This window comes from Perognathus longimembris, chromosome 17, assembly GCF_023159225.1.
Source record: "Perognathus longimembris pacificus isolate PPM17 chromosome 17, ASM2315922v1, whole genome shotgun sequence".
In the NCBI taxonomy this organism is placed as follows: domain Eukaryota; kingdom Metazoa; phylum Chordata; class Mammalia; order Rodentia; family Heteromyidae; genus Perognathus; species Perognathus longimembris.
Window position 1 is genome coordinate 9,721,101 of NC_063177.1, and position 71,018 is coordinate 9,792,118.

The window sequence follows — 71,018 nt, forward strand, 5'->3', positions numbered from 1 at the left end:
AGAGGTAGCCATTGGCCAGGTCATCCTACCACTGGTCCTGCTTCCTGTCCACCCTGAATCTAGCTACTATTGCTTGCGGTCCTAAATGCACCCTGCCAAATCCTTCTTCTACACATGGGCCATTTCTGTCACTTGGGAGTCTAGTACCATTAACCAATATCACCACCCCTCAGGGTGGCCTGCTCTGGGACAGCCACAGTGCACAGCTTAAACCCTCAGTCCAGGGTTGGGGTGGGTGTAGGGAGCAGTGAGATGGGTCGTGGGAAGGCAGCCATCAGTTTGACCTTAGCAGAGAGAAGAGGTCACCATTTCCCTAACTCTCTATGTCTTAGGACAAAGAGCTGGCTCTAATTCAGCACGGTCCTGAACTCACCTCAGAGGAGACAAGAAGGAAGGGACCCATGGTGGGGTGGGACTCAAGCCCAGGGTGGGCGTGCTGTGGGTCACCCGTCTTTCCCTACCAACTCTTCATGGAAAAGGTCCCAAATGGCTAGCAGATAGAGCAATGGATTTGGAGTTGGAAACGCTTTATTAAAACCACAGACTCTCGTTGGCTTGATGTGTGACTTCAGACTCCCCACTTGGCCACTCTGGCCCTTGTTTTGCCTCAAGGACAATGAAGAATACTATCAACTGCTTGTTTCAGAGTTGCTGCAGAGATGGAATAACCGGCCTATTCACAGGTGCAGGAAGCAGCTGAGGAGCTCACTCAGCTACCTCCCCCCATCTCTGAGCATACCACACGCATGTGCACACACACACTCACACACAGCAGAAAAGCAGAGACAGCTCAGCACAGTGGACCTTTCCACGGCAGACAAAACACTTCATGAGGGCAAAGCCTTGGTCATCTCTCTCAAAGAAACAGATACACAGTCTTCAGTGGCGTCCCACGCTGTCTCCTCATCTGTCTTGGTCTCTCCAGGGGTCCCGAGGATTCCCACAGACTTTCTGGAGACAGTGCCCAGGAAACTCACAGAAGGGCCTGTCAGCTGAGGGACCAAAAGCTCCACTCACTCTCAACCATGCTTTGTGGCCAACCGGCATGGCCACAAGAGACAGGGAGCCACCAATGCTCACACTTGGGAGTGTGATTCTAGTTGAGGGAAAGGCACAAAAAACATCTCCTAGAAGAGCCAAACTGACTTCCCTGAGAGGAAAGGGCCTCAGGCTGGGGGCTTGAACAGCAGTGGGCCCGGACAACAAAGGCACTTAGGAAGTGGAAGGCTCACTGGAGAGTTGGGAAAAGCGCATCCAAATTGTTAATGAGCATAGAACAAGGGAAGGCAGAGACAGGTCAGCTGAGGACGAGCTGCAGAGGGAAGCAGGGGGCGTCCTCAAGTTACTCGTCCTTTGCCATGCTGATGGTACTACACAAGTCTGCTGGAGGCGCTGAGAAGCTCCCACCACCACTCCAATCTGGGGAGCCTGCCCAAGACCAGACATTCTGGCTGGGTTGTCTCCTTCAGAGTGACAGAGGAAGTCTGAGACTTGTGGAGAAGGCCCAGGTGCTGGTAGGCTGTTTCTCAGGTGGCATCCCAGGGCTCTCATCTCTGTAGACAAGCCAGGACTAAGCAGATAAGAGCCAGGGTCCAGCATGGGCCTGCATCTTGGTTCTTCTACTACTTGCTCATCCCAGAGATGATAGCAGAGCCCAGAAAAGTTGGGCCCCAGGGTCTCTTGAGGGGGCTGCCTTTGCTTCCATACCTTCTCTCCAGTTGCCCATTGTCATCTCTTGAAACCAGGTCTGGAGGAAATGGCAGCCCAGATAGGCTGGATCATGGTGGGGTGTGGGTGTCGTTGGATCCTACCGGGGTGTGAGCCCCACGTTCTGTGCAAGCTGTGCTGAATGTTCATCATTTTCAGGAGAGTGGGAGCCATGCTTGGGACCTTGTAGCTCTTCCTAAGTGTTAGTGGATGTCAAATTAGCCCAGTCAGGAAATTTATTCAAGCCAAATATGGGCCGTCCCCAGGTGTTGACAGACAAAAGCACGCAAAAAATTCCAATTATATTCATAATGACTCCCGTTTTCATCTGGAAAATAAACACAGAGTCAGAGATGGCGATGGCAAGTTGGCTGTGTTACCATGACTAGGGCTTGGCACATGGGGGGATAGTCTTCTGGAGAGGGGGACAGAACACCTTGATAGCTCTGAGCTGGACTCCTGTTCCCAGAAAGTGATGGTGCTAAGGGTCACCAGTGTGCAAAGCACCCTGGGAAGAAGGCAGCCGAAACAGCTCTCTATGTCCATTCTAGCATTGGACAATGGCCTCAGGGAGGTGGTAGGAATCCATCAGTAGCCACTCAGAGATGGCTCAGCTGAGGTCTGATGGTCATCCCACTGACTCAGCCATCTCACCACGTGCCCACTTTCTTGTGACCTTCTTCTAGCATTTGTGTGTGTGTGTGTGTATACGCGCGCGTGTGTGCTGGTACTGAGGCTTGAACTCATGGTCTCATACTTTCATTAGGCTTCTTCTCTAGGCTGGTACTCTACCAAGGGAGCCACATCTGTACTTCTGGCATTTTGCTGAGTAACTGGAGCTACAAATCTCACAGAGTTTCCTACCTAGGCTGGCTTCAAACCTTTATCCTCAGCTCTTAGCCTACTGAGTAGTTAGGATTACAGGTGTGAGCCACCAGTGCCCAGCTTCTTTCTCTACATCTTTCTGTTGTCTGCTCTGCTTTCTTCCATAATGCTCAATAATCATTGCCCAAATCATCTGACTCAGGGTGGCAACAAATGGTTTCTGGGATATCCCTTCATTGTGAAAATGCCATGGAATCCCAGAGACCCCCAGCTGTGGCTCTGAGCTCACTGGCCCCTGGCTGGTTTCAGGTGGGGACCTTTGTTTCTGGGGTCTTGCTCATATGAATTGCCTTGTCTCTGACCCAGAGTAGTGGAGCCATCCTTCTCAACAAAACCAAACCCGACATAAAGCAAATTACAGTGAGTGCCCTTGCTTCTCATCTACTCCCAGACAGCCCCCCCATCCCTGGCACCTACTTCTTGTCTGTTTGTGCATGCACACATGCACATGCACATGCTGGTATGTGGGCTTGAACTCAGGACCTCACACTCTTGTTTAGCTTTCTCACTCCAGGCTGGTGCTCTACCACTTGAGCCACAGTTCTACTTCTGGATTTTTGGTGGTTAGTTGGAGATAAGAGTCTCATGAACCTTCTTGCCCAGGCTAGCTTTGGACTGTGATCCTCAGCTCTGTCTCTTAAGTAGCTGGGATTACAAGCATGAGCCACTAGGGCCTGGTTTACTGTGCTCACCTCTTCAACACCTCTGCAAGCCTCTCCTCCCTCACCCTAAATCATTCCCCCTCTTACCAGCCTCAGGGTGCAGGCTAGCTAGGGGAGTCCACCATAGCCATGTAAAGCCCCCACTCCCAACCCAAGTGCTCACCAGGGTTCTTCAGGCTCATTTCTGTGCCAGAACACCCTGTGAAGTTTGCATGTTACATGTAAGCAACAGCCAGGTGCCAGTGGCTCACTCCTGTGGTCCGAGTAATCTGGAGGCTGAGATCTGAGGATCATGGTTCAAAGGCAGGCAAATCAGAGATCTATCTCTAAGTAACCAGCAAAAAGCTGGAAGTGGAGGTATGGCTCAAGGGGCAGAGCACTAACATTTGAAGAAAAATCTAAGCAACAGTGCAAGGTCCTGAGTTCAAGCCCTAGTGTGCGTGTGCACACACACACACACACACACACACACAGGTATAAGCATAGGTCTGGATGCTCAGGACTCACACGCCATCCTCCTAAAAGCCATATCTCGTTCATACACAGGGCATCCCTTGGTTTGGGGGGCCGCACACTCTGGTAGATGTGAATGAGAGCATCAGCATTACCATGTCAGAAACCCGGATATGTCCGTAGGAAAACACAATGGCGTTGGGTGGGGTGGCCACAGGCAGCATGAAGGCGAAGGATGCACTCAGCGTGCAGGGGAGCATGACCAGCAGCGGGTTGATGCCAATGGTGCGAGCCTAGAGAAAAACACAGCACTGAGGCACACAGGACAGAGGCTCCCACGGCCACTCGAAGGGGCTTTCCTGAGGGCCCAGGCTGCATCCCAACCCCAGCCTTTGTTCTGCTAACTCCCCTGCCTTCTGCCATGTCTCTAGTGGCTAATTATGGCACACTACAGGCTGAGCTAAGAGGCTGCCTTCCCTGAGAGACTTTTCTGTTACCCTTAATTGATTTAACATATTATTTCATTTTTTGTTTCTTTTATGGTGCTGGTACTGGGGTTTCAACTCAGGGCCTGATTCTGTCGCTTAGCTTTATCACTCAAGGCTGGTACTCTATCACTTGAGCCCCAGATCTACTTCTGTCTTTTTGAAGATAAGAGTCTCATAGGCTTTTCTGTCTGGGCTGATTTCAAACCATAACTCTCATATCTTAGCCTCTTGAGTAGCTATGACTATAGGCATAAGCAACCAGCATCCAGCTTCAAAGTCTATGTTTTGGGTACCTGCTCAGTTGCACTGGGTCTTGCAATCTCTGACTTTCAGTCTATCTGTCCATCACAATCAGCAAGCCCATCTATGCATGCCTATATTATGGGTGCGTTTTTATTTACATTTGTGTTCATTTGCATCTAGAATTCGGTGTCCACCTTTTTTCCATCCTACATTTTAAAGTCTGGTGCCATTGATGAGCACAGAACAGGCACTCATTAGGTACTTGTTGAACAAATGAATGAATAATTTGTAATATAAGATGCTTCTTTTTCATGCATATTTCCTGGAAAAGAGGTCTAACACATAAGCAAATGTTCACTTAAAACAATGTAGCAGCAAAATACAGGAAATGGCCACCAAAAGCAGGTAAATAAAAGTAAGACTCTTCTAGCCAACGAACCACTAAAAAGCCATAAATTGAGCTGTGGTTCAAGTGGTAGAGCTCTAATAAGTGAAAGGACAGTACTCAGGCCTGCTGCCTCAGTTCTGGAATAAACACAAAGAAAGGGAATGTATGAACAATGGAATACTATGAAGCTATAAAGAATCTGGTAGCATGCACAGAATCATCCCTTTAACAAGGGAGTGTGAATGTGTGTGTACTAAATCCCAAAGAAATTAGTAACAGGTTCTCTCTGAAGAAAGGAGCCTGGAGGATTAGCATTTCTATTTCTTTGTGTCAACAGACTTGATTTTTTTCCCATTTATTTATTTATTTGTTTGTTTGTTTGTTTGTTTGTTTATTCGCCAGTCCTGGAGCTTGGACTCAGGGCCTGAGCACTGTCCTGGCTTGTTTTTTTTTTTTTGCGAAGGGCAAGCCCCTGCCACTTGAGCCACAGCACCGCTTCTGGTCGTTTTCTGTATATGTGGTGCTGGGGAATCGAACCCAGGGCTTCATATATAGGAGGCAAGCACTCTTGCCACTAGGCCATATCCCCAGCCCAACAGACTTGTTTTTAAGGCGTGTAATCTATTACCTTTTCAACTAGAAAGAATCACAGCACAAACCTGCTCTCATCTTACTGACACACTTCCAAGCTATGATTTTTAAACACCTTTACAACATCAAGCCTGATTTTCCTTGTTGTTTTTTTCTTCCCTTTTTTTCTTTGAGTCTTGTCATCTAGTCTCGGATTCTCTAGCTTCCTATCTCAAGCACCTTGAGGCTGTTTTGTTGAGAGGGGATGAGCATAGGTTGTCGATATTGGGCCTTAAACTCGGGGCCTGGACACAGTCCCTTAGCTTTAGCACTCAAGGCTGGCATTCTGCCACTTGAGCCACATCTTCACTTTTGGCTTTTTGCTGGTTAATTGAAGATAAAGAAGCTAATAGATTTTCCTGCCAGGGCTTGGCTTCAAACTGTGTTTCTCACATCTCAGCCTCCTGAGTTGTTAAGATTATGGATGTGTGTCACCAGAGCTGGCTCTAGGTTTGCTTTTTATGCATATGGCCACTCAGACAGCTAGATGGAAACTGACTGATTTCCGCCTCTGCTGTCTCTCCCCATCTGTCCCCTCTAGCAAAGCAACCAGGCAAGCAGGCCCTCTCCTGCAACCCTGCTGCAGCTATGGAAGCTTTCCACCACTTCCACAGAGTTGCCCCATTTTTCTAGAATGTTCTCTTCCTTTTCATCCAAAGTCCTACCTCCCCCTCCCCTTCTTGGGGTCCTAGTCTTGCATCCTCTAGTCTTCTACTTGAAGCAATATAGTGCTGGTATTATAGGCATGAACTGAGATGTTCGGAGAAAACCAAGACTCTCTGCTCTGTTAGTGTCACATATGAATAGAGGATTTATTTCACCAATCCATTATTCTTAGAGTATATTTTAAAATAAGTAACTCTGTGCTGTATATGTGTGTGGGTTTCTCTAGTTATTTTCCTAAGATACAGACCCAGACAGGAAATTGACAAGTGAAAGGGTACAACCCAGTCTAAGGTTGTGGCTCACAATGGGTGGGCAGCCCCCTGTACCCTTAGGGGCACGCTCAGCAGCAAGGATGCTAGCCCCGCCTCCTTTGCACAAGCCCTCCCAGCTTGGAACACAATCCGCTTGGATTTTACGTTAGCTTTGAGTACATGGTCCATGTTTAGTCTTGTGACAGTAGTGGGGCCACAAAGAGGAACTGGCTAAGAGCGAGGTTCCCAAGACCAGAGGTCTCCCAGCCCATCAGCCCTGGACTCCAACTCTACTGCCTCTCTAGGGGGCCCAGGACATGGCCCCTCCCCAGTCAGGGCCACTTACCATGGAGGCGAAGATGGGCAGGAACAGGGTGGTGGTGGCCACATTGCTTGTACATTCAGTACACAAGGCAACGAGTAGGGACAAGACCAAGGTGATGACAGTTGGAGACAATTTCCTCAAGGGCTCCATGCGCTGCCCCATCCACTCCGAGAGTCCTGAGGTCTGGACACACACAGGAGGGCTGTGGTTTCAGGGCCTGCTGGCTGACAGCTTCTCCCCTCCAAGGGGGGCAGGGGGTTGAGTAGAGGGAGGAGGAGGGAGAGGGGAAGAGGGAGGAAAAAGGAGGGAGGTCCAGCCTGTTCTCTGCCTCCAGTTCTCTCTCTTCCCCACAGTCCTCCTCTCCATCCTCACTCTGCTTTATATCTAGTCCAGCTGGAGCACAAGGACATCTGGATGCTGTCTGGGAACTGCTGTCGAGGTGTGCCATGAGCCCATTACATTCAACATGTCCCAATCCGAATGCCTTGTTAGTGCAGAACCTGCTTCTCCCTCTGAGCTCCCCAAGTCCTGATGAACAGACTCACCCTTCACTGGAGCCGTACTTGGGTGTGCCCACCCACTTCCACCAGTCCCTTCGTTCCTTCTACCCATCCAGTCCCCGAGTCACTCCCAGTACCCCTTGACACCCTCTCCTCTCATTCTCCTCTAGTTCCTGAAGCGCACAGGTATAATTTGGGCCCCAAATGGGAGATTCACATGTGAGATCTTTATGCTGAGAAGAGATTTTTCCCAGAAGAGAATAAAAGTTAAGCCGATAATTGATCACAGGAAGAGCCATGGAGAACCAGTGATGTTTAAAGGAGAGGAAAAGCTGGGTACTATTGCTCATGCTTGCAGTCCTAGCTACTCAGGAGGCTGAGATCTGAGGATCACAGTTTGAAGCCAGCCAGGCAGGAAAGTCTGTGAGACTCTTATCTCCAATTAACAAGCAAAAAGCCAGGAATGGAAAAGTGGCTCAAGTGACAGAATGCTAGCTTTGAGCAAAAAAAAAGTTCAGGGAAAGTTCCAGGCCCTGAGTTCAAGACCCAGTACTGGCACAAAATTTGTGGAAAAGTCAAGGTGAAGGTGGGGAGAGGGGTCACAGGAGTCACAGTGAAGATGGGAGAGGGTGCAGGGCTCAAAGTGAGGACAACCGTGGAATCCAACATTTCAAGATGGAGTGAGATGAAGATGACAAGCAGCATTCACTCTTCCTTCTCCCCTTCCCATCCCTGCCAGCCCCAGGCCTCTAATCCAGGCACTAGAGTGATTATTTTCAGGTGCATGTCTGACCTAGTCACTTCTGGGCCTCTGCCCTTTAATGACTCCCCATGGCTTCAGAGTCAGGTCCATATCTGCTCTCCAGAAACAAGGCCCTCAGAGAAATGTTTGTGGTAGTCTCCATAGCCTCACTGTGCCTCAGCTACATAACTTAAGACTTTTTCCCTTGCTCTGGTGTCACTTCTTCCTGGAAATTCCCTTCCAGATACATCTCCTTCCTAGGCCAATAAGTCCTCAAAAGCAGAGGCTAAGTCTCAATCTCTAAAATTTCTGTGCCTAGCCTAACACTAGGGACATAATAGAAACATTTGATGAATGAAAAAATATGATAGGAGAAATGAGTAAGTAGATGGATAAATGACTAACTAGATGGATCTGTTTGTCCAAAAACTGGGATTGAAGGGCAGACATCATGCAATGGAAAGGGGCTTGCTTAACGTGTGTGAGGCCTTGGGCTTGAAGCATAGCACCACAAAAGAAATTATGTAGACATCTGTGTACCAGGATCTGTCCTAGATTTGATGAAATAATAAACACAAGATAGACCAAAGCTAGCGAGAGTGAGGCCCTAAATTTAAACTTTTTTTTTTTTAAGCTGGAAACTTACTGGTGGCTAACACCCATAATTATAGTGTTACTTAGGAGGCTGAGATGTGAAGAATGCAGTAAAAGCCAGCCCAAGCAGGCATGTTTGTGAGACTTATTGCCAATTTGCCCTCAGAAAGCCAGATGTGGCTAAGCGTTGGTATCTCGCGCCTGTAATACTCAGGGCTGAGATCTGAGGATCATGGTTCAAAGCCAGCCTGGGAGGGAAAGTCTGTGAGACTCTTATCTCCAATTAACCACCAGAAAACAGAAAGTGGTGCTGTGGCTCAATAAATAGAATGCTAAGCTCAGAGACAGTGCCCTGGTCCTAAGTCCAAGCCATATGACTGACGGTGACGATGGTGGGGGAGTTGGAGGGAGGGAGCTAAAAGTAGAGCTGTGTACCAAGTGGTAGGCTTGAGTGTGAAAAGGTAAGAGACAGCACTAGGCCCTGAGTTCAGGCCCCAGTATCAGCACCAAAAAAAAAAAAAAAAGAAAAGAAGAAAGAGAGGAAAGAGAGAGAGAGAGAGAAGGAAGGAAGGAAAGGAAAGGAAGGAAGGAAGGAAGGAAGGAAGGAAGGAAGGAAGGAAGGAAGGAAGGAAGGAAGGAAGGAAGGAAGGAAGGAAGGGCTAGTGGAGAATAGGTGTGTAGATGGATAAAAGAAAGATGGATGGATGGATGGATGGATGGATCGGATGGTGAATGGATTAATAGATGGGTAGATGGATGCGTGGGTGGATGTACAGATGAAATGGTTAGATGAATAAATGAGTGATGAATGGATATATACATTGGATGGATGGGATGCATAAATGGGGTAGATAGATGAAGTGGATAGAGAGGTATGGATGGATGGATAGAAGGAAAGAAGGAATGAGTGGGTGAATGGAATGATGGATGGATAGGTGGATGAAATAAATGGATGGATGATGGATGGTTGGTTGATATCAGTACCAAGTAATCTCCTTTCTTCCTCATGAAGAAAGAAAGGAAATATAGGAAGGGATGAGTATTAGCCTCAAGGCTGTCTCCTCCAATGCTAAAGAAATATTCTGACAATCTGAAGTCATTAGAAGAACCGAAGAAAATGGTAGAAATCCTCATGAGGACTTGAAAGAGTTCCCTAGGACAGGTCAAAGCAGGGGTCATTATCACAGAAGGCAAAGGAGGCCTCACAGTTGCACGCACGCACGCCCCTCTCACCCCCCACCCCCCCCCCCCCCCCCCCCCCCCCCCGCCGCCTAGCCCTTCTCCACGCATTTCTCCAATCACTGGTGAGTGCTTTCTTCTGTCCAGGCACTGCTTGTGTTTCAGGGATCTTCAATTACAACACAGAGTTCTATCCTCAAAGAACCTGCCAGTGCCATGGGGATGGGCAGCCTGGGGGCAGGGGGTGGGGGAGGAGGGTATGGCAACTGTGGCCCTGTTGGTAATAGGAGAGGGTGCTGGCTGGGGAAGTTACCTCACATCCTTTTGCCAGAGCAAATCCACCCCCGAGCAGCAGCACAATGCCCCAGGGGATTTTCTGCTGTGCCCCTTTCCAATCCAGCAGAGCTGGGGGATAAAATGGAGTTTTCTTGTCTGAGAAGAAAAAGCACAACCACACAATTCAGAGCAGGATGAGAAAACAAAGGAGATATCACCAAGGGGGGACTAAAGCCAATAAAGTTAATGAAGTTCCAGCCCATACCTATACATTTGCTAAACTTTACAGGAATTATTGTACCCATTCCTGGCAAGGATTTGATATAAACTGTTCTATGATCTGCTGAGAGCGTTATAACTTGGAAAACCCATTTTGAAATTTGGGCACACATTTTTAAGCCTTGCTACTACTCAGGAGGCTGAGCTGGAGGATCATGGTTTGAGGCTAGCCCAGCTGAAGACATGGCTCAAGTGGTAAAGAACCATCCTCTACCAAGCAAGCCACACGAGAGTGCAAGGCACTGAGTTCACACTTTGGAACTGGAAAAAAAAAGGGGGGGGGGATTCAAACTGTTTTGGTTATAAATATATAATACATGTGCATAATAACAAAAATAGGAAAGGGAGAAAAATATTGATGCCATGATGGGAAATTTGAAACACTCTCTGTCCCTGCTATGCTACAGGTACCATCCCAAATGTCTACACAAAGGAAGAGATTTTGCTCTGAAAACATCACCACTGGGCTGAAAATACTCATCTCCTGGTGTTCTTCAGGATACCAGCCCTCTTGCCAAGGACTCATCCCAAGGGCGGCCAGGAGCCTCACCTGCTTCAGACTTGCTGAAGATGTTGAACTGAGGCATCTTTGAAGGCAAAACAAATAGCAAGACGGCCACAAAGAGAGCCACCGTGGCATCCGTGCAAAACCTAGGCGGGAAAGAGCACAGAGGAACTTAGAAAAGTCACTCAACACACCCAACCTAACTCTAGCACCTCTGTGTCTAAATACTACTGCACGAAGAAATACACATTGGAGCTGGTGGCTTGGGCCTGCAAGCCCAGCTACTCAGAAGGCTGAAGTCTGAGGACTGAGGCTTGAAGCCAGCCTAGGCAAGAAAGTCCATGAGATTTGTGTCTCCAATTAAGCAGCAAAAAACTGGAAGGGGAGGTACAACTCAAAAGCAGCCATACAAAAAGCCTCAGCTTTGAGCAAAAAAACAAGGGAGAGCATCCTTGCCCTAAGTTCAAGCCCTAGTACCAGCACACACACACACACACACACACACACACACACACACACACACACACGATAGGAAGATAACAGAGATTTTAGAAACCAGACATCTAGTAGACCTATTCTTAGCCTGTGATGCCTGCAAGAGGGCTCTGGCCACGCTGCTTGATGAGCCTTTTCTGCTCAGCTGTTTTGGAGAGAAGAGGGGACCACACACAACTCCATCTGCCCGCAGTCTCTTCATGAATATTGGTTATGGAAAAAAATTTTTTTAAAAAGGTAATGAAGGCTGGGTAGATAGCTCAGTGCTAGAGGACCTATTTAGCATGTTGCAAAGGCCCTGGGTTTGATCCTCAACCCTGAAAAGAGAAAGTCATAAAGCCAACAGGACATTCTCTAAAACCCAGCTCCAAAGAGTCCAACCTGGACCTTCCCATCTCAGGAAGCATACACATTTAGCCCAGTGCACTAAGCCTGGGACTTGGGCCACACAAATAACTCACTTCTTCTCCCCCTCTATCCAAGCAATGGCCAGCCAGCCAGGCATGTAGCCAGGGTCTCGGGTGAACCACAAGACGATGAGCAGGAGGAAGCACAGCATCACACTGATCTCGGGGAAGGACAAGGATCCCAGTTTACGGTACTCCTCCTCTAGCACAAGGTAGGCAGCTGTTTCGCCCTCTTTCTTCTTCTTCCTGCTTCCAGTAGCTTTTCTGAAACAATAGAGATGGTAAAGATGGGCTGACGGCAGCATGGATAGTGCCAAGAGTATGTCCCAGGGGGTACTGGCCAGAATGGAGAGTATTCCCAGAAGAGATCAGGCAGGTGTAAGGGACAGGAGGGAGGTAGGGGGAGGCTTGGTGGAAGGAGGAGAGACTGAGCCAAACAGGGAAATCGGCAGGAAGGTGTAGATAAAGAAACAAACAGAATCAAGGCATCATTGCTAGCGAAGAGGACCATCAGCCAACTGGTTGACTGGGAGACAGGCTGCTCCAGAATTGATGAGGGGAAAGCCATGAGAAGTCATAGAGACCACCATGTGAAATTTTAGCCCTTCTAGGGTAAAAGATAAAATGCACAGGAAGCCCAGGGCAAGTGGAATGGGGAAAAGAGACTGATTTCCAGAGCCATGTTCCATGTGAACCATCATTGACACACAGGAGAGGAGGGCATGATGGGTGGCCTGATGAGTGTGCTGAGCTCAGAAAATGAGGCTGCATGATAGAGCTGCACCCTGCTAGGTGTGGGCAAGGCCCTCCAGGTATAGGATATCAAGGTCCCCATTAACCTGGCAACCTGAGCCCAACACCTCTGCCTGCACAACCCCTAAAGTTTCTAAGATAGTCATGTGCTTGTGGCTCATGCCTGTAATCCTAGCTGCTCAGGAGGCTGAGATCCGAAGATCCTAGTTCAAAGCTAGCCCCAAGTCCCAGAGACTCTTAATATCCAATTAGACACACACACACACACACACACACACACACACACACACACACACATCATGCTTTAGCAAAAAGCTAAGGGGCAGCACCCAGGCCCTGAGTGCAAGCCCCAGTACAGGAACCAAACAATAAAGAAAAAAATCTCTTGGATGACTGGCAGCAGGGCAGTGCCTGCAATAGCACAGACTCTGGAGCCATCAGAGGCCGAGAGAGGCCCCTTCCTTGGTATTCCGTCTGCTCAGGGAGAGATAGGCAGTGTGATTTCCAGCTTGTCTGGTGCTGGCAATGCATCTTTGGTATGGCAGCAACAACACAGGCATGCCACCACATCTCCTCGCTCATGGTGCTGAGCAGTTTCACTCTCATTTCTGGTGACCACCATGTCATCTGGCAGCACACTGGCCAATGGATCCTGTCAGCCAGTGGGACCCCTGGAGTTCGGGTGGGGACCACAGTGTCTTACACCCCGATGGCTCACCAGAAGGCATCAGAGAACTGGCTCCGGACTTGCTGCAGAGTCAGGCAGAGCAGAAGGAACCCAGAAAGAACCCAGAGCAACCCCCCCCCCCCCCCACCACCACCACCAATGGCAGGAGCTGACAAGAGCTAGCAGGAAGAATACTTCATTCTGGGTGTGGTTGGTTGGGTTCTCTCATGCCATTCTTGGTCATCTGAAACAGGGATCTCTGGCCCCTTGGCCAAATGTAGTCTAAGGAAGCTATTTATAAACACAATTCTTCCAAACTGGGTTAGAAGCCAAGGCACAATTTTTCTGGATTGGGCCAGATGTCAAGGCCTTGACATGGGTCTCCATGCCATGATAAAGGATGGGAGAGCAACCAAGATGCAAGCAGTAGGTAGAGGTGCTCCCTTGCACATAAGACTTGTGCTCCTTAGACTCAGGTGCTGGGGCTCAGGAGGCACTGGGGTGGGAGCAGATCATCAGGTCTTTGTATATGGCAGGATATGGAATGGCCTTCATTTCACTGGAGTGTTAAACACCATCTCCTATCTTCCAGGTCTGGAACTGAAATGAGGCTATGTGTGAGCCATGCTCTGCTTCTGAGCTAGAATGGCATAGCCAGAAGATCTGGGCAGATGGCTGCCCTATTCCTCCATACCCAGTAGGCTCTCCAAGTTCCACGGAGGCATGACAGAGCTCTGGGCTCCCCGATGGTCCAGGAACACTGATGTGAGCTGTGCTGGGCATAGGAACCACAGCTGCAGGTTCTTGGCTGAGTTTCCAGGAGCTTGGTATCCATCTTGGCAGCATGATGGAAGAAGGACATCCTTTGGTCTTTTAGAGTGTGTGGGTGTGTGCATGTGTGTGTGTGCATGCACACGCATGTATGCACATGCATGCCAGCCAGTACTAGGGCTTCAACTCAAAGCCTAGGTGCTGTCCCTTAGCTAGGCTAGTGCTCTAGCACTTCAGCCACAGCTCTACTTGCCCTTGTGGTCTTCTAGCCCAGCCAGTGTGCTCTTCTTCCTTAGCCTTCAGACTTCTAGGAAACCCTGAAGCCACAACTAATGTGACTGACACCTGGTCAGTCTGACAGATAGCCATCCTTAGCCTCCCTAGGAGATAAGGGTGGGTTGAGGATTGGGGACACCTTGGCTCTGACCTCATGCCTACGACTTACATGCTGTTTAAGCCTGCATCAGCCACGGAACCTCTCCAGGCCTCAGTTACCTCATCTGTAAAGAATGAGAGCAAGGAGCTGGGAATATGACCTAATGGCAAGAGTGCTTGCCTCATATGCATGAAGCCCTGGGTTCGATTCCCCAGCACCACATATACAGAAAATACCCAGAAGTGGTGCTGTGGCTGAAGTGGCAGAGTGCTAGCCTCGAACAAAAAGAAGCCAGGGACTGTGCTCAGGCCCTGAGTCCAAGGCCCAGGACTGGCAAAAAAAAAAAAAAAAAAAAAAAAAAAAAAAGAATGAGAGCAAGAATAACAGCAGTAGTGCATGCATCACAGGCTGCTTTCAAGTTCCTAAGTGCAGGATGCTGGTGGCTCAGTCCTATAATCGTAGCTACTCAAGAGGCTGAGGATCTCCATGGTTCAAAACCAACCCAGGCAGGAAAGTCTGTGGGACTTTTATCTCCAGTTAACCTCCAAAGAGCCAGAAGTAGAGCTGTGGCTCAAGTGGCAGAGTTTCAGCCTGGAGTAAAAAAGCCAAGGGAGTTCAAGCCCCTGCCCTGGCACAAAAAAAAAAAGGTACATAAATAAATATCTTAGTGGAGAGTGCTTAAAACAGTGTCTAAAGCATAATAAGCTTAATAAATTGCCAATCATTGTTACTTATAAAGACACAGAGAGCCGTACACCAGTAACTCGCACCTGTAATCCTAGCTACTCAGGAGACTGAGATCTGAGAATCATGGTTCAAAGCCAGCCTGGGCAGGAAAGGCCATGAGACTCTTATCTCAAATTAACCACTAGAAAACCGGAAATGACTCTGTAGCTCAATGTGGTAGAATGGTAGCCTTGAGTGAGAAGCTTGGGGACAGCACCCAGGCCCTGAGTTCAAGCCCCACAACCAATTGCCAAAAAAAAAAAAGACCTAGAGGCCCACCTGCAGCTGGCTAAGGGCAGTGTCTCCATCCAGTCTGGAGTCTGAACCGAGGACAGCTTCATGCTTATCCAGCAGGTACTCTCACCACTGAGCCATGCCTCTAACTGCTTTTTAGATTTTGCTATATTTTTAGATAGGGTCTTGCTTTCTCCCCGTGCACATACCTGGACCCAAAAAGCTACTTATTAGATTCCCACCATAGCTAGGATAACAGGCACTTATCACCTTGTCATGCTCTCTGTTGAGAAAGGGCCAGGCCTCACACTGTACTCCTCCCAATCTCAGCCTCTCAAGCAGCTAGGACAGTATTAACCACCAGCACCCAGCTATATAATTGTTTTTTTAATGGCAGCTTTCAAACCCATTCCTCCTTCATAACAGAACTGATAACTTCATTTCCTATGAAATTGCAGGCGTTCACAGGTATTTCTGCCACTCCCCTGGCTTTTCTCCACTCAAGCTCCCTGGGAAATGAGGCATGATCACACACCCTTCGCTCCTGGCTGAATACTTTCCATCCTGGTGTAGCCCAATCACCTTTGTGACAGACAAATCTGTGTTTAAAAATATCACTTGTTTGTGTGTGTGTGCCAATACTGAGGCTTGAACTCAGGGCCCAGGCAGTGTCCTTTAGCTTTTTCACTCAAGGCTGGTAAGCTCTAACACTTGAGCCACATCTCCACTTCCAGCTTTTTAGTGGCTAATGGGAGATGGAAGTCTCACAAACTTTCCTACCTGGGCTGACTCTGAACTGCGCGATCTTCAGATCTTAGCCTCCCGAGTGGCTAGGATGACAGGTGTGAAGCACTGGTGCTTGGCTACAACTTTTTTTTTTTTTTTAAGGTATTTGTCTACACCATATCCAAAGTCTAACGGCTGTCAAGGGTGATTCTGGGTGACTTTGACAGTGCGCTGGGAACAGGAAGGAAGGCAAACACTTCAGGACGCACCCTGCTGGGAACCAGCAGGCCCTCAGCCATGGCTTGGCTTTGGGTTGAGTTGGACAACATCAGGGCTGCTGTGACCTGGCCTAATGAACTCGTGTGGCCAACAGGATATTTGTCCAGCATGGCTAACTTGCAACATTCCTCTTTAATTGCTTCAACCCACCTTAATGACACACTTGCTCTTTCTCTCTGGCCTAGGAGACTTGGCCTAGGGGCCAAGTCTGAGAGGTCTTAGAAGAGCTGGTCAAGGGAAAAGGTTTGCGTTGGACCACAGACAGGTGTCAAGGTATTGGGCTATGATAGGGCTGGGAACAGCTCTGAGGAAGATGTCATTCTTCTGAGATGGTACCAAGGGGTTAGGGATGAGATCATTTGGGAAGTAGTTCTTGACCTGGCCTTGAAGGATAAGAAGCTGTACAGGTCAGAAGGTAGGAAGTGGACTTGCAGGCAGAGGGAGCGAGATGGGGAGTGGGGAGGCAGGATAGCAGCTGGGGCTGGAGAAAGTCAGAAGTGGACAGGACAACTCTGCAGACTGGCCTAAGGCGGAAGGTCTCTGCAGGGTCAGGACAGCTCACACTTACCCAGTTCTCATGTAAAATATGTAGAGCCACAGCCAGCTCAACACCAGCATGAGGAGCATGTTGGGAAAGGCAAATGCAAACCAAGAGGCGAAGTTCAAGACATCTTTGCTTTGAGGAAACAATCTGAAAGAAGAGAGGTTGGCTCAACCTCCGCCCTGATGCTCACCACCCTGAGAGGCGGTGCTCATCAGAGCCAAGTACTCCCAACATCCAGCTACGACTCCGGAACATGGCTGCCCCCAGGAGAAGGCTAGGGAATGACCAAATGATCCTCTGTAGAATACAGATCTCATACAGAATTTCATGAAACACATGGCTCAATCTCTTAGGAAGGTGCCCTTCACACATGCACATACAATTTGGCTGACAGATTGCATGTGTGCACGCACATGTGGGTTTGTGCACATGTGCGTGCGCATGCACACATGTGTAGGGGGTGGGGATGAGGGGCATGGATGCTTCTGGAAATCCTTATCCTGAAAGCAAAGCTTAAAAATTCCCCAGGATGGGATTGTGAAATGATGCCCTGGGCCTTCCCTCAGGTGTCTGCTAGCCCCCAAGGCTGCCACTTTAGCTCAAGGCTGTCCGCGCTTTTCCACTTGCTTTTCCTGGGGCCAGTACTAGGGCTTGAACTCAGGACCTAGGGACTATCACTGTCCCTTAGCTTTTTAACTCAAGGGTGGCCCTCTACCGCTTTAGCCACAGCTCCATTTCTGGCTTTTTTGTGATTAGTAGGAGATAAGAGTCTCACTAACCTTCTATTCATGTTGTCTTAGAATCCAGATCCTCATATCTCAACCTCCTAAATAGCTAGGGTTACAAGCATGAGCTGCTGGTCCCAGTTACATGGGCTGCTTTAGTCTACAGAGGATTTAAGGGGAAGCCCCAAAGATATCATTACAGAAAAGACCAAAACACATTCTGGTTGTCAAACTTGGAGTTTCTGTTCTGCTGGGCAGTAGACCTCCACCCCCGGCTCCCATACCAGCCCTGGCCAGAGCCCTTGTCTGCACACGACAGGCACTACTTTATTTTTCTTCCTAACCACTGCAATTCAGACAGACCTCATTTAAACACATTTATTTACCAGATCTGTCTGGAACTCCCTGGCTCTGGCACTTTCAGAAGGCCAGAAGAACTTCAGGGTCTCTGCAATGGTCATAGTCTCAGCCCCATCCAGCACAAAACAGAGCCCAGGCATAGCTTCCTGTGGCCTGTGGCCCTTCATGGTCAAGGCTGAACAATTCCACATTGTCCTTCTGAACCCTCCGGGCCTCATGGGGATACATCACCTCTAGGGAAGGAGGGACAGAGTAACTCAACTTCCCTCTTTCATATCATAGGATCATATTTTGTGCTGGTATGGGGGGGGGGGAGGCTAAAACTCTTAGTCTAGGCCCTGTTCCATAGAGTTCCTGCTCAAGACTGGTGCTCTATCAATTGGGCCACAGCTCCACTTCTGGCCTTTTGATAGTTCATTTAAGATAAGAGTCTCAGGGACTTTCTTACCAGGGTTGGCTCTGAACTGTGATTCTCTGATTTCAGACTCCAGAGTAACTAAGATGATGGGTATAAGCCACCCACATCGGGCTCATAGGAAAATTGATGGCTATTAACAAGCAATGTTAATGAGCTTGAGTTGTGGCTCTTTAAAAAAATGTCTATTTTCTACAAACTTTTTTTGGGGGGAGGTGGGGAAGGGTGCTGTCCCTGAGCTCTTCAACTGAAGGCTAGCACTCTATGGCTTGAGCCACAGTGCCACTTCCAGTTTTCTGGTGGTTAATTGGAGATAAGAGTCTCACAGACTTTCCTGCCCAGTCTGGCTTTGAACCAAAATCCTCAGATCTCAGACTCCTGAGTAGCCAGGATTACAGGTGTGAGCCACCAGAGCCCACTACTAACTTTTTGTTGTTGTTGTTGCTGTTTTTCAGTCCTGGGGCTTGAACTCAGGGCCTAGGCACTGTCTCTGAGCTTCTTTTTGCTCAAGGCTAGCACTCTACCACTTGAGCCACAGCACCACTTTTGGCTTTTTCTGTTTATGTGGTTCTGAGGACTTGAACCCAGGGCTTCATGTATGCTAGGCAAGCATTCTAGCACTAAGCCACATTCCCAGACTTTTTTTTTTTTACAAACTTTGATCCAGGCATCAGTGACTACTCTGGTGTTTCTGTCGTCTCTGGCTTTAGGTCAGTGCTCTGTGTCTGGGCTGGAGTCCATGAGCCAAGGCAGAAGGCGGCCAGCGATGCCCATGAATGAACTCCTTGGCATTAGGTACCTGGTTCTCTCACAGTGCTTCTCAATGGTGCAAGAATGCCAGGACCCAGCTGCAAGGGGCACATCTTCATCATGTCCTGGCCAGGCTGCCAGCCTCCAGCCGGCCCCCTCCAGCCCCAGAGCCAACTTTGCTTCCCCCGTGAAGGTAGGACACAACTCACTCCTGCATCTGGCCCAGGAGCACCACGTTGGGTCCTGTCCCCGTCAGCGTGGCTGTTCCCCCAATGCTGGCTGCGTAGCACACAGAGAGGTTCATGGCCTTGTACATATTCTTTTTCTCCCTGGATGCTGCCTTCTCTGCGGAGTGGGTGTCTTTTCTCCCTGTGGCGGGTAGAGGATTATTAGTTGAGCCAGTCAGTGGGGGCTGCCTGCCAGCTCCAGATCCTGAAGACAAGATAATCCCCACCCCACCCCGCCTGCCCAGGCAGGGAGAGTGCCCCCTTCAGTCTTCAGCCTCAAGTGCAGAACAAACTCCATTAGTCTTTCCATAGTCCCTTCCCAAGAACTTCCCTGAGGGTTCCTCCAGGGTCCCCCCAAATCCAGCAATTTAAAACGCAAGCCTCTCTTCCTGGGACAGCTCTCTCCCTTTCTGAGCTGCCTTGTGGTACAGCTTATGACTTGCCAATGGCTTCCCCAGAATCAGACATTTGGTGTAAGAGCCTGTTCATGTGTGGGTCCCACTGCACTGGTTTCCATGACTCAGTGTTTGGAGTGAGGCTCCAGGGCTGTTAATCAGATTCGTGTGTGCGCGTGCATACATATGTGTGTGTGTGTGTGTGTTTCTGTGTCTTGGTACTAGGATTTTTTAACTTAGAGACAGGACATTCTTACTTAGCTTTCCCTCCCCACCCCTCAAAACTGGCCCTCCACTACTTTCAGCCTTTTGCTGATTAATTGGAGATATGAGTAGCTAGGATTACAAACGTAAGCCACTAGTGCTTAGGAACCATGGGCTCCCAGTTGTCCTGGGCAGGGTCCTAGAGCTGGAAACAGGAAAAGGAAATGCAGATGATGCTCTTGGCCCCTGATCTCTGTGCCCAGCAGGAAAATAGGCACAGGCCACTATGTCTGAGCTCTGGTGTGAGCAGAGGAGAGCTGGCTGGCAGAAAAAAAACAGAGAAAGCCTCTTTGAAGATGGCAGGACTGGCACAGGGTCACTCCCAATAGGTATTCAAAATATGCCTGTGCATGGGCTGGGGATATAGCCTAGTGGCAAGAGTGCCTGCCTCGGATACATGAGGCCCTAGGTTCGATTCCCCAGCACCACATATACAGAAAATGGCCAGAAGCGGCGCTGTGGCTCAAGTGGAGGAGTGCTAGCCTTGAGCGGGAAGAAGCCAGGGACGGTGCTCGGGCCCTGAGTCCAAGGCCCAGGACTGGCCAAAAAAAAAAAAAAAAAGAAAAAAGAAAAAAAATATGCCTGTGCAAGCCAAACCCCAGTGGCTCATGCCTGTAACCATAACTACCTGAGGCTGAGATCTGAGGATCGCAGTTCAAAGAGTCTGGGAGACTCTTATGTCCAATTAACCATTGAAAAGCCAGAAGTCAAGCTGTGGCCCAGTAGTAGAATACCAGCTTCAAGCAAAAAAAGTAAGGGATAATGCCCAGGCCATGAGTTCAAGCCTCAGTACACACACACACACACACACACACACACACACACGCACGCGCGCACACACACGCACGCACAGATACACACATGCACACACCATGCCAGTTATAAGCTCTTATAAATGGAAATGCAGTAGAATAAGTTTTACTAAAGGATCTGACTTATTTTTTTTGGCAGTCTTGGGGCTTGAACTCAGCATCTGGCTGAGTCCCTGGCTTCTGTCCCTGGCTTCTTTTTGCTCAAGGCTAGCACTCTACCACTTGAGCCACAGCACCACTTCTGGCCTTTTCTGTTTAGGTGGTTCTGAGGAATCAAACCCAGGGCTTCATGCATGCTAGGCAAGCACTCTACCACTAAGCCACATTTCCGCCCCAAGATCTGACTTTTATACAATGAAAGTGTGTGTGTGTGTGTGTGTGTGTGTGTGTGTGTGTGTATGTGTGTGTGTGATACTGGGGCCTGAGTACAGGGGCAGGACAATCTCGTTTTTTTGTTCAAGGCTGGCACTTCTTCCACTTGAGCCATATCTCTATACTTCTGGCTTTTTCCTTTGAGATAAAAGTCTCCTGGACTTTCCGTCTGTGTTGGCTTTGAACCTCTGTCCTCAGATCACAGCCTCCGGAGTAAGTAGGATTACAGACATGAGCCAAAGGTGCTTGGATCAATGACAGTATTTTCAAAATTTGTGACTACAGGATTTCAGAAGCATTGTTCTCTTTGCCTGTTTAAGACTACAAGAGTCAAGGAGAGAAAAGGAAATAGACGACACATTCGGCCAGCCACAGAGACAATCCCTGTGCCCAGGTCCAGGCCACTCACTGGCTTTGTCCTTCTCCTCCATCTCCACCATGGTGGCAGTGGTATCTGGTGTGGTCACTGACATTTCCATCTGCCGCATCATGGCCTCTAAAATGGGCACCATCATGGCTGTGGTGGCCGTGTTGCTGATCCACATGGACAGGAAGGCTGTGACGGCCATGAAGCCCATCATCAGCCTGCAGAGGAGGGAGAGAGGGGAGGGTTAGAGATGACCCCTCCTCACCGCTGCCTCATTTCCTCAGAACACCAGGAGCCAGGCCCACCTTTTGCAAGTTAAAGAGGAGGGTTTCCAACTGACAATTACAGTTTGCTCGTGCTTTGTGATGTCCGTGCTAGGGGCTTGAACTCAGGGCCTATGCACTGTCTCTTAGCTTTTCACTCAGGGCTGGCACTCCATCAGTTGGATAGTACCTCCACTTGAAGTTTTTTTCATGGTTAATTGGAAATAAGAGCCCCACAGACCTGCCTGCCTGATCTGGTTTTGGACAGCAATCCTCAAATGTGAGCCAGGCTTGAGCCACCAGTGCCTGGATATGGTTCTTTCCAAATAGTCTCCTCCACATGCAGAGAACCTTACCTGCTGTTGCTGTCTGCCTACTGTCCCTTGGACACCTGACCTGCCAACTTAGCCTGAAACACCCCCACCCCAGGGCCAGCCCTGCTCCCCGCGGGTGGCCTAATGGGTTTCTCACACTCCAGACCCTGAGCCCACACAGGGCGTCGTTACCTTGTGGGCCTGGATCCCACAATGAGCAACGTTTTCAGTGCAATCCTCCTGTGCAGATTCCAGCGCTCCACAGCCACGGCCACGACCATGCTACCCACGAACAACATATTGGTGTCTGTCATGTACTGGAAACACACCTGGATGGCAGCAGGAAGGCCATCAGCGTGCGTCCAGCACTGCTCAAGGCCTACAGAGGGGCAAGCTCACCACATGCTGGTTTCAAGAACAGCCTGGAGTCGGCTACTCTGAGCCCAGAATAAGCTACCTGTAGGGTTTGTGTGACCACCTCCATAGAAAGCTAGGATGCTCAGGGAGGGGCCTGGAGAAGGAAGGGGTGCACACAGCAGACCACCCGGGAGTCACCTCCTCCCCTCCCCCACACCTCTGGCCTACTCACCTGCTTGGAGTCCATTATCCTCAGGAGTGGAAAAAGCAAGGCAGGAAAGAGAGAGGTGATGGCCATGGGGATGACATCCGTGCACCAGTAGATGGCCATGAGGAGGATGACAAAGGCACATTTGACAACCTGCAGAGCAATGCCCCTTTGTCACATCCTCCAGTCACAGGAAGGCAGCTCGCATGGCTCTTCACCAGAGCAAGCCCTGCCCCCTGCCCCTGCTCAGCACAGTTCTCAGGGTTCAAGTCAGCTAGGAGGCTCCTGTCCTCACCCTCAACTCTCCTCTCCCTCCCTCTCCCAGCTCTGGGATCCCAGGTAACTCCTTCCATCTTCCAAACCTTGGATGAAGTCACCTGTAAAAAGAAGGGGGGGGAGGAGAGGGGAAAGGAGGGGGAGGAGAGAGGAAAGGAGGAGGAGGAGGAGGAAGAAAAGGATGAAGAGGAGAAGAAACTACCATTTTGAATGAGCTACTCTAAAAACTACACAAAAACACTATGCAGGGCTGGGAATATGGCCTAGTGGCAAGAGTGCTTGCCTCCTACACATGAATCTCTTGGTTCGATTCCCCAGCACCACATATATGGAAAACAGCCAGAAGGGGCGCTGTGGCTCAGGTGGCAGAGTGCTAGCTTTGAGCGGGAAGAAGCCAGGGAGGGTGCTCAGGCCCTGAGTCCAAGGCCCAGGACTGGCCAAAAAAAACCAAAAACACTATGCAAAAAAAGGACAATTCTAGCCAGCCACTGGTGGCTCACACCTGTAGTCTTAGCTATACAGAAGGCTGAGATATAAGGATTTTGAGGTTCAGAGACACTCTAGGAAGACAACCCTGAGAGAGTCTTTTCTCCAATTAACTAGCAAAATGCCAGAAGTGGAGGTATGCTCAAGTGATAGAGTGCCAACCTTGAGCAGAAAGAAAAATGGGGAGGGGGGAGAAATGTAATTTTCAGCCAGGCATAGGGATATATGCTGCATTCAGGAGGATGAGAAAAAAAAGATGGCAGGTGGGGCTGGGAATATGGCCTAGTGGCAAGAGTGCTTGCCTCGTATACATGAGGCCCTGGGTTCGATTCCCCAGCACCACATATACAGAAAATGGCCAGAAGTGGTGCTGTGGCTCAAGTGGCAGAGTGCTAGCCTTGAGCAAAAAAGAAGCCAGGGACGGTGCTCAGGCCCTGAGTTCACGGCCTAGTACTGGCCAAAAAAAAAGATGGCAGGTTCACTGCCAATCTGGGCTAGATAGCAAGTTCTAGGCCAGCTTAGAATATTAGTGAGAACCTGACCCAGAATGAAAAGCCAGGCACTAGTGGCTCATGCTCAGGAATCTAAGATCTAAGGATCAGAGTTCTAAGTCAGCCCAAGCAGTAAAGTCCACGAGACTCTTATCTCCCATATCTACCAGACAGCTGGAAATGGGGGTACAGTTCAAGTGATAGAATATCAGTCTTGAATGACAATGTGAAGGGACAGCTTAGGCCCCTAAGTTCAAGCTTCAGCCTCAGTATGGACATGTAAACACACACACACACACACACACACACACACACACACACACACACACACCCCACAAAGAAAAAAAGAACTACTCCTCTTCCTCTTGTAACAGAGTATGTCCTTTCTATGATCTCTTTCAACTCTGACTCCTCTTTTCAACTCTGCTGTGGTCACTTCTTCCTACAGACAGACAGACCATGCCACTTCTTTGCCACAGCTGTGGGAGTGAGTATACTTTCCTCCCTGAAGCATGTCCTCAAATTCTTCATACCGAGGCCTAATTTCTTCCTCAGAGGACTGCTCAAAATCTCTCCATTCCCAAGGAACTTTGGAAAGGTGCCCATAACCAGCTCAGACAGAATATTGCCACTACTGAGTGTAACTATGGTTTTCTGGTTTTATTTTGGTGTGACTGTGCCTGGTGGTTTTGTCAGTATCTCTCTAACCACGAAGGTCTCCAGCTTTTACTTGTATTTGATCTCGTGTGGTCTCGCTGTCTGTTCTTGTCACTTAGCCTTTGGGGTCTTAGCTCTGGAGTGAGGCCGAGTGTGCATTCTACACAAGCACCTGGCTCCTCAGCAGATGTGAGGCATGGGAGTAGGTTACCAAGCCACCTTGGCCCTCAATTTTGTCACCTATTAAGATGTGGAAAATAGGGGCTGGGGATATAGCCTAGTAGCAAGAGTGCCTGCCTCGGATACACGAGGCCCTAGGTTCGATTCCCCAGCACCACATATACAGAAAACGGCCAAAAGCGGAGCTGTGGCTCAAGTGGCAGAGTGCTAGCCTTGAGCGAGAAGAAGCCAGGGACAGTGCTCAGGCCCTGAGTCCAAGGCCCAAGGACTGGCCAAAAAAAAAAAAAAAAAAAATGTGGAAAATACTCGAAGAGACAAACAGCTCATGTTTTCTCTCATATGCCGAAGCCAGATCTAAAATACACAGGGACATGATAGATTATACAAGACTCTAGGCATTTCCATACAGCGAGACAAAAGAAGGATGCTCTTAGGAAAGGAACAGAAAGGCGCAATGCCTATGTGCATCTGGTCATGTAATATTTATTGAAATGAACTCCAGATAGTGGAAACAAGAGGGTGTTTTAAATTTGTTTTTGTCTTGTTTATTTATTTGTCTTTGGGAAGGCAAAGGGGGCAAGGAAACAGGGACAAAAGGTGAACAAATGTAGCAGTGGTACTCAGTGGACATTATGTTGAAATGAATGGTACAACTTGTGGAGGGGTGGGAGACTGGCTTGTCCTGTACTCCAACCCTTCTGATTAAATCCGTTGCCAAGATCTATGGTCTGTACATCTTATTGCTAGGCTTTGCTCCCATGTTCCTTATACACTAAATAAAAACTACCAGAGTAGCACTGAGAGAATATTTGGAAAAGAAGATTTTTCCAATACAAAAGAAGAACTCTCCACTCAACTTCTCAAGTCTATCAAGGCTCTGAGGAACTAGGAATAAGGACAAATGAGGGTTTTTGTTGTTTTTGTCCATCATGGGGCTTGAACTACTCAGGGGCTGTGAGCTGTCCTGAGCTTTTTTGCTCAAGCCTACCACTCTTATCATTTTGAGCCACAGCGCCTCTTCTCGTTTTCAGGTGGTTCATTGGAGAGAAGAGTCTCACTGACTTTCCTGCCTAGGCTGGCTTTGAACCATGACCCTCAGATCTCAGCCTCCTGAGTGGCTAGGCTTACCAGCATGAACTACTGGCAGCTAGTGACAAATGAAGGAAACATTGAAGGAATCACACAAGGAGCAGCTGGCAGAGCCTTGGTAGTGTAGAAAGACCAAGCAAGGTAGAAGAAGAGAGGGAGGAAGCTAGGGTCACCTTCCTCCCTCCAAGGCCATCAGACGGTGGGGCAGAGGGCTCCATGGCAGCCGTCACCCAGGATTCTTATGTCTTGTAGCTGGGCCAAGGAGTGGAATTCCAGTTCAGAACTGGCTACCTGCATGTGTGGTTCCTACCAACTTCCCGATTACCCTGTTTAGATATTTCCACTCAAGCCTGGGTCCGGATCAGCCTCAATCAAAGGATATTGAGCCATGGATGTTTGATCTTTTTAATTCTATTTTGTTTTATTTTTGTGCTAATACAGGGGCTGGAGCCCAGGGCCTGGTACTCTTCTTTTCCACTCAAGGCTAGTGTTCTACCATTTGAGCCATACCCCCACTTCTGGCTTTTTGCTGGTTTACTGAACAACAGGATCTCATGGATTTGTCTGCAAATGCTAGCTTCAGATTGGCATGGTTAGAATCATGAGGCTCAGATGCAAGTCTCTTGAGTGGCTAAGATTACAGGCCTGAGCCACAAGAGCTTGGCTCGGATCCTTTTTTAGATATTCTTCCCAGGCACAGGCTTACAAAAACTAGGCAATTTCTATCCTAGTCTCATTATTCCCCTAAGGCAGGGCTTCTCACTGAACATCTAGAAGAAAACAGAAAACCTTGGAAAGAACGTGGGTCTGTACCCTTCCTCCCTTCTTCCCTTCCTCCCTCCCTCCCTCCTTCCTTCCTTCCTTCCTTTCTTTCTTTCTTTCTTTCTTTCTCTCTCTTTCTCTTTCTTTCTTTCTCTCTTCCTTCCTTCCTGCCTTTCTTTCTTTCTTTCTTTCTTTCTTTCTTTCTTTCTTTCTTTCTTTCTTTCTTTCTTTCTTTTCTTTCTTTCGTGTCCTGGGGCTTAGACACTGTCCCTAGCTTCTTTTTTGCTCAAGGCTAGCACTCTACCACTTGAGCCACAGCGCCACTTCTGGTTTTATCTGTGTATGTGGTGCTGAGGAATAGAAACCAGGGCTTCATGCATGCTAGGCGAGCACTCTACCACTAAGCCACATTCCCAGCCCCATGTCTATACATTCTTGAATCAAGTGATTCAAAGTATGACACTTCTAGTGATTTTTTTCAGCCTTATTTTATGGTTCTCAGGTTCTCAATCTAGCTTAACTTTGCATATGTTTTCTAACTCCCCTGCCACTTTACCTTTACTACTCTGCCTCAGGAATCTATGATTTTAGGCCAGATGCCTGCACCAGACCCCCCAAAATAAGACAAAAATCAAACTAGAATCAGTCATACTGAGGTTCCCAGTCACCAACCCCAATGTGAATTGTTATCTGGCCTTCTGGAGAAATTAGAAAAAAGCAATTAAGCGTCACATTGTCTAAACAGACCAGCTTCAATCCCAATCACAAGGATGTTCTTCCTGCTTTAGTCCTTACAAAAGAGGAACCTGGAGTTAACCAATAAGTTATTTTTCTCTTGTTCTAGCTCCATGTCCCCACCTTAAATGGAATGCCTCTTTTAAATGACCAATCCATCTTGTTTTTGTTTTGTTTTGTTTTAGCTTCCTGTCATTTTCTGTCTATAAACTTGTTCTGTTCATCTTATTGAAATAATTATTGGAACTAAGTAGCATTTTGCTGAAAATCTAGAACCGAAAGTAAAGTCAAGAAATGGAGGTGTGGGTCAAGTGGTAGAGCAAAAAAAAAGCCAACGGACAATGCCAGTCACTCAAGCCTCAGAACTGGTACCATAAAAAAAAAGAAAAAGAAAAAAAGATGGAAGGAGGGAGGGAGGGAGGAGGCAGGCAGGCAGATAAGCATTTGCTGGGCACTGGTAGCTCACACCTGTAATCCTAGCTTCTCAGGAGGCTGAGATCTGAGGATTCTGTTTCAAAGCCACCCTGGGTAGGAAAGTCCATAAGCCTCTGCCTCTTATCTCCAATTAACCAGCAAAAGGCTAGAAATGGAGCTGTAGCTCAAGTGGTAAAGCACTAGCCTTGAGCTAAGGGACAGTACCCAGGATCTGAGTTCAAGCTTAAGTACCTGAGTTCAAAGTCCTATAATTGCTCAACAACTAACTAAAGCCAATTAAGATCTTCACACTTGTAAAGAATTTGTATGCTGACAACCCCCAAGGCTGTATCTCCTCCAGCTTGAATATCTCTTTTAATTTATCTTTTTGCTTCTATCCTCCCAAGCCATCCTCTTTCTATCCTGCAAATCTGATTACACCACCCTTAATTTAAGAATCCTGCCACTCCCTTTAGGACCAAATGTACTGCCTTAGCAGTGTTCACAAGGCCCTGTGCCACAGACCAGACCCTGCTGGCTTCTGCAGCCCTGGGCCCTGGCCCGCTCCCACCCCAGGGCCCCCCTTGGGGTCAGACTCCTTTTTGCTTTCCTCCCTTTCCACCCAGTCTGGTCTATGCCTCCTCTGAGTGTCCCAGCAATGAGCACACTGAATTGTTACTGTTTCCTTGATCATCTCCCTCCACAGCACTTAGCAAAGAAATCAGCTGGCTAGGTGCCAGAGGTTTATGCCTGTAATCTAGATACTCAGGATGCTGAGATATGAGGATCACTGCTCAAAGCCAGTCTGGGCAGAAAAGTCTGTGAGACTCTTATCTCCAATTAACCTCCAGAAAACTAAATGGGCTCTGTGGCTCAAAGTGGTAGCACACTAGCCTTGAGCATAAGAGCTCAGGGACAGCGCCCAGGCCCAGAGTTCAAGCCCCATGACCACCAAAAAAAATAGAAAAACCAGCCTGCATTGTCTGAGTGAAGCTTGGGTTATGGTGCTAAGAAAAGCAGCCCTGGCCCCTGGTCCTGCCTATCACCATGCAGGGAATACATGTAAGACAGCATGACAAGATGTGCATCCCGCACCTGAGTGCTGTTATTTTTATTTAAAAAACAAAAACCAGCCAAGCATTGGTTGCTCATGTCTGAAACCCTAGGTACTATCAGGAGACTAAGATATGAGGGCTGTGGTTGGAAGCCAGCCCAGCAGAAAAGTCATGAGACTCTTGTTTCCTAATAATCAGCAAAAAGCCAGAAATGGATCTGTGCTTCAAGTAGTATAGCACCAGCTTTGAGTGAAAAAGCTGAGGGAGAATACCCAGGCCCCAAGTTCAAGCTCTGGTACAGGCATACATACATATAAAGAAGAGGCTTTGCTACTCCCCTACTCTTCATTGGCTTTGCTATGAGAAACAGCATAGAAGCCTCAGCTTTGGGTTGTGTTCCTGGATAATTATACTCTGGTTGTTCCCATCCTATAGTAAGCCTTTGTCTTCATGATCTATGGGCAGATCTTAGCTACAACCCTTCAGAGGACAAAGAGAAACTTCCTTTTACCCCTAGGATGGATGCTGATAGAAGGTTGCTGTGGTGTGCTATGAGGATCGGCTGATGGTAGTAGGGGGAATTCCCTCCAGGTAATGAGTGCATTGTAGAGAATGTTTAAATAGTACTACTGAAAATCAATCTGTGTGTCTATGCAACCTGTCATTAAAAAGTTCCCTTCCCTGCTGCTATCCTTGGCCCAACTCTGGGCTAATCCATGTGCTGGTCTACAATCTGAAGATTTTGAGGTACTCTTCCTTAATGTCCTCAGAAAGTCCTCAGCAACTTTTAAATAAACTTAAGCAGTCTGCTGCTGGTGTCTCATGCCTGAGATCCTAGCCACTTAGGAGGCTGAGATCTGAGGATCACAGTTCAAATCCAGCCCAGCAGTGAAGTCATAAGACTCTTCAATTAACCAGCAACAATCCAGAAGTAGAGCTATGGCCCAAGTGGAAGAGGATCACCTTAAGGAGGGGAGAAGCTAAGCAAGAGCATGAGGCCCTGAGTTCAAGCCTCAGTACACACACACACACACACACACACACACACATACACACACACACACAAAGAGGGAGAGAGAGATGCTTACAATTTTAATGAAATAAAATAACAATGAAGTATCACTTACCCTATCTTAATGATTTTAAAAGAGATAGAGAAAGGGTAGTGAAGGTTAAGAGAGATGAGGGCAGATCACAAGTCAGGCGGACAGAGGGAGGTAAAGAAAGAAGCCTGGAAGCATGGGGCCAGGACACTATGGGGGACAGCCTCCCTTAAACTGCCATCCCTGACCACAGTGACAAACTGGCTGCCATCTTCCTGCTGACTTCCCTGTCTGTGCCACATACCTCTGGATTTTCTTTCACCATGCAAGGGGTTTAGGGAACAGGGAGATCGCCAGTAGTGACCAAAACAGAAGCACAAGGGGAAAATAAACAAAATAGCAAGTTAAAGACCAGGCTCTCAGGCCCTGACCTAGTCTGGAGGAAAGTGCTGGAGCACAGCCTGGGAGGACTCTCATTGGTTCTTCTCTTCCCTCTCCTGACCCTCATTGTTCCCAGGGATGGTTAATGATCTGAATTGGGAATTTAGTTCTCATGGGTGAAGGGGTGGGGGTGCTCAGTTACACTGTCTGGCAGCAGCAAGGTCACCTGAGTGACTATACTTACTGGGGGGGGGGGGCTGGGGGGAAAGCTGAAATCACAGCTCTGGCCTGGCTCCCTCCCACTGACAGGACAGACTCAAATCTCATGATGGTGGGGAAGCCCGGCTGCTGGACCAGCCAGGACCTCTGCTCAGCTCATGGGAGGACCCCTCCCCTCCCCCAGGAACAGGCAGCATCCGCTCTGACAGCCAAAGTCTCAGGGCTTCAGAATCACCCCGTTGTAGGGATCAGAGCCCCTGGGCCCTAGCGGGAATCTCATGGGAGAGGTAAGGTCGGGTTAACTCAGGGGTTGGCTTCCTGGCCGGCCAGGGGAGCCTTCTCTTCCAGGACTGCTCTCAGAACATCCCCTCAAGACTTTCTCTGTTTCCCAAACTTGCTTGGGGAGAGGAGGTATGATCTGAGGTTTCCAATCTGGGCTGAGGGTGAAAGAGCTTGAATGCTGCACCGAGGAAGGAGCAGCCAGCAGCCACAAAAGACTTCAAAGGGCTCAGGCCTTGCCAGACTGCCTGTATACAGCACAGCCCAGTCTGAGCCAGAGTGTCCGGTCTGCTCCAGCCTGGTGGCCAAGGCCATTCATTCTCTCCTCCTCCCGGGAGCACTATTAGGCCAAGGCATGCCACAGCTTCCCCGAAGCCAGGGCCTTGCCACCCAAGGCGTGAGGTCTCCCGTCACTGCCCGCAGCAGGCAGCCCGAGCTCAGATCCGGCCACATCTGCCTTTCAGCCTGATGCAGGATCAGAATCCTGAGTGTGAAATTGTGTGTGCCTAGGCTGGTTTCTGAGTTGGAAAGAAATGCAGATTCTAGCTGGGGAAACTGAGTCACAAACTCAGGATCTGCCTGAGGTGATCACCTTTCCTTGCAGGTCCCTGACTGGTGAAGGGTTGGGACGCATCCATGGGGGGGGGGGTTGGGGGGGTGGTAAGGCCAGCTCGGAGCAGGGGTCGTGTTAAGGGGACAGCTCCAGGAGGAGGCTGGGTCAGAGGCTCCATCTGTGGCTGGGGTCTGGGGGGTCACGCTCCGTGCACACGTCTGGAGCTCTGTGCTTGCCAGGACCGTTCCTGTACCCCCGGGGCAGTGAACTTGGGGGGCGCCGCGCCCCCCACCCCCCCGGGGCTCCGGTCCTGTGCGTCCCATCCCGCGCCAGCGGCCGCGGGTGCGCAGGGCCCCAGGGGACAGGTCCCACCGCGGATCCCTGCGTTCCTGCTCCGTGCCCGTTACTGGACATGGAGCACCCGTTACTGGACATGGGGCGCCAGGGTTCCACCCGGCGGCCCTGAGACGCAACTGACCTTTCCCGGCACCAAAATGATGAGTGGAAGCAGCAGGATGGGGGTGCAAAACAGGATCAGCGCGTTCTTCAGCCTGAACAAGCAGTTCAGCACGGAGGCCATCGCGCCACGGAGTTGCGGGAGCCAGGGACGCGCGACCCTCGGCTGCGGACTTGGGCTCTGGGCTTAAGAGAGAGCCGCGGGGTCGGGGGCGGCGACAGCCCCGCCCCTCGGGGCGTCCTCCCGGCCCCGGGGCGGAGCCACCCTGGGGGCGGCCGCCCGTGCTGGGACGCCCACCGGCCCCTAGGGCGACCTGAACCCCGAGCCTCACGACCCTTTCGCCGGGACCCATCCACCCCGCCAGCCTGGGCGCGCCGCCCCTCCGGGATAGGCACCTGCTCTTTTCTGGCTTCGCCCGGATGTCTGGTGAAACGTCCACTGGCGTCCTCCGGGTCTCCAGAGTTCTATCTCCAGTACCCTCTCCCTCCGTTTCCTATCTGGACTCCGGACTGGCTGGGGTGACGGGGTCCTCGGCGACCCCCGCCCCGCGTCCTCCCATACCGCCGGTTCCGCCGGCTTCCACTCCCGGTGCCGGGTGCGAACTCCTCCCTCCGGCTCCGCGCCCCACCCCGCGCCCCGCGTGCCTGCGATCGGCTGCGGGGAAGAGTGAGGGGAACGGGGGGCAGGGCGAGGGGAACTGGGGGCAGGGCGAGGGGAACGGGAGGACGGGGAAGGGGGACGGAGGGAGGGGGAAAGGGGACGCAGGGAAGGGGAAGGGGGACGGAGGGAGGGGGAAAGGGGACGCTGGGAAGGGGAAGGGGGACGGAGGGAGGGGGAAAGGGGACGCGGGGAAGGGGGAGGGGGGCGGGAAGAGGGAGAAGGAGAGGTCGCCGGCCCGCGCAGCCCGGACGGCTCCCGCCCTCCGGCGGACACCGGGACCCGCGCAGCCCGCCGAGGCCGGCGGTTTGGCCGCCTCCGGAGCGACTGCGCCGAGCCCCGCGCCGGTCCGAGCGCCTACGCGACTTTGTGGGGGAAATGGACCCTAGAGGGGAGGGGGCGCAACCGGGTACCCGGGGGAGAACGACCCTTAGCCCTGAGCCGCCGCCGCCGTCTACGCCGCCCCGCGGAGCCCCGGCTGCCCGCCTAACCCGGCCCGGATGCCGTCGCCGCGCCCCTCCGCGCTGCGTCGCCTGCCCGCTTCCCTTCCCCTTTGGGGAGTCCTCCCGGGCACGCGATCTGGCGCAGTCCGCTTCCTGGAGATCCCGAGACACACGCCCGAGCTCCGGTGTCCCGCACAGACTCCTCAGTGGAGGAGCCAGCCCTGTGTGGAAAAAGCTAAGCAAGAGAGGCCCTGGGTCCAACGTCCCGTCCTCCCAACAAAAGAACAAAAAAGGTTACAGGTTCAGTCCAGATAACTAGATACTATTCATATTAGATACAGGTAATCTAGAAATGAATTAAAGTACAGAGCAGGTATAGATTATATGCATATATAACACACCCACCGTGTAAGAGACTTGATATCCAGTCTCCTCACCCCCAAAAGGGAGGAACTACAGTAATTATGTGTGCCCCAGGCCCTAACACATAACAAGTGTCTCCTCTACTGTATCCCCTCTACTGTGTCCCCAAAGGCATTCTTCCACCCCACCCCCACCCCAGCAATTTATCTCCTATCCACTCCTGTAACAGGAACTACCCTCTCCCTTTTGCTAGGACCCCCTTGGCACAATTTGTACCTACATATTAATTGGTGTGATCATCCTATGCCAAGCCAGCAGTTTTGTTTTTTGTTTTTGTTGCCATTCCTGGGGCTTGAACTCAGGGCCTGAGCACTGCCCCTGGCTTCCTTTTGCTCAAGGCTAGCACTCTACCACTTGAGCCAGAGCACCACTTCCGGCTTTTTCTATATATGTGGTACTGAGGAATTGAACCCAGGGCTTCATGTATACAAAGTGAGCACTTTACCACTAGGCCATATTCACAGCCCAAGCCAGCAGTTTTATAGTGCCTGATCCAGGGTGTGAACTTCAAACATTTCCTCTGGGATATATAGGTGAACACCAGAAAACACAGGACCACTGCTTTCAAGGCAGGTGCTCATGCTGCATGCTTGTAATCCTAGCCAATCAGGAGGCTAAGATCTGAGGATCACAGTCCAAAGCCAGGCCAGCCCACCCAGGAAAGTCTATAAGACTCTTCTCTCCAATTAACCACTATAAAGACCAGTGAAGCTGTGGCTCAAGTGATAGAGCACTAGCCTTGAGCAAAAAGGCCAAGTAAGAATGTGAGGCCTTGAGTTTAAGCTCTAGTACTGGCATACACATAAACAATATCACTAGTTATTGGCTTGGGAAATGAAAGGGCTAATAGATGTTAGCATCTCCCCCCCCCCCAGCTCCTCCCATTAGCCCCCAGACCCACCCATACCTAAACTCTCTGCCTAGAGCTGTAATGGGACACTCCTACTCACCATTCAGACCTACCTACTTACCCTTTAGCCCCAGAGCCATGTAAGTAAGCTACCATCTGGATTAGGTGCTGAAGCCAGCCACCATTTTGCTCTCTATTCGGTAGGAGATATGGTCCCACTAATAAACCTCCTTATAAACCTTCTCCTGTCAGTGACAGAGAACCTCACTTATGTAGAAACAAGGAGGTAAGAGTGACAGGACTATCCAATGCCCATTCTGCTACAGAGCAGTCAGGCTTTAGATATTTTTCTTTCACGGAATGAGCTGAAGACATATAATATGGGAAAGATGGATCATGATTTCTAAATAAGTTATTTTTATGAGTTACTTATTCACTAGCATTGAATACTGTACTTCAGTTTATGCCTGTACCACTATTTGCTGAAAGACTTCTCTATCTATTCCAACTGCATAATTTAGCCATATATTACTGTACGTTATAGTGAGAGAGGTAAGGAAAGTAGTATATTTATATATTACATTGATAATATAAAATGTATGTTATCTCTCTACATATGTATGTTTATATATGTATATATGTATATCCTCTAGATCTCATCCTCTTGTGTAGCTAGGATTATAGAACCACTTGCACCTGGCTATAAAATGTCTTTTTTTTTTCTTGTTGTGGTCTAGATGGTTTTAGTAATCTATCAAGCTGATCTTTGTAGTTGATTTTTTAACCTTGAAAAGTATTTTCAAATGAAGAATCCAAACACTGGAATGAATTTTTGAACATAAAAATAAATTTTATTCTAAAATAAAAATTTCAGAGACTGAGAGAGCAGGCATTGTATGAACAAGCTGAACTGTGCATTTTCTGCTGTGGATTCACTTTGAACAGCCTGGCTTGTGGTCAGGTTATCAGCCTGGAGGAGTCAAGCCGATTCTGGGTTGGTCCCAAAGCACCCTGTCAATGAATTCTGCGGCCCCAGGGCTTCCCTTGTTGGAAAGTCACCAAGGAGATCCACTAGCTTCCATCTATCAGCCTTGAGCTGGGGTAGACTGTCAGACATAACATCCAGCCTATGTCCAGACAGAGGAGGGAAAGCAACCCCCTCTCTTGGTAATTACCTGTGGCGCAGTCTGAGTTCTTCAGGCCTCACACTCTTGTGTGCATCAGGCTGCAGTCCTGAAGAGGGAAGGAAAGGAAAGGAAACGGAATTGAGAAGGGAGAAATTCCCATGTTCCATAGTAAAAAAGATTTAAAAATATATCCGTCAGGAATACTTTTCTAAATGGGAGAAAATGAGGGAAGGGGTAACATTTTCCACAAAGAAATGTACTCATTACCTGACTTATGTAAGTGTAACCCCTCTGTACATTACCATTATAGTAACAATAAAAATTAATTTAAATTTTTTTTTTTTTTTTTGCCAGTCCTGGGCCTTGGACTCAGGGCCTGAGCACTGTCCCTGGCTTCTTCCCGCTCAAGGCTAGCACTCTGCCACTTGAGCCACAGCGCCGCTTCTGGCTGTTTTCTGTATATGTGGTGCTGGGGAATCGAACCTAGGGCCTCGTGTATCCGAGGCAGGCACTCTTGCCACTAGGCTATATCCCCAGCCCCAATTTAAAATTTTTAAAAGAAAAGTTTTTTATGCCTGGTGCCAGTGCCTGTAATCTTAGCTAGTCAGGAGACTGATCAGAAGATCACAGTTTGAAGCCAGTCGGGGCAGAAAAATTCCTGTGACTCTTTATTTCTAATTAACCACCAGATTGCTAGAAGTGGAGCTGTGGCTCAACGTGGTAGAGTGCTTGCCTTGAGCAAAAAAGCCAAGCAAAAGCATAAAACTTTGAGTTCAAGTCCTAGAACTGGCTCAAGAAAAAAATAATTCTTTTACAAATCTGGTTCTCTACCACATCCCTCTATGCAGGCCAGACACATCTGAAGAAATTATGACTGGCCCCAACAATCTGGAGACTTTCCCACCTGAGAAGCGTTTCCTGAGGCCCATTGTGAGTGGATGGGCTCCCCAATTGTGCTCTTTCTGCCTATTCCCAGCCCAGGGCATAGGTGATGACTTACACCAGCCAATGCTGAGACTGCTAGGCTACCACATGAGGAAGCCAGTCCAGGAATTGTCCATCCGTGAGGTGGGGGTCTCTGCCAAGGACTGCTGACCACTATCTGCAGGTCTGTCTGCTCTGCCATAGGGAGGCCTCAGCTTCTTCCCACAATGCACCAGGGTGGATTCAGAACTCATGGATGCCTGATTGGAGGACTGCCTACTGGCGTTCTTCATGCTGCCCTCTTCAACTTCCACAGAGATCTGTTGTCTACACAGACATGTGAACATAAACGCATGCACGGCATAGCCCTCACCACACAGCCCTGTGCAAATCACATGCAGTGTGCACATTTGGCTACAGTGTCCCACTCAGGAACTCTGCAGAAGCTGTAGAAGAGAGACATGTCACCAGGTGTTGGTGGCTCACACCTGTAACCCTAGTTACTCAGGAGGCTGAGATGAGGGTTGCAGTTTGAAGTCAACCCACTCAGACAAGTCCATGAGATTCTTATGTTCACTTAACCAACAAAAATCCAGAGGTAGAGCTGTAGCTAGTAGTGCTAGTTCTAGGGCTAAAAAGCTAAGGGAGAGCGCCCTAGCCCTGAGAGAGAGAGAGAGAGAGAGAGACAGAGAGAGAGAGAGACAGAGAGACAGACACAGAGAGAGAGAGAGAGAGACAGACAGACAGACAGAGAGACAGAGAGAGGGGCCAAAGTCCTTAGTTCCTTCTGGCTTAATCTTGAGTAATAAATTAAGGTCATAGAGGGTTAAACACAATGGCCATGTAGCCAGCAATGAGGCATGGCTGATGTTGCATTTATAAACAGCACGGTAAAAGCCCATATTCTCCTGCTTCCGCTGCCCTAGGAGCAGCTGTGTGGCCACCAAGCGGCAGTGAGGTGAGGCCATGGAAGTGTGTGGTGCTTGGTGGTCTCCATGCCTGGCAGGCGCCATGCTCAGCTTTCCCCAGCCCTCTGGGGAGATGTGCCATCTCATCCAGTTCCTGCGCCGTGGCAGCTAGAACCCAGCACTGACGCCATCTTCACTGTCACCCCTCATCCACCCTGGTGCCAGCCCGCAGCTTCTGATGCCCCCCACCCCCAGGGTTCTGGACTATGTGCTTTAAGGGAAGCAACTCTCTTGGTAACACTGTGTATATAAATGATGTCTAAATTGCAACATGGGCTTTGATCTGTTTCCCAGATTGATACTGGGTCTAAAAGTTTTGTGTCACCAAATAACAATTATGGCCTGAATTGGCCACACATTCTTTATCAAATTTCCTTCTTGTTGAGTGACACGTAATTCTCTTGTTAGGTCTTATTTTTGTTCTTTTCTAGATATATCCATCAATAAAAAATATGAAAAATACCCATATGGCAGGGTGGGGGGACCTTCCATTAAAAAAAAAAAGTGAACTGGGCACTGGTAGCTCATTCCTCTAATACTAGTCACTCAGGAGGCTGTTCAAAGCCAGCCTGAGCAGCAGTCTGTGAGATTCTTCCCTTCAATAAACTACCAGAAAACTAGAAGTAGAGCTGTGGCTCAAGTGGTAGAGTACTAGCCTTGAGCAAAAGAGCTCAGGGACAATGCCTAGACCCTGAGTTCAAGTCTCACAACTGACAAAAATAAAGTGTACATTTTGTGCCAGTACTGGGGTTTGAACTCAGGATCTTGCATTCTCACTTGGCTTTTTCCATCAAAGCTGGTGCTTTATCATTTGAGCCATACCTCCAGCATTGCTAGTTTATTGGAAATAAAAGTTTCTCCAGGTTGGGAATGTGGCTTAGTGGTATAGTGCTTGACAAGCATGCATGAAGCCCTGGGTTTGATTCCTCTATACCACACACATAGAAAAATCCAGAAGTGGCGCTGTGGCTCAAGTGGTATAGTGCTAGGCTTGAGCAAAAAGCTCAGGGATGGCGCCCAGGCCCTGAGTTCAAGCCCCAATACTGTCTCTCAGATTTGTCTGCCCAGGCTGACTTGGAACCACAGTCTTAAAATCTCAGCCTCCTGAGTAGCTAGGATTGCAGGTATGAGCAACCAGTGCCTGACTGAAATGTGAACATTTTAACACCACATTGCACATCATTGTTAAAGATGCCATGTAAAGTTGTCACTTTCTCAGTCTGAGTTCTATTTCCATTAGTATTTGTATTTTGCTACGTAATAGTTTCTGTGTAAAGGCTTAAAATTTTTTTTTTGTCGGCCATGAGTCTTGAACTCAGGGCCTGGGCACTCTCCCTGAGCTGTTTTGCTCAAGGTTAGCATCCTACTACTTTGAGCCAGTACAACTTTCAGTTTTCTGATCATTAACTGAAGATAAAGAGTCTCACAGGCTTTCTTTCCTGGGCTGGCTTTGAACCACGATCCTCAGATCTCAGTCTCCTGAGTAGCTAGGATTACAGGTGTGAGCCACTAGTGTACAGCTTTGTAAAGGCTTTTAATGATTATACCATTTCAGCCTCTTGAATAGCTAAGATTACAGGTGTGAGCCACCAGCATTTGGCTTCCTTGTGTGCTCTTGATGGCAAAAGGTAAAATGGCCACTGTGGAAAATTCTATGTCAATTCCTCAAAAAACTTATAATTACCACATAATCAAGTAATTTCACTTCTCGGTGTATATAACCAAAGAGCTGAAGGCAGTGCCTCAAAGAGCTATTCTGATAACTCACACACGAAAGCAACTCAAGTGCTTATCAGATGAATGGTGAAGGAATGTGATATGTGACTATCATGGGATGTTACCTTGCTTTGAAAAGGAATGAAATTCTTCCATATGCTACAATAGGAAACACCCTCTAAGGCTTTATGCCTAAGAAAATAAGCCAGGCACAAAACGATAAAACACTAGGGGCAGAGGTTGTAGCTAGATGATAAGCTCTTATAAAGGAGCTTTTCATTGTTACATAAAAGCCCTCATCCTTCTGTTTAATGCTTTCCACCTCAAGCTTTAGCCTTAAAGTCTACCTTGTGCCAGGCACAAGTGGCTTAGGCCTGTAATCCTGGCTACTTAGGAGGCTGAGATATCTGAAAGATAGGTGCAAAGCCAGCCCAAGTAGAAAAGTCTGTAAGACTCCATCTCCAAAATAATCAGCAAAAAAAAGCTGAACTGGAGATGTGGCTTAAGTGGTAGAGCTCCAGCTCATGAACAAGCAAACCAAGCAAGCACAAGGCCCTGAGTTCAAACCCTAGAATGGAATAAAAATAAAAAATAAAATGTTTCTACTCATTTTCCTGTTTACATTTGGTCATCTCTATGTTGCCTGTCTAATTTCAATTCCCAAAATACTTTTCAGTATTCCACTCACATAGATATATAACAGAATTTATTTCATTTTAACTGATGTATAAATTACCAAGATATGTGAAATCATAGATGTAGAGTTGGGTGAATTTTCATAAAATAACAGCATGGGTGTAACTACAGCCCAGCCCCCAAACAAAAGGAAATTTGCTTTATACAAACCCTGCTTATTCTTCTTTTAGTTGTTATTCAGTGTCGTCTTCTTCTCCTCTTTCTCTCCCTCTTTCTTTTTTCTTCTTGTCTTGGTGCCGGGGCTTGAACTCAGGGCATCAAGCTCTTGCTCTGGTTTTTCTCAAGGCTCCACTTCCTGCTTTTTACTGGTTGATTGGAGATAGGAGTCTCATGGACTTTTCTGCCCAGGCTGGCTTTGAACTGCAGTTCTCAGAGCTCATTTTCCTAAGTAGCTAGGATTACAGGTGTGAGCCTCCAGCACCCAGCCCCAAAATCTAATCCCCAGTGCTACTCCTTCCCCCACAAAAAAGAAAAGCTTTGAGTTTATTAATATTGATTATTTTGAGGATTCCCCACCATGGTATTGCTTTTAAGGACCAAAAAATAAAATAGAAAAATTCTCAATTCTAATTTATAAGAGAATGGATGAACAAGTTGGCATACATTCATACAATTAGATATCTATAGAAATTAAAATGAATAAACTAAAGCTATGGGTTTGAAAATAAATTTTGAAAAAGCACAGCTGAACAAAGAAGCAAACTACAGATGTTTGTGCATCTGTATATATCTATAGTTTGCCTATATATGCACTTATATCTATATGCAAATATACATATAGGTACACATTTTAACTCCATTTTCAAATTCTTGAACAACATGCAAAACAATAGATTGTGAGTGCATACATATGTGTAAATTTTTAAAGATATAAATAAATAATAAACTGTAAATTCAGAAAGTAGTCACATATGGGGAGGTAGGGAAATAGAATTGGAGAATATAAGAAACTTATTTCTAGGGGCTGGGGATATGGCCTAGTGGCAAGAGTGCTTGCCTTGTACACATGAGGCCCTGGGTTCAATTCCCCAGCACCACATATACAGAAAATGGCCAGAAGTGGCACTGTGGCTCAAGTGGCAGAGTGCTAGCCTTGAGCAAAAAGAAGCCAGGGACAGTGCTCAGGCCCTGAGTTCAAGGCCCAGGACTGGCCAAAAAAAAAAAGAAAAAGAAACTTATTTCTAATATCTTATTTTTAAACCTGAGTAATGGAAAAATGGATATTCATTATATTTCTTTGTTTTTATTCATTTATTTATTTATTTATTTATTTATTTGGGGGGGGGGCCAGTCCTGGGCCTTGAACTCAGGGCCTGAGCACTGTCCCTGACTTCTTTTTGCTCAAGGCTAACACTCTGACACTTGAGCCACAGTGCCACTTCTGGCCTTTTCTATATATGTGGTGCTGAGGAATTGAACCCAGGGTTTCATGTATACGAGGCAAGCAGTCTTGCTACTAGGCCATATTCCCAGCCCTGCTAGCCCCATTTCTTTTAAAATAGAAATAGAACAATCACTACTCTCCTTTTTTAATATCAAATGTGGAAACAGAAAAAGTTCTTGTCTCAGCTTAGATAAATTAGAATAAAAATGCAAAGATAGCAGAAAATGTTACTAAATTCCAGCTATCATTGATAAGATAAAAGAAAATAGTCTACTTTTGCTTAATTTTAATAAAATAGGGCAGTTACCTATATAAGACTGGACAAGAACAATCAAGAAGAAATTGCAACAGAAGGGTTATTATGCAAGCAGATGGCAAAGTTTTCTCACACCTAAATAAGGTATTAATTACTAGACACTTAGGTGGCAAAAAAGGAGAGAGGGAGATAGAGGTTTGGATTGCTTATGAATTTGAGTGTTATCAATGACACATCCCAGAATTTCTTCTTTTTCCCCCCTTTTTGTGTCAGTACTGGGGCTTGAACTCAGGGCCTCATGCTCTTGCTTAGTTTTACTTGTTCAAGATTGTCAATCTACCATTTGAGTCATACCTTCACTTCTGGCTTTTTGGTAGTTACTTGCAGTTAAGAACCTCAGGGACATTTCTGCCCAGGCTGGCTCCAAACTGCAACCCTCAGATCTCAGCCTATTGAGTAGGAAGGATTACAGGGTAGGACTTCTTGCTTGCTCTAGCATTTCTTCCTGCCAACCAGTCTGTGTTGAAGGGAATACACCATTATGGCCCAGTCTGCATGGCCTCATTTGCTGTCAGCATCCGGACATTCCAGCGTACATAGAATGAGTGAGGAATAACTCATCCCCTTAGTAACATTTTCCTTATGACTGGCAACGGTGGTCTTCAGGGCTATCTATTGTCTCTTCTGCTCACTCATTGGCTCAAGGGAGAGGCTTGTAATGACCTCAAGGACCTAGAGGAAGATATTGAATGGCACTAAACATGATTTCAACAACAAATGACGAATTCAACCTCCCCCACTTCTTCCCAGTGACAAACACTTGCAACATCCCTTCCCAGCATTTTCACCTAGTATTTACTGCTGTATTTCTAAATAAAACAAGCAACAATTTGGGATTTCACAAATTCAGAAGCAATCAGTTGACCTCTCCTCATAAAAGATAAGTAGTTGGTCCACACAGTTCTTTCTTTTTTGCATATCTGTTAATATTGCTTACCAACATTTTAGTGAAACTGGAATCTAAATGATTAGAACAATGAGTTATTGGGCCATGTGTTATAATTACATTTTGTTTGTTTGTTGTTGTTGTTTCAGCTGTTTTTTTTGTTGTTGTTAGTGCTTCTGCTGGGTTTTTTTCCCCCCAATTTATTGTATTTTAGTGTGTGTGTGTGTGTGTGTGTGTGTGTGTGTGTCTTTGTACTAGGGACTTGAACTACAGGCCTCATGCTGTCACTTGGCTTTTTCACTCAAGGCTGGTGCTTTATCACTTGAGCCACATCTCCAGTTCTGGCTTTTTGCTGGTTAGCTGGAAATAAGAATTTCTAGATTTATAAACCTGGGGTGGCTTTGAATCATGACCTTCAGGGACTGGGAATATAGCCTAGGGGCAAGAGTGCTTGCCACGAATCATGACCTTCAGATCTCAGCCTCCTGAGTAGCTAGGATTACAGGCATGAGTGAGCCTGGGCAGGAAAGTCCATAAGTCCATAAGACTCTTATCTCCAACAAATTAGCAAAAAGCCAGAAGTAGAGGTGTGACTCAAGTGGTAGAGTGATAACCTTGAGTGGAAAAAAAAAAAAGCTAAGGGACAGGTCCAAAAACCTCAGCCCCAGTACTGGCACACGTGTGTGTATGCGCACACCGCGCGCGCGCGCGCGCGCGCACACACACACACACACACACACACACAGATGAGAATCCGAATGTCTGCTTACTACAATGATTTAATAACCTAGGTCCCCTGCCTCCCATTTCTGAGAGTGAAGACCCTCAGAATCTGACAAAAATAATAATAAAGAAGAATGACAATATACATACTGATTAGTGAGATCTAGAAGCATCTCCATGGGCTGAGGGTGCGGCCCAGAGGAAGAGTGCTTGCTCAGAGTCCAGTTCCAGCCCTGTAAGAATGAACAAGCAAACATGTGAAAACAAAGGCATCTGTGAAAGGGAGAGGCCCTCTACCTTGACCCTCAAATGTCCTTGACATTTGATAACTGAAGTAGAGTGGGGGTTCACTACAATGAAACGGGGTTCCCCCAAGGGAGGGGATTCCTGGTTCCCCCAAGAGTCCACCACACAGTCTCCAGCTACAAGATGACAAAAAAACAGATTTATTGGGGAAGTAAAAAGTGAGCAAAAAGGGAACCAACCCGCCTTGGTCACAGCCCAGACTCAGGAGCCGAAACTGCCGACCACGAGTGCAAGATCAAGGCCCAGACTGGGGAGCTGGAGCCGCCCAGACTCAGAGCTGTAACCCCGTGTACACGTGGCCTTCTAGCTTGGTTATAAGGCAAACATCACAGACAAACTTGCCACACGCAGGTGACCAATGAGGATACAACACTTACAGAGCATGCTAGGCCGCACGCAGGTGGCCAATAGAGTTACAGTCTGTCTCATAGTATCTGTTTGAACCAACCTATCATTCTAGTTAGAATTGGCACATGGATTTGGCAGGGCTCACATGATGCAGGTGGATAGCCTACTCATAGGAGGGCACAGGTTCCCTTAAAGCTCCCAGGCCTCAGGTGGTCAATTTACATAACTTATCATAATAAAGGGGAGCTTCCCTGGATAGGGTGGGGGAGGGCTTAGTGGAGATGGAGCTGGCTTCTGCTCTTGTCTGAGCTGGAGTCAACCTGAAGTCCCTCCACAGTTAATGATGGCACTGGCCAGATCTGACCTCCCTATTACAATGACAAGGTGCTTTACCCAATAAAAAAAATACAGAATCTAGAAGTGGCACTGTGGTTCAACATGGTAGAGTGCTAGCCTTGAGCAAAAGAGCTCAGGACTGTGCCCAGGCCCTGAGTTCAAGCCCTACAACTGACCAGAAAAAAAATATTATTTTTCAAGATTGACTCTGCGAAACAAAAGGAAAGGAAGGGAAAAGTACTGGTGACCACCAGAGTCGACAGAGCACCATGGGGTTGCTGTTTCTTGCCCATGAGTTTAATGACATGGTTCCTCCCCTTCACTTGCCAACTAAGCAGGAACTGGTCAGGACATTCCCTGACATTGCTGCCCAGCCAGGCCTGGAACCTGCCCCAAATGCCATCACATGCATCCCCAGGCTTGAACTCCATCCAGAGGCTAGTCGTCTGATGCAACTGCATGTGGTCTGAAAAACAAACACCCACTACCACACGTGTACTCCCGAGGCTGCAATCTCTGTGATCTTGTCTTTCAGAACTCAGGCCCTACAGTGACCACACAGCCAGCAGAAGTGTATGTCATTCCACCATGTAATTTTTGTCTGGGAAATAGAATATCTCTGCTGTTACATCATTTTTCCTTAGCCTAGCTGTTAGCATTTCCCTAGCCTCAGGTCCTCAGCTCCTCCCACTAGCCCCCAGATCCACCCATACCTAATGAGCCACTCCTCCTCACTAGTAACTACTTCCCCTTTACCCCCAGAGAGAAGCTGCCACCTGGATAAGGTGCCGATGCCATGTAGCTCCCTCTCCCGTGGTAACTATGGCCCCACTAATAAATCTCCTTATGAACCTTCTTCTCCTGCCTGTGATTATCTCCGCGTGGTCCTCTGGGATGGCTGATACCTATGCTTTCACTAGCAATCCCTTGAAAGAACAAAGACTAAATAAAATCCTTCTCAAGGACACTATTAGAATTTTTTTTTTCTAGTCCTGGGGCCTGAACGCAGGGCCTGAGCACTGTCCCTGGCTTCTTTTTCTCAAAGCTAGCACTCTACCACTTGAGCCAAAAAGCACCACTTCTGGCCTTTTCTGTATATGTGGTGCTGAGGAATTGAACCTAGGGCTTCATGTATGTGAGGCAAGCACTCTATCACTAGGCTATATTCCCAACCCTGGAATTTTTTTATGTCAGTACAGAAGCTTGAATGAACTCAGGGCCTCATGCTCTCCCTTGGCTTTTTCTCTCAAGGCTGCTGCTCTACCCCTTGAGCTACACCTCCACTTTCAGCTTTTTGCTGCATAATGGAAGATAAGTGTAAGGAAGGCCCCTTGCAGATGCCCCCACCTCATTAAGTCTCCACCCAGTTACCTGGGTAACCAGCAGACCTGGAGGCAGTTACCTCCCTTTTCTCTGAGGTTATATCCTAAACCACCTGGCCACACCCCTTGCCCCTGCCCTAGATATAAAGCAGGGCTGGGTGGGGGTCATCCCTTCTCTCTCCCTTCTCTCGACCCCTGTCTACCTTCTCACCCCTTCTCTCCCTTCTCTCCCTGCTCTCCGGCCATGGATCATCTGGACCACAGGCCAGCAGTTCGGTAATAAACTTTCTCTCCTGCCTGAATACCGCGTGGTATTCTCCTTTACCGGCTACCTACTTTAAAAACCTAACGCTCAGGAATAACCCGGCTCTCTGCCAAACATGTCCGACTTTCCCCATTCTGCTGGCACGTGGACACACCATTTCTGAGCGCTCTGAGGCCCCTCTGGAACCTGATGTGTCTGACCCCCTTTTTGACTCCACCCCTCTTCCTGCTGAGCCTTCAGCACCTTCACATTCTTCCCCTTCCTCTCCCCCTCCCTCTCCTCCTCTCCCCTTCCCTACTGCAGCTCCCACCCGACACTGGAGCCCCACCAAACTCCTTGTGTCCTTTGCTGGACGTGGCAGGGCCTGAAGAGATAGTAAGAGTGCATGCTCCATTTTCAATGTTTGATATGGCTCAGATGAGAAGAAGCTGGGATCATATTCCCAAGACCCTAATGGTTATATCAAACAGTTTAAGTACCTTGCTCAGGCCTATGACCGTACCTGGCATGATATATATTTAATAATATCCTCCACTCTTACCCCAGAGGAAAAGGAAAGGGTGTGGACTGCCACCCAGGCACATGCAGACGATGCCCATCATGTAGATAATGACTTCCCAGTGGGAGCAACAGCAGTGCCCAGGGAAGAGCCCAATTGGGATTATCAAAGTAATGCCCCTGGGAGGAAAAGTAGAAATAGGATGATAACTTGCTTAGTGGCTGGCCTCCAAAAAGCGGCTCATCACCCAGTTAACTATGACAAATTAAGACACATTACCCAAAGAGGGGATGAGAATCTGGCTGAATTTCTTGACCACCTTACAGCAGCTCTCCAGCATTATACTAAGCTGGACCCAGATTCAGCAGAGGCTAAGGTAATCCTCAATACTCATTTCATAGCCCAATCTGCTCCTGATATTAGGAAAAAGTTAAAAAAGGCTGAGGACGGTCCTCAAACCCCCCAACGAGATCTGGTGAGCATGGCATTTAAGGTTTTCAATAATTGAGAGGAGCAGGAGATCGCCGATAAGACTGCTTGCGAGAGGGAGAACTATCAGTTCCTGGCTGCTGCCATCGGCCTCCTCTGAAAAGAAGCACCCAACATATGCCATCCGGAACATGCTACAAGTGTGGGCAAGAAGGCCACTGGGCAAAATTCTGCCCTTCACCGCGACCACCGCCTGGACCCTGCCCAAGATGTGGACAACTGGGGCACTGGGCAGACGACTGTCCCTCCTCACCTCCACAAGGTAGGCCAATCCCTCCCAGGCCCCAACCATGCAGGCAGGAGGAGATTCTCTGCTTAGCTACTCAATGATGGTGCCAGGGGCCACTGGCTCCCAAAAGCATCACAATGGAGGAGCCCAGGGTGTGCTTTTATGTAGCCAGTAAGTTAGTATCCTTCCTCTTGGATACAGGAGCCAGTTTTTCGGTGTTATCTCAATATTCAGGGAAGACTTTTCCCTCCCAGATCTGTGGTGGGTGTTGACGGCCTACCTTCTTGTCCCCCATCTACAGGACCAGTACCATGCAAAATAGACAACTTTCCCTTTTCACACTCCTTCCTAATCTTACCCTGCTGCCCTACCCCCCTCCTAGGGAGAGACTTGCTCTCCAAATTCCAAGTCTCCCTGTCATTCCATATCCCCAAGCAGCCAACTCCTATTCTACTTTTATCTCTAGATGAACCCCCACCTGTAACCTCCCAGTTAGGCCCTTTCCCCCTCCCTCCAGATCTTGTCAACCCTCTAATCTGGGATACTTCTACACCCACTATGGCTAGACACCACATTCCTGTTCTCATTAAGCTTAAAAACCCTACCCATTTCCCCAGCACATCCCAATACCCCATTTCCCTCAGACAAAGGCAAGGTTTAAAACCTATCATTCTCCGCCTTCTTAAACAAGGACTTCTCAGACTCAACACCCTTATTCTGCCAGTAATTAAGCCTGATGGAACCTATCGCCTAGTCCAGGACCTGTGCATCATTAATGCTGCAGTCCTTCCTATTCATCCTGTTGTGCCTAACCCATATACACTCCTTTCACAGATACCTCCTGGTACCACCCACTTCTCAGTGCTGGACCTGAAGGATGCATTTTTTACAATTTCCTTGCATCCCGACTGTCAGGACTTCTTTGCCTTCACCTGGATGGACCCAGATACCTCCAGGGCACAACAGCTAACCTGGACAGTCCTCCCTTAGGGTTCCGGGACAGCCCCCATTTTTTTTGGACAAGCTCTAGCAAAAGACTTTTTCTCTCTCCAGGTATCCCCTAGTGTCATTCTTCAGTATGTGTATTATCTCTTGCTTTGCAGCCCTTCCCTTGAGTTGTTGCGACAACACACGGCTGACCTCTTTAACTTCCTGTTGGCCAAAGGATATAGAGTCTCTCCTTTTAAAGCCCAGATAACAAAGCCAGAAGTAACGTACCTGGGTCTCTCCATAACTCCTACAGAGAGAATTACTCTTGATAGAAAAGCTTATATTGAGTCTCTCTCTGTCCCACAGACCAAGGAGGACATTCTGTCCTTCCTGGGACTTGCGAGCTTTCTTCGTATTTGGATACCTGGATTTGCTACTTTGGCTAAACTGCTTTATGAGGCAGCCAAGGGCTCTCTAAAAGAGCCACCAGACCCCACAAAGCCCATTGACACCCCATTTAAGGTACTGAAACAAGCGCTTCTACAGGCTCCAGCACTGGCTCTACCCAATCTTAAAGAACCCTTTTTACTTTATGTCACTGAGAAGTGGGGAATTGGCCTTGGGGTGCTTGAGCAAATGTCAGGCCCCTCTTTTAGACCTGCAGCCTACCTCTCGAAACAACTAGACCCAACGGTAAAAGGCTGGCCAGCCTGCCTTTAGGCTCTGGCAGCAGCAGCCACCCTAACACAGGAGAGCACAAAGCTCACTTTTGGCCAGCTCACTACCATTTGCTCTCCCTACAGGCTAAAGGACCTTTTATCTCATAAATCCCTGTCTTCCCTCTCCCCTTCTTGCCTACAGCTGCTTCATGTTACCTTTATTGAGAACCCTGACTTCTCACTGGAAAGCTGCTCCCCTCTTAATCCAGCCACTTTGCTTCCATCCAATTCTAACCCTCTTGTCCACTCCTGTACAGAAACCTTGGATGATGTCACACCCCATTTTACAGGTATCTCGGAAACCCCACTTCCTGACCCAGAAGACACCTGGTACATTGATGGCAGTTCCACACTCACCCCTTCAGCCAGCCAAGTTGTGGGTTATGCCATTGTTAGTGACTGCACCATTATTGAAAGCAGCCCTCTGCCCCCTGGCACTACTTCACAAAAGGCAGAGTTTAAACCAGGGCCTTAACTCTAGCCAAGGGCCGGAGGATTAACATTTATACAGACTCAAAATATGCCTATCATATTCTCCATTCACATGCAGCCATCTGGAAGGAGCATGGTTTCCTGTCTACTAAAGGGACCTCCATTACTAATGCTTCCCTTATTCTTTTTTTTTTCTTGGCTAGTCCTGGGCCTTGGACTCAGGGCCTGAGCACTGTCCCTGGCTTCCTTTTGCTCAAGGCTAGCACTCTGCCACTTGAGCTACAGTGCCACTTCTGGCTTTTTTCTGTATATGTGGTGCTGGGGAATCGAACCCAGGGCCTCATGTATACGAGGCAAGCTCTCTTGCCACTAGGCCATATCCCCAGCCCCTCCCTTATTCTTAAGCTCCTAGAAGCAGCTTCCCTTCCCCAACAGGTAGCTGTCATTCACTGCCGGGGACACCAGACAGGACCTGATGCCATTACGGAGGGCAACTCAAAAGCAGACCAGGAGGCAAAGAAAGCAGCCCAGAGACAACTTCTAGCATCCTTACTTCCAGGATTGCCTCCAATTCAACCTTCTTACACCCCACAGGAGCTGGAGGAACTCATTCATCAGGGAGCCTCACAGGAGGCACAGGGATGGTGGTCCCTAGCAGGACGATTTGTCCTTCCTGAGACCCAAGCAGACAACTTCCTTTCCCAGGTGCACCAGGCATTACACATTGGATACAAGCCTCTCTCCCACCTTCTCAAGCCTTTACTTCATTGCTCTAGCCTAACTGCTTGACTGAAGGCCATTACCCAAGCCTACCCTACCTGTTCCCTTACCTCCTCCTCACAGGGTGGTCTCCGACCAGCTGCGTTCCCCACACACCAAGCCCGGGGACATACCCCAGGGGAAGACTGGCAGATAGACTTCACCCACATGCCTCGATGTAGGCTGCAATACCTTCTAACCATGGTAGATACATTTTCAGGATGGATTGAGGCCTATCCTACATCATCAGAGACTGCTGACACTGTTGCCTCTGTCCTAATAAAATAAATTATTCCTAGGTTTGGCCTATCCAGGTCACTTCAATCTGACAATGGACCTGCCTTCATCTCCAAGGTGACTCAACAGGTAGCTACCTTTTTAAATATCCAGTGGAATCTTCACATTCCCTACAGGCCTCAGTCATCTGGAAAGGTGGAAAGAGCGAATGTGCTCATTAAGACACAGCTTTCTAAACTCTCTTTAGAGCTCCAGCAATCCTGGCCAGAACTGTTACCTCTGGTGCTCACCCGCTTACGTGCCTCTCCCCACAGCCCTACTTTTCTAAGCCATTTTGAATTAATGTATGGAAGGCCTTTTCTTCTAGGTAATTTCCCTACTGACAGTACCAAGACTCCACTAATAGACTACCTTCCTGTCCTAACCTTCCTTAGGCACATGTTATGCCAACATGCTGACCAATATCTCAGCCCCATCAAGGCCCCTTTCCCACTCCCCCAATCTTGCCTGGGGATCAAGTGTTTCTCAAGACCCTTAATCCATCTGGTTTACATCCTAAGTGGACAGGCCCTCACCAGGTTCTGCTGACCACCCCCACCACGGTCAAGCTCCAGGGATAGCCACAGTGGATTCATCTGTCAAGAATAAAAAGGGTCGAGGGGCTGGGGATATGGCCTAGTGGCGAGAGTGCTTGCCTCCTGTACATGAGGCCCTGGGTTCAATTCCCCACCACCACATATACAGAAAACGGCCAGAAGTGGCGCTGTGGCTCAAGTGGCAGAGTGCTAGCCTTGAGCAAAAAGAAGCCAGGGACTGTGCTCAGGCCTTGAATCCAAGCCTCAGGACTGGCCAAAAAAAAAAAAAAAAAAAAAAACACAAAAAAACCCCACACAGTTGGTTTTTAAATTCGGGCTGGGATTGGAATTCCAAAAGAGTCTACTGCTGAAGTTCATTTTTGCATGCTGTAAAACCTATGTGCACAGTGTGTATGTCTGTGTAAATGTCATTTGTTAGTATGTCCATCTAGCTATATATCTGTGCTAAAACTCATTGTAATGGGGAGGCCAAATCTGCCCATCAATAGCTGCCAATCAATAGCTGTGGAGGGACTTCAGGTTGACTCCAGCTCAGATTAGAGCAGAAGCCAACTCCATCTCCACTAAGCCCCATGAATGCCAACGGGGGCAAGCCATCCCAGCAACAAGCACCTAGACCCCTGGGACTCAGCCAGTTCAGGGAACAAGGATCATGGAGTGGAGTAAGAGGAAAATGATCACATACTAAATGGAGTCACTTTATCTTGCCCTTTAAAAAGTTAATCAGAGCTGGGGATCAAGAGATAGTAGCTTGTCCATCTAATGTCCATACCTGAGTATAAAAACTAGCCAAGTCATCCAAGTTTTAATTTTGTGCCCTAAACCCTTCCTTTTGCCGTAATATTTTTTTTTTTGTCCAGCCCTTGCCTCATGAGACTTCTTCCAGGCTTCATTCAAGGACTGGCATCTACCACTAAGGGACCCTGCTCCTTGCTTTCTCCAGGAGAGGCCACATTTCTGCCGTTTACCCCTAATGCCGATGCCCCTTTCCGGCAGGAAGCAGCCAGAGAGTCTTCATCCTTTTTCATAACTATTAAAAGGCTGGAATGTAAGGTCTGTCTCTGGAAGGCTTCATGCAGATGCCCCCACCTCATTAAGTCTCTACCCAGTTACCTGGGTAACTAGCAGACCTGGAGGCAGTTACCTCCCCTTTCCCTGAGGTCATATCCTAATCCACCTGGCCACACCCCTTGCCCCTGCCCCTAGATATAAGGCAGGGCTGGTGGGGGTCATCCCTTCTCTCTCCCTTCTCTCCCTTCTCTCCACCCCTGTCTACCTTCTCACCCCTTCTCCCCCTTCTCCCCCTTCTCTCCCTTCTCTCCTTTCTCTCCCTTCTCTCCCTTCTCTCCGGCCATGGATCATCTCGACCACAGGCCAGCAGTTCGGTAATAAACTTTCTCTCCTGCCTGAATACCGCGTGGCATTCTCCTTTACCGGCTACTGTAATAGGGAGGTCAGATCTGGCCAGTGCCATCATTAACTGGAGGGACTTCAGGTTGACTCCAGCTCAGATTAGAGCAGAAGCCAACTCCATCTCCACTAAGCCCTCCCCCACCCTATTCAGGGAAGCTCCCCTTTATTATGATAAGTTATGTAGATTGACCACCTGAGGCCTGGGAATTTTAAGGTAACCTGTGCCCTCCTCTTTATTATGATAAGTTATATAGATTGACCACCTGAGGCCTGGGAGCTTCAAGGGAACCTGTGCCCTCTTATGAGTAGGCTATCCACCTGCATCATGTGAGCCCCGCCAAATCCATGCGCCAATTCTAACTAGAATGATAGGTTGGTTCAAACAGATACTATGAGACAGACTGTAACTCTATTGGCCACCTGCATGTGGCCTAGCATGCTCTGTAGTGTTGTATCCTCATTGGCCAGATGCGTGTGGCAAGTTTGCCTGTGATATTTGCCTTATAACCAGGCTGGAAGGCCACATGGACATGTAGTTCCAGCTCCCCAGTCCGGGCCCTGATCCTGCACACGTGGTCAGTAGTCGGCTCCTGAGTCTGGGCTGCGACCAAGGCCAGTTGGTTCACTTTTTGTTCACTTTTTACTTCCCCAATAAATCTGTCTTTTTGTCATCTTGTAGCTGGAGACTGTGTGATGGACTCTTAAGGGAACCAGGAAGCCTCTCCCTTTGTGGGGGGGGGACCCTGTTTCATTGTAGCGAACCCCACCCTACTTCACTACCTACTTTAAAAACCTAACAGTAAGAATCTTATGTCTTTTTTCTGTCCAAGCTAGCAGATCTCAGCCCCCAGACTGGCTAGGATTATAGGCATGAGACAATGGAGCACAGTCGAAATACCATCTTTGAATATTTTCTTCCTGTGAAGTAGAGTGGGGGTTCGCTACAATGAAACGGGGTTTCCCCCCCCCCCCCACTAGGGAAGGGATTCCTGGTTCCCCCAGGAACCTGTCTCATAGTATCTATTTGAACCAACCTATCATTCTAGCTAGAATTGGCGCATGGATTTGGCGGGGCTCACATGATGCAGGTAGATACGCCTCTCATAGGAGGGCATGGGTTTAACCTTGAACGTTCCTTGAAACTTCCATGCTTCAGGTGGTCAAGCAGTTTACACAATCTTATCACAGCCAAGGGGAACTTCCCTGGATAGGGTGGGGGAGTTCTTAGTGAAGATGGAGTTGGCTTCTGCTCTAATCTGACCTGGAGTCAATCTGATGCCCCTCCACAGTTAATGATGGCACTGGCCAGATCTGACCTCCCTATTATACCTGTATACAACTTTCATAGAAAGTATCTCACTATTCTCAAAATAATGCATAGAGGTATGTATTACTATTCTTGCTTCCTAACCAAGCCTAGAGTTCCTCATTCCAGGAAGACATAGCCCAGAGCAGCCTAGCCCAATCATGCCTGTGAGAAGTTTCACCCTCCTCCTCTGACCTACAAGCCTGACACAAAGACTGCCGGAAACTCCAGACAAATGCCTAGCCGGTCGCCACAGAGTCCTAGAGAGGAATTTTGGGCCCACAACAGAGTGTTTCTCCTCTAGATTTTTTATAGGATTGGGCTGGGGAGGGATTGGCCACTGGCCAAAGATGGATGGCAGAATAATGAAGTCAGGCAAGCCTGCAGCACTGATTTGGGTTTGCCGTGGGAATGGGGATAAGCCTTTGTGGTAAGCAGAATGTGCCTGGGTACACACTCCAGCTAAAAACAGCAACAGGCATAGAGGAAAGAAAGAGAATTTGCTTTATCTGTAGCATTCTATTTTCTTAAAAGAAAGAAAGCACATGTATGCAAACTTGCATAATTATAAGTTATCTTTAAAAAAAAATCAAAAGAAAATGACCACTACCACTGCTTTGAGAGCCCTCGGTTCTGGGGTGTTTATGGGTGGGGCAGATTCTTGACATACTGCTTAATTATCTCAAGGACTCATCCTCCAGAGCCATTCAGGCCAGTCAGCCTGGGATGGCCCACCACCACAAACCACAGCCCTGGGCAGTCTCCCAGGCCCCAAACACATAGTGCCCCTAGGAATGCAATAGATGACCAATCCAAAAGAGCTTGGTGTTAACTCTCTTGTACCTCCTAAGACAAAAGCCCCTACTCTGGACAGAGACAAACTAGTTCTCATATTCAAGAGGAGATAAATTCTCTTCCCTAATTGCGGGGGGTGGGGGGGACTGCACCCATACTGGGTCTTGAACTCAGAGCCTTACACTTTCCCTTAGATTTTTTGCTCAAGGTTGGAACTCTATGATTTGAGCCACACATTCATTTCCAGCTTTTTCTTGGTTAACTGGAGATAAGAATCTCTCAGAATGGTCTTCCTGGACTAGTTTCCAACCTTGATCCTCAGATCTCAGCCTTTGGAGTAGCTAATTATAGGCCTAATTCTTCCAGTCTTTAAATCTAAAGTTTAAATCTATATCTGAAAGATGGACCAAATGCTTATTCTCCTTTCTATGTACAACATGTTCTTTTTCTTTTTCTTTTGGCCAGTCCTGGGCTTGGACTCAGGGCCTGAGCACTGTTCCTAGCTTCTTTTTGCTCAAGGCTAGCACTCTGCCACTTGAGCCACAGTGCCACTTCTGGCCATTTTCTGTATATGTGGTGGGGAATTGAACCCAGGGCCTCATGTATAGGAGGCAAGCACTCTTGCCACTAGGCCATATCCCCAGCCCATGTTCTTTCTTCTTGAGTCTTAATCTAACACAGACTCTTAACCCAAGTCTGTGTTTATAGCAGCAAGACTTTCTTTAAAAAAAAAAAATTGTGCAAGCCAAGGTGCTAGTGGCTCATACCTGTAATCCTAGCTGGGTAAGAGTCATGAGACTCTTATTCCAATTAACTACCAAAAAGCCAATAGTGGCACTGTGGCTCAAGTGGTAGAATGCCAGCCTTGAGCAACAGAAGTCAATGACAGCTCTTAGCCTCTGGGTTCAAGCCCCAGTACCCCGTCGGGCCTAAATTCCACATCCCCCCTTTTTCCCCGGGAGACGCCAAGCCCCAAATTGTGAAGGACAGTCGGCTACGCTTCTCCTGCCAGCAGGAGAGGTGGAGTGTCCCTGCCGGGCTACGCTGAGCGGAGGTAAGATGCCGGAACCTCCCTCCCCTGCCTCGCCCCCTCACGTATCAAGAGCAGATGCGGGACAGAGATTCTGGGGAGCCGGTCCGATGTTCCACCAGTCTCAAAGGGTTTTATTCAAGGGAGGGGTTTATATAACAGTAATGGCAGGTAGGAAGAGGAGGGACTAACTGGGTATTAACGATTGGCTAGTGAACTGTCCATCATGGTGATGTCACGGAACTTCCTCTATGGGCGGAGACCACAGCCCCCCCAAGGACCGGGTCTCTGGGGTCTCTGGTGCCATTACACACATGGCCGAGACAGAAGGTGGGGCTGGTTTGCTTCTCTTTCGGCAGAACCCAGAAGATGGGAATGGCTAGCTCTCACACTGCCCCAGGGTGGGAGGGAAGGCAGCGTCTCAGGACTGCCCTCTCCCCCTCAAAGCCAAGCTGAATCCCCAACAACCCCCCCACACACCTACTATTTGTTTTGATAATGATTTTTCATTATTATATGTATATATGACATGTACTTGGATATCAGGAAATACATATAATACCACTGTTTAGGGCATCTGGCACTATCCATTAAACCTGTAGGAGAGCTAAAGGCTTTGTTTTGTTTGTCAGCACTCTATGCCTATTAATCTATAACAACAAATGTCCTAAATTCCTCTTCAAAAATAAAAGCTAGCCAGGCACCAGTGGCTCATACCTGTAAGACTAGCTACTCAAGAAGATGAGATCTGAAAATCCCAATCTGAAGCCAACTCAAGCATCAAGGTCCAGGGGATTCTTATTTCCAATTTACCAGCAAAGAGCTGGAAGTGGAGTTGTGGTTCAAATGGTTAAGTCTTAGTCTTGAACAATAAAGCTAAGGGACAGTGCCCAGGTCCTCAGTGCTCAGGTCCAGAACTGGCACACGCACACACACACACACACACACACACACACACACACACACACACACAGAGTCAATGTTAAATGAACATATAAAGGGCTTCTATGAAGCTGTGATGCTGTTTCTGGCTCCTTTGGATGTCTTGGGAAAACACTTTATAAAGCTGCTGACCTTCAAATTAAAATTGGCAGTGGTACTAGCCACTGTCCACGGGCTCCAATGGATATCATGACTCATCTGTAAGCAAAGACAATTAGACATGTCCAAAGGCCACAGTCTGTGCAGTACTGGGTAATAAAAGGGACAGACATTGGTCACTGTAAACAAGAACGTTCTTAGGGCTGGGAATATGGCTAGTGGTAGAGTGCTCGCCTCGTGTACATGAGGCCCTGGGTTTGATTCCTCAGTACCACATATATAGAAAAAGCCAGAAGTGGCACTGTGGCTCAAGTGGTAGAATGCTAGCCTAGAGCAAAAAGAAGCCAGGAACAGTGCCCAGGCCCTGAGTTCAAGCCCCAGTACTGGCAAAAAAAAAAAAATTCTTACACTGAAATTTTAAATGTATCTTTGGAAAGAGAGCAAGGAGCATTTGATGGTGCTGTATAATGTTATTAAATCATAATTATTATCCTAAAATGCTGTATGCAATAGAAATCACTAGACTGCCTTGTCAAATACTAAACTGTTCTTCAAAATTGTAACCACAGCTATTCCAAGCTTTTTTGTTATCTATAGACTGGCTCTCCTCTGGAGTGTTTGCAGTTGAGCTCTTAGAGGATGACTTACAAGTTATTGTGTGTGTGTGTGTGTGTGTGTGTGTGTGTGTGTGTGTGTGTGTGTGTGTGTGTTGGTAACAGGACTTGAAATCAGGGCCTTATGCTTTCTTTTGCTTAGCTTTTCTTTTCTTTTTTTTTTTTTGCCAGTCCTGGGCCTTGGGCTCAGGGCCTGAGCACCATCCCTGGCTTCTTCCCGCTCGAGGCTAGCACTCTGCCACCTGAGCCACAGCGCCCCTTCTGGCCGTTTTCCATATATGTGGTGCTGGGGAATCGAACCGAGAGCTTTATGTGTAGGAGGCAAGCGCTCTTGCCACTAGGCCATATTCCCAGCTTTTCTATCTCAAGTCTGCTGTCCCAGTCAGGCTTCCAATCAGGATCCTCAGATCTCAGGCTCTTGAGTACCTAGTAGTACTGACATAAGCCAGTAAATTCTTAGGTCTTTAAGTTCTTATTTTCATAGATCTTGATAAATTTGATAAATTTTCTTGAAATACCTGTGCTTTTTATCCTCAAAAAACTGTGTAGCTGTTTTCTGTTAACATTCTGCAGCAGTGCAACTTCTAACAAAACAGCCTGAGAAATATTTGCGGTGCTCAGATAGCACTTATAGGACAAGCTGAACTTCACTTAAGAAGCAGAGCTGTGGCTCAAGTGGTATATCACCAGCCTGGAGTGGAAAAGACTAAGCAAGAGCCCAGAGATACTTTCTCTCTCTCTATCTCTCTCTCTGTCACACACACACACACACACACACACACACACACACACACACACAGTCATGCCGTGTACAGAGGCACCAGCTTCACCAGCTTCTATTCCCAGCACTTGGAAAGCTGAAACAGAAGGATCACAAGAAGATCATGAGTTTGAGGCCAGCCTGGGCTACATACTAAGTTCCAGGCTGGCCTCAAATATATAGTAAGACTCTGTTTCAAAACCAACAGCAAGGGCTGGGAATGTGGCTTCCTGATAAGAGTGCTTGCCTTGCATACATGAAGCCCTGGGTTTGATTCCTCAGCACCACATAAACAGAAAAAGCCGGAAGTGGCACTGTGGCCGGAGTGCTAGCCTTGAGTGCCAGCCTTGAGCAAAAAGAAGCCAGGGACAATGCTGAGTTCAAGCCCCAGGACTTGCAAAGGACTCACTTAAAAATTAAGTGAAGTAAATCTGGTTCAGGGGACAAAAGGTGCATGTTTTCTATCATACATGGAAGTTAAATCTAAATCATAAATATGTATCTTTACATATATATTATATGGTGTATGCAGGAGAGGATTCCGATGGTGTAAGTCCTTTGAACAACTAACTTAAAGCTTAACAAAATGAATGCCAGGAAGCTGGAACTTGTGTTGTTGGGGAGGGGTGCAAGGGGTAGAGAGGACAGACAGAAAAGAAAGCATAAGCTGAAAACACTCATGGTATTCAACGTACATGCATAGATGTGCCAAGGCAATCGGGGGATGGGCAGAACTGAAAGACAGGGAAAAATGGTAAAAGGGTGACGCTGATCAAAATGCATTGTCTTTAAAAAAATGATGAGTGGGATTGAAACCCCTTTGCAGAATTACTTAAATAATTTTTTTTTTAATGGAGTCATTTGTGGCAAACCTTGCAAAAGCAACAAAAGCAGGGAGGTAGTTACAGAGAAAGAGTTCTCACCTGTGGTTGCGGACGCTATAAAGCCCATCCAGGAGGAGAGCCGGCCCAGGCCTTCCATCCAAGTACAGACACGATATCTTTCTACTGACTCCAAACATTTTTAGTAGTCCCTTCTCACGGAGTCTTTTGTTGCTGTCTTATGCTGGTCCTGGGACTTGAACTCAGAGCTTGCCCACTGTCTCTGACATTTTTTTGCTCAAGGCTAGCACTCTATCACTTGAGCCACAGCTTCACCTCTAGCTTTTTAGTTTATCATTGGCGAGAAGAATGTCTGCCTGGGCTGGCTTTGAACTGCCATCCTCAGATCCTAGCCTCTTGAGTAGCTAGGATTATAGGCCTGAGCCACCAGTGCCAGCGTCATGGAGTCATTTTATAAAGAGGATTCCCTCTACAATATGCTTAATTGAATGTCTTCTGGTTTTTGCATCTCTCTTGGATTCTACTTTATAAAGGTGTTTCTAGTTTTAGTCCTAAACAAGGGGCTCCTTCCACCTGTATGCTTCTGCCATGGCAACTTGTCTCCTGTTTCTAGTTCACCTATGGCCTGGGACTTGTCTCATTCAGACCTCTATTTTTTTATGCCAGTACTGGGGCTTGAACTCAAAGCCTGGGTGCTGTCATTTAGCTTTTGAACTCAAGGCTGGTGCTTTACCACTTAAGCCACAGCTCTACTTTCAGCATTTTGATGATTAATTGGAGATAAGAGAGTCACAGGGGCTGGGGATATGGCCTAGTGGCAAGAGTACCTGCCTCATATACATGAGGCCCTGGGTTCGATTCCCCAGCACCACATATACAGAAAATGGCCAGAAGTGGTGCTGTGGCTCAAGTGGCAGAGTGCTAGCCTTGAGCAAAAAGAAGCCAGGGACAGTGCTCAGGCCCTGAGTCCAAGGCCCAGGACTGGCCAAAAAAAAAAAAAAAAAGAGAGAGAGAGTCACAGACTATTCTGCCTGGGTTGGCTTTGAACTACAGTCCTCAGATGTCAGTTTTCTGAGTAGCTACAAAAAGCCACAAGTGGAGGTACACCCCAAGTGGTAGAATGCCAGCCCTGAGTGACACAGCTAAGCCCCAGTCCTGGCATAAAAAAAAAAAAATGCACAAGCATAGTCCTTCCCACAGACAAGCAACAATTATGCAGTTGACAAACCATTTGGTGAGGGCCACAGGGAGAGAGAAGGCCTCAATTTTATGGCCTTCAGTAACCCCAAACCCAGACAGCTTCTTTATTCTTCTCCTGCCTCATCCCTTCATCCCTTAGGGTGCTGTCACTTCTCCCCTCAAATTCCACTTAGGCTTTCCTAATAAACCACTCTTTGTTATCTTTCTTTAAAAAAAAAATCCAAACTAGAACAAGCTTTCTGTCCAATTGTCTACACTATAGTTAGGTAGAGACAAAAGAACCTAGATGACAAGGCACTGTCCCTAACAGAGACAAGGGAATTCGGTTCTAGATCAAGAAGAGCACCTGGCCTTGAAAAATGGCTTGATGTGCTGATTTTTGGCTGGTACTAGGGTTTGGAGTAGGGGTTGAGGCACTGTCCCTTAGCTTTTATGCTCAAGACTGGCCACTTGGCCCACCACTTCACTTCCAACTTTTTGGTGGTTAATTGGAGATAAGAATCTCTCAGAGTTTCCTGCCTGGGCTGGCTTGTAGCTGAGATCCTTGGATCTCATCCTCCTAAGTAGCTAGGATTACAAAAGTAAACCACCTTACTCAGCTAAGAATAATCTGATTATTAACAGAATGGAACAGGCAGAGAGGGGAAGAGAAGGGAGGAGAGGGAAGCCATAGCAGTGAGACAGTGAAACAGACTCAAAGAGGAAACTTCTTGAAACAAAATTAAGAGGTAAATGAAAAAAATGCTACGGTCACTTCTCTTCCTCCTCCATTTACCCATCACAGGCTTCTGTTTCCTAGACTGTCCCTCTTCTGCATGCTAACTCTCTCCCTCTCTCCTCCCCCCCCCCCGCCCCCGCTCTCACACACACACTTCCTCCATCTCCTCCCCAGTCAGGCTTGAACTCAGAGCCTCATGGTCACACAGCTGGTATGGTACCCTATTTGAACTCCACCCCTAGCTCAATTTTACATCGTTACCAGAACCACTACCATCCCTGGGCATCTCAGCAAGACACTGTGAATGCATGAATGCTCTTCATTTCTTATTGGTATTAATATTCACAGATGGCCCAGAGGAAGGAGTGGAGAGCTAAGGTCTGAGGGACTAAGGACCTGGCCCAGCCGATGAGGAAGGGGATCAGGAGGTCAACCACAGTCTCTCTGACTCATGACCCGATGCTTCTCTGGCCACCAGCTGCCAAACGCATTAGATTAACCCAGTTTGAATTCCAGGTCTGAAATGTACTGTATGACCTTGAACAAGTTGACCTCACTATGCCATTTGGGCAGGAGGTTTAACGATACTGAGGCTTGAACTCAGGTCCTTTTTTACTCCTTTTTTACTCAAGGCTGGCACTCTACCACTTGAACCATGCCTCTACTTCTGTTTTTTGCTGGTGAACTGGAGATGAGACTCTCGGGGTTGTCTGCTCTACCTGCCTTCAAACCTCAGTCCTCAGATCTAGCCTCCTGGATAGCTGGAATTGCAAGGGTGGGCCTTTGGCCCAGCAACTACATAGAATTATAGAATGCCAGGATGCATGGGTGTGGGCCTCTGCGATCCCCTGAAGCTGGGAATAGGTGGCACCTGAGTCCTGTAAGGCTCCACCTCTGCCTTCTAGAACACTTCTGAATCTTGTGGGAAATTTCCTCACCATTTTTGTTTTGTTGTGTTGTGTGATATTGGGGCTTGAACTAAGCATCGGTGCTGCTCCTTAGCTTTTTTGAGCAAGGGTAGCACTCAGTTGAGCCACAGCTCTACTTCTGGCTTTTGGGTGGTTAGTTGAAAATAAGAGTCTCAGGGACTTTCCTGCCCAGGCTAGCTTCAAACTGAGATGTTCAGATCTGAGTCTCCTGAGTATCTAGGATTATAGGCATGAGCCGCCAGAGCCTGGCTTCCTCACTTTTTTTTTTTTTATAGTTTGCCTACTTGGTGACCCCTCCTATTTCCTACTTGTGTGAACTACAACCATGAAAACTATTGAGATTGTTTTAAGAAGTCGGGATGAGGAAATTCCTTTACATAAGGCATGTGTATATGTACACACACTGCACTGGTAATTGTTATGCCAAGTCACGAAACGACCACCAAGAAGGCCACCGAGACTCAGACATTCCGAAATGCAAAAGCAAGGCAAGACTTTATTCAGGCGAGCTGCAACTCCGGCCTCGTCCTACCCACCAACACAGCGGAGGTTAGGAGGAAGCCCCGAGCTGCGATTGCACAGGGCTTATAAAGGCAAAAAACAAAGTTACAGCAATCAGGTGTTCAAGCAAGACACAAAACAAAGTTACAGCAATCAGGTGTTCAAGCAAGACACAAAACAAAGTTACAGCAATCAGGTGTTCAAGCAAGCAAGATTAGGACACGGGTACAAATCTGATTGGCTCAGGGCTAGAGGCACTAGGCTCGAGGCATTCTGGGGGCGGTTAGAGTTAAGCATTCCCAGGCGGTTAGAGTTCTTGACCAGCTGGGCCCTAATAAGCTTGCCCTGGGTTTGCTCATAGTTTAAACAGACAACAAAATGGGGGATGCCTGAAAATGGGGTTTACTTTAACTCTTCATTCCCCCCTTCAGTAATGGGGCTTGAACTCAGAGCCTTGTGCTTTTGTTTGGCTTTCTTGTTCAGAGCTGTTGCTCTACCATTTGAGCCACCCTTCCACTTCCCACTTTTTTGCTAGTTAATTAAAGATAAGAGTCTCATAAATTTTTCTGCTCTGGCTGGCTTCAAACTTCAATCCTCAGATCCCAGTCTTCTGAGTAGCTAGGGTGATGGCACCCAGTTTAGGACCTCTTTCTATCCTGAAGAGATCATACGTGTGTGTGTGTGTGTGTGTTGGTCCTAGGGCTTGAACTCAGGGCCTGGGCTTTTTCACTCAAAGCTGGCACTCTACCACTTGAGCCACAGTTACACTTCTGCCTTTTTGATGGTTAATTGGAAATAAATGTCTCACAGACTTTCCTGCCCCAAACTAGCTTGGAATCACCATCCTCAGATCTCAGCCTCCTGAGTAGCTATGATTACAGGTGTGAGCCACAGGTGCAGGGTAGACTTTTCAAAATTACCAAGTGAGGCTTAGCAGGGTACTAAATGAGGTGCCAGACTTTGAAGTCAGGCCCCACCACGTGAACCCCATTTTAGAATCGAACCCTGAGCCAATCAGATTTGTACCTGTGTTCTAATCTCGCTTGCACAGCTGATTGTTGTAACCTTGTTCTTTGCCTTTATAAGCCCTGTGTAATCACAGCTCGGGGCTTCCTCCTAACCTCCGCTGTGTCGGTGGGTAGGATGAGGCCTGAGTTGGCAGCTCGTTAAATAAAGCCTTGCCTTGCTTTTGCATTTCGGAGTGTCTGAATCTCGGTGGTCTTCTTGGGGGTGGTCTTGCAACTTGGCACAACATTTGGGGGCTCGTCCGGGATAGCCCCAGAGACCCCGAGATCCCAGACTCCGAAGGTAAGAAAACAGCACTGTTCATTTGTCTTGTCCTGTAATTTGTCTGTTTTGCTTTTGCTTGTAGGGCACGAGTCAGTTTGGTTTTTGGCCGGGACCAGGAGGACCTCCTAAACGAGACTCAACCCGCCCACCTTGTACTTGGGTCTGCTCCTTCTGCTTATCTGGCAGGAGGTTGTGGGCCAACTTGGGTCCACTCCTCCTGTACCCTGGCAGGAGGTTGTGGGCCAACTTGGGAGATCTCCAACTCGTAACTCGGGTCCACTCCTTCTGCACCCTTGCAGGAGGTTGTGGGCCAACTCGGGTCCACTCCTTCTTACAGGAGGTTGTGGGCCAACTCGGGTCCATTCCTTCTGCACCCTTGTAGGAGGTTGTGGGCCAGCTTGGGAGATCTCCAACTCGTAGCTTTTCTTAGGTCTGTGTGTTTTCTTCCTTTTGTATTGTTTTGTTTTTGTAGCCTTTTGGAAGAAATTTGGAAGTAAAATTGTCCTAAATAATTATTGCAAAGTGAGAAAAGGAGAATTATGGCTACCAAAATGTTTAATTGCCATTCCAGCTTCTTTGTAGGTTTTTTTGTAACAGTTTCCAGCAGGCCCACAGAGAAGCACAGGTGATTCCTACAAGTTTGTCAAGATCTAATACTGGCCCTTAATAAGTTCCAGGTAAGAGAGCATGCTTAAAAATTACTTCTGTGTGGACCACCTTGTTGCTTATAATTGGAGTAAAGTGGCCCCTTATAAGACTCATTGATCTGAATCTGCGGTTCGAAGCCAGCCCGGGCAAAGAAAGGTCCCTGTGAGAGACTTGTCTCTAATCAGCCAGCAGAGTGCTGGGAACGGAGTGGTGTGGAGCTCAAAAGTGGTATGGTGCTAGTCTTGAGCTGGAGAGCTGAGGGACAGCACTCAGGCCCTGAGTCCAAGTCGAAAGTCACTCCTCCTGGGACAAAAGTGATGGAGCATCCAGAGGCAGTAAGCCACTGCTTGGATGGCAGAGATGGTGTCAGATCCTAGAGTCACTACTGTTGGCCTTTCAAAAGTTAAAGCCGGGAAGTCCTAGAAGAATAGTTCGTAAGCATGCCTTTCCATTGCCCATGTCTGTCTACTGGGCAGGAATTTGCCAGTCATCTGTGATAGTGGTTAGTAAGGGGAAGTTTGTCAAATGAGAGAATAGATTACTGAATATTGTTATAATTTTCTTTTTGCCTTCTTTCCTTACTACCCTGGCTAGTGTTGATGTTATTTTGGCAGCTCACTCCAAAGTGAGGTGAATCCTGCAGTCCCTTGGTAAAGTAGACTAAGGTTATAGGTTCCTGGCTAGGTAAGGTCAACGCCCCTGAGTCAGCCTGAAGAAATTACAGAAGATAGATGATCTTCACCCATCAGCCCCCCTTTAAAACCGAGGGACCAGAGTTATTTTCGGATACTACTTTTGGCCCTACTGGCCCATGCCTTACCTCTATATCATCCCCTAGACATGCAAGCCATTGAAATGGACAGAATGGAGCCATGATTGGCTCCCAAGGTACCAAAAAGAAAAAGGGGGAAATGAGGTGCCAGACTTTGAAGTCAGGCCCCACCACGTGAACCCCATTTTAGAATCGAACCCTGAGCCAATCAGATTTGTACCTGTGTTCTAATCTCGCTTGCACAGCTGATTGTTGTAACCTTGTTCTTTGCCTTTATAAGCCCTGTGTAATCACAGCTCGGGGCTTCCTCCTAACCTCCGCTGTGTCGGTGGGTAGGACGAGGCCCGAGTTGGCAGCTCGTTAAATAAAGCCTTGCCTTGCTTTTGCATTTCGGAGTGTCTGAATCTCGGTGGTCTTCTTGGGGGTGGTCTTGCAACTTGGCACAACACTAAAAGCCAGGAGCTTTTTAAGGAGCACCCTGATTCCACATGGCAGCTGGGAGGGACCAGAGAAGGGAGAAATGGGAGGGTGAGGGCATAGATGTCTGCGAAAGGAACCAGAGGGGGAAGTTGCAGCACTGGGGAGGCCCAGCCTCTGCCCACCCCCCCTACCCTCCTATCTCCCCACCCCCACCCCCCCACCCCCCCCCCACCCCCGCCACCTCCCCACTGTCCTGGCTGCAGGAATCGCCTGGGCCAGCAGTGGGAGGGGTCGGGGGAGGGGGAGGGACAGCACAGGCCGGACTGTGTTTCAGAGTAGCTTTCTGGGAGTGTCTGCCCGCAGGAAGTTGGGGACAACCTGAACTGAGAATTCATAAAGTCTCCTCCCCTCCTCCTCCGCCCCACACTTTCAGTTTTGTTTTGCTTTCCTGTTTGAGAGAAACGAAACTCCACAGAGCAGGATCTAGGAAGCAGCATGGAGGAAGGCTTCCAGCTGTGTGGGAACTGGTAAGCAGCTCTCCAGCACCTGGTCAGGCTGCCTGGGGACAGAAGCTAGGATGACGTGTGTGGTCCAAGCAGAGGTGACCCCACGAGTGCAGGCAGGTGGGGACCAGGGGCCCCTGGCAGGTAGGTGAAAACTCTAGAGCTCTACTTCTGCTCAAGGTTTTCGACTTTCTAGGGTGACCCTGGAGGGCAAAAGCTTATCCAGCTGTTCCGGCTGCTCTCACTTCTCCGGGCTTCTGAGCCATTCCTATTCTCAAGGAGCTGGGCGGTGGGACCTGGACACATCAGTGAGTGAAGGCTAATTGGTTGCTAACTGAAGATAAAAATCTCAGACTTCCCTGACAGGACTATCTGGGAACTGTGATCTCTCAGGTCTCAGCCTCCTGAGTAGCTGGGACTACAGGCATGAGCCATGGCAACTGGCTCTGAACTGGACGTCTTGAAGTGCCAGTTGACACATTCTGATGTGTTATATATCATCAGGGAAAAAAGCATTGTCCTGGTTCTGGACCAAGATGAGAAAGGCAGAGCAGGCGGTGTCTCCATTATCCTATATTCAGTGCCCAGGGCCTGGGTGTGAAATGGGCTTCTGTGTTTATGCCAGGACAGTAAGCCTAGCCTTTGTCTTTCCTTGATCCTTAGCAAAAGAAGTGTGGCCTCTGCCCACTTCACCCTCCATGAGGCCCACTGCCTGCGGTTCCTGGTCCTTTGCCCGGAATGTGAGGAGCCTGTCCCAAAGGAAAAGTTTCCAGAGCATCATCAGAATGAGCACCAGCAGGTAAGCAGGCTCAGGAAGGGGCTAAGACTCAGACGCCCGAAGACAGTCCTTCCCTGCCCCCTCCCCAAACTACGTGACCCTCCACTTCCACCATCTGTAGTCCTGTCTCTTTGTTGCAGTAAACCGGTTCTGCCCTTGGTTTCCCTTTTGACAGTCCTTCCCGGCAGGCTTATGGGCCTGGCCAGATAAGTATCTAAAACTTCAGAAAAGGTGTGATGTAGTTTGAGATTTTGGAAGAGCAATAGCAGAAATGCAAGACCCCAGAGGACAAGCTATTTTTTTTAAAAAAATCAGTCCTTCCTGGTGCCTCTTGTCTTTCTATCTGGGAATCCTCCAGTTCAGGTATTGGTTTTAACTTAAACTGACCCAGCAAACCCTTCCTGAGCACTGAGCTGAGTGATGGAGGGGGCAGAGGTGGCTGGCCCTGACCCTATTCTCTAGGAAATCACAGGTCCAGGGTAGATGTGGGAAGGCATGGTGTAGGCTAGAGCATGCCTGGTGTGTGTGTGTGTGTGTGTGTGTGTGTGTGTGTGTGTGTGTTCAGGTCAAGTCTGCCATGCATGCAGAGACGCCCTTGCTAGAACTGCATGAAGTAAGAGTCAGGTGCCATTTCCTGTATATAGCCAAGTAGGCCAACTTGAACAAAGGAGAGGGAGAAGGTAGATGAGAGCAATAATAACAATGTCCCCTCATTAAGTGCTGGTAGCACACGCCTGTAATCCTAGCTGCTCAGGAGGCTGAGATTGAGGATCAGGGTTTAAAGCCAGCCTGAACAGGAGAGTCCATGAGACTCTTATGTCTAAATAACCAGCAAAAGCCAAAAGTGGAGCTGTGGCTCAAGTGGTAGAGCACCAGTGAATGAAAAAGCCAAGCAAGGGTGTAAGGGCTTGAGTTCAAAATCCTCAGTACTGACACACACACACACACACACACACACACACACACACACACACACATAAAGATGTCCTCTGACCTTTCCTTTCCCACTTGAGTGGGCTCAGAGAGCAATGGAGAGCTAGTCTATTCCAAGGATATAGGCTCCTTACTCCCCAGAGCTGGAAAGAAGGGCTTTTTGTAATCAATGAAGTCAAGAGAGTTTGCATTCCCTGGCTCTGATTGCTTCAATTCCCCAGGAATCATGCCTTAGATTCCCTATCTGCCCACAGTCCAAGAAGCCAATCATGCTGGCCCTGCTTCTTCCCACAGACCAAGGAACAGGAGAAAGACACTGGCAGATGTGGGTTCTGCGAGCTTCCTGTGCTGCTCAGCAGGCTGGAGGTCCACGAGACGCACTGTGGCAGCCGGACGGAGCGCTGTCCGTACTGCGAACGGCTTATCACACTCCGAGTGATGGCCCAGCACACAGACTTCTGTGGGAGCAAGCAGCCTGCTTGTGGAGGAGGTGAGCCCAGGGATAGGCCCAGGAGTGAGGATAGTGCCCAGGCCCAGAGCATATCCTGGAAGGGCGGCCAGGCCTGGGAGCCCAGAGGAAACTGTGTCTCCATTCACCTGGCTATTCTAGTTCAGCACTGTCTGCCTTCCAGTGTGTCAGCAGTGGCCTTTAAATGACGGGTGCAAGGAGAATAAGAGGGCAGCAATGGGAGTTTGGGGGCTACACAGGCACACCCTAAGACTGGGAGGTTTTCTTTGAACTCCTTCAACATAATCTTAGCCTGGTGGCACTCATTTTAATCTACTAGTAGTTGAAAAACAAATAACCACCTCTCTGTGTACAGATAATGAAATTAGACTGCACACTCATGCTTCTAGGCAAAACCTTTTTCCACCTTCAGCAATGACCAGGCAGAAGCTTGTTGTATCCAGACCTAAGGGTGTGTGTGGTGGGTCTCTGCAATCATTTCACAAACTCGTAATCTAATTCAGTGACCTCGTGTGTGTGTGTGTGTGTGTGTGTGTGTGTGTGTGTGTGTGTATTTGTGTGTTGGTACTGGGGCTTAACTTCAGGGCCTTGCACTCTTTCTTAGTTGTTGCTTGTTGTTTTTACTCAAGGCTGGTATTCTACCACCTGAGCCACAGCTCTGCTTCTGGCTTTTTGGTGGTTAGTTGGAGATGAGAGTCTCCTAGGCTTTCCTGCCTGGGCTGGCTTTGAATCTTGATTCTCAGATTTCAGCTTCCTGAATAGCTAAGATTACAGGTGTGAGCAGTGGTGCCCAGCTTTCATGACCTCTCTCCATGGGAGTGTGTTTTAGCTGAGGACCCAGCTATTCATGTGACAGATCATTGTAGACTTTACTGGTTATTTTTGATAATGTAACATCATGTGGAGAGATGTGGAAACTCCCTCCAGATGCAGTAAATCCCCCAGGGAAACAATCTGTCCAGTCAAAACTGGTCAATGAAAACACTGCCATGTTTTATATGAAGCATCAATTGTCTTGTATATTTTGATAAGCAGCAGTGCCAGCTTTCATTTATAATACAGTTTGTGGCTTTGGAAGAAAAGGATTCTGTGATTGTTGAAGTGAATTATGTTATAAATGCAAAGAGAAGATAAAATATTAAAACATATTTTTCAAAGAAATGAAAATCCTGCCACATGTGACATTCATATATATTTCCTTTACCCATTGGGCCTGGGCTTCCACACAACGAACAGTCTCCAGCACAACTTCAACACAACACAACTCTGACACAGGATGAGTACAGTGAACATGAGTGTGGACGGCAGCGCCTGGCAAGAGGCAGGAAGAGTCTCATTGAATTAGCCAGGTTAGGCTTCTGAGGCACGACCTGCTTCATCTCCTTAGAAACCAGCTCTGCTCCAGGAAGGGGGCTCCCATCAGGCTCTGTGCTGCCTCCTTGGCATGGTGCACACAAAGGCCATGGTGTGAGCAACGTAGCCAAGGCTAGCCTGTGTGGCCAAGGGCGCTGTCAGTACAGGAAACTCTAGACCAGGCAGGCTGGACAAAAAGTGTGCTCAGGAGTACAATACAGGTCATGCAGGCTCACAGGAAGTCACAGCCAAGGACAGTTATGGATGGTGTTTTTTCTGTGCTTATTCAGGGAAGAGAATGCCATTGGAAAGGAAAATCCACTGTGTTTCCTGCAATCAAATGATTCCAGGAAATATGTATATCCATCATATGGTAAGTAGCAATTCATCATCGTGTGTGTGTGTGTGTCTGTGTGTGTGTGTACAGTACTGGGGCTTGAATTCAGGGCCTCACACTCTCACTTGGCTTTTTCATTCAAGGCTGGTGCTCTACCCCTTGAGCTACACTTACACTTCCAGCTATTTGCTGGTTAATTGGGAATAAGAATCTCACAAACTTTTCTGCTGCTTAGGCTGGGTTGGAATCTGTCTATCTATCATCTGTCTATCTATGTTCAAATACATATATATCTGTATGTGTGTGTCTGTATACATATATCTTTATTTCATTTGTTCCCAAAGGGACTTGCACACATTAGCTTAGGTAAATTTAGCATGCATACTTGGTCTTTATTTGTGTCCAGCCCTACAAAGTGCATCCTCTGACCCTGGCATACCTTCAGGGCCTGGGCATGGCCATTTGGAGTTGGGTAGGGCCTGCCTTAACTCTTTTCTGCCCTAGTGGTAGTCTTCATTAGACTGTGAGCTCCCTGGCAAAATTCTGTGACTTCTGCTCCATAGTTTCTATAGTGAAGTTGATATTAGAGCTGTGTTCAGGAAGGAGATGACCCAATGGCATGGCTTATTGATTGGTTTTGACTGGGATTCCTCTAAGACTTGTCCCGCTGTCGCTCTAAGCACTATTTCTTTCCTTTCCTTTTCCTTTGTATAGGGGATTAAACCCAGGGCCTTGGGATTGCTAGGCAAGTACTTTATCACTAGAACCATGCCCCCAGTCCTTTGGCTTGTTTTTAGTTTGTTTTTCAGATAGGATCTCAGGCATTTGTACAAGCTGGCCTTAGAGGGAGATCCTGCTATCTCTGCCTCCAGAGTAATTGGGAATCAGAGGCATAAGCCATGATGTCCAGCCTCCAAAGCATCCTTTAGGGCATTGCTATATCCTTGTTTGTATAAGATGGAGCATTTTCCTTCTGGGAAACTTACCACAGCTCTTCCTCCTTGGGCAGTGAGCTATTCACCATGCCTAACCCTTCAGTCAACAGAACTAAAGATCCAAACTAAAGATACCTTAGACATGGTGACTCCTGCTTAGCATCCTAACTATTCAGGAGGCTAAGATCTGAGGATTTGAGGTTCAAAGCCAGCTTAGGGAGAAAAGACATGAGATTCTTACCTATAATTAACCAGCAAAAAGCCAGAAATCAGAGGCACAGCTCAAGTAGTGTCAGCCTTGAGTGAAAAAGCCAAGACAGACCTAGAGGCTCTGAGTACAAGCCCCAGTACCAGCAAAGAGAAAGAGACTGAGACAGAGACAGAGAGCGACTGAGCTCAGAGAGGACCTCGCTCTTTGGCTTGTGTTTTATTCCTGCTGTAAGACACATGTACAATTTGCCATTCTTGCCAGTGTTATGAGGAAAGACGAGTCATTTCCAATTCTCCACCCGTGTGGGACTTTTCATCCAAGCCCCAAGTCAAGACTGAGCCCATGTTTCTTCCTGTAACCAGAGTGTCAGCTTATGTGCATTAACAATGTCTTAGGCCATTTGCACTGCTGTAATAGAAAACCATGGGCAGGGTGACTTACATGGAGCAGAGGTTGATTTCTTATAGTTCTGCAGCCTGGGAGTTCGAGTAAGGTGTTGGCAATTAGTGTCCTGAGAACCTTTTTGCTTCATGTTCATATGACAGAAGACAAAAGGGCAAACTAGCAAAATGCTGCTGTGAAGTCTCTTGTTCACTTGTCCATTTGTTTACGCTGGTACTGGGGTTTGAACTCAGAGCCTTGTGCTCTGACTTGGCTTTTTCACTCAAGGCTGGTGCTCTACCACTGGAGCCACACCTCTACTTGAGGCTTCTTTCTGGTTAATTGGAAATAAGAGTCTCATTGACTTTCCTGCCTGGGCTGGCTTCAAACCTCGAGTCTAACATCTTAGCTAGGATTACAGGCATGCGCCACCAGCACCTGGCAAGAGGATATCTTCTTCACTGGTCTCTCCTACCTTCTGCCTCTCATTTGTCCCGGTTGGCCAGTTGGGCTATAAGGAGGAAATGGCACTTGACTACCCTAGCCAAAGCCCTTTTTATAAGGCCCTTAATCCCATTGATGGAGGAGGAACTCCTGTGGCC

General features: G+C 48.1%; 2 protein-coding genes across 2 annotated transcripts in view; one reads left to right on the forward strand and one right to left on the reverse strand.

The window, feature by feature from the left end:
- Positions 1-524: 524 nt before the first annotated feature.
- On the reverse strand, positions 525-32,175 carry Slc13a5 (solute carrier family 13 member 5). The gene is made up of 13 exons (XM_048365800.1): positions 32,053-32,175; positions 31,679-31,842; positions 22,605-22,733; positions 22,208-22,344; positions 21,429-21,656; positions 21,140-21,161; positions 19,211-19,326; positions 16,776-16,898; positions 10,819-10,919; positions 10,027-10,145; positions 6,720-6,881; positions 3,863-4,000; positions 525-2,035 (listed from the first exon to the last, which is right to left on the reverse strand). The coding sequence occupies exons 2-13, from the start codon at positions 31,778-31,780 to the stop codon at positions 1,904-1,906; spliced, it is 1,509 nt and encodes a 502-aa protein (XP_048221757.1). The 5' UTR covers positions 31,781-31,842; positions 32,053-32,175; the 3' UTR covers positions 525-1,903.
- Positions 32,176-64,865: 32,690 nt separating this feature from the next.
- The window catches only part of Xaf1 (XIAP associated factor 1), a 10,389-nt gene continuing 4,236 nt past the window's right edge, over positions 64,866-71,018 (forward strand). Inside the window, exons 1-4 of the mRNA XM_048366521.1 lie at positions 64,866-65,043; positions 65,683-65,818; positions 67,025-67,220; positions 68,843-68,925. Coding sequence (XP_048222478.1) covers positions 65,012-65,043; positions 65,683-65,818; positions 67,025-67,220; positions 68,843-68,925 — 447 coding nt within the window. The 5' untranslated portion in view covers positions 64,866-65,011. The remainder of the gene's footprint in view (positions 65,044-65,682; positions 65,819-67,024; positions 67,221-68,842; positions 68,926-71,018) is intronic.

Excerpts from the sequence above, each read along its gene's own strand:
- Slc13a5 (XM_048365800.1), bottom strand. The coding sequence starts at position 31,780 with ATGGCCTCCGTGCTGAACTGCTTGTTCAGGCTGAAGAACGCGCTGATC. Across the intron at positions 22,345-22,604 it reads GGATAATGGACTCCAAGCAG|GTGTGTTTCCAGTACATGAC; the intron begins GTGAGTAGGCCA and ends GCTGCCATCCAG. Across the intron at positions 16,899-19,210 it reads CTCCTGGGCCAGATGCAGGA|ATTGTTTCCTCAAAGCAAAG; the intron begins GTGAGTTGTGTC and ends CTCTTCTTTCAG.